Genomic DNA, 72,089 nt, shown 5'->3' on the forward strand with positions numbered 1-72,089 from the left:
TCGGGGGTCTATTTGGAAACAGCCCCTCTACCCCAGGGTAGGGGTAAGGTCTGCGTACACACTACCCTCCCCGGACCCCACTAAGTGGGATTATACTGGTTTGTTGTTGTTGTTGGGTTCCGATGGAGTTTGATTGAGATCGTTTTGATTTCGAGCCTTCCGGTGCCAATTCGAGTTCCCATCCGCGATTCGTTACGTTTTTGAATTCAAAGAAGTGAAACAATCAAATTTCTGCTATATTGAGGTCCAATTTCTCTTTCTTCCTGCAATTTATTTTACATATATTTTTCTATCTTTCTTAAATTTGCTGCTTGTTGAACGACATCATGAAATTCTGTCGTGGTTGATATTATCGTTTGCGTATTAGTTTATTCTCAATTGAGTAGTTGCTACGCTTGAATCACTGCTTCTTCAATTTGGAACAAGAAAAATGAACTGGTTTTGAGTTGCTGGGTTTAATTATGGTAATTAAAATCGAAAAATGGATATTATTGTGAAGCAAGGAAGAGGTTAGGCTTAAGAATATTTTGACTGTTTTTGTATTTTATTCTATTCGACTCGCTAGTAACATGTTTAGGCCGACCACACCTAGTAGGCAAACTTTAGGATTTTTGTTAGTTTTGAGGCGAGAAGTCGTTCCCGTAGTTAAATTTATCCGGGGAATACCCCGAAGGATTTGTATACACTTTGTTCCGGGGAATGCCCCGTAGTATTCTGTAACTGGAGGCCGAAAGCAAACTCGTAGTACTTCTATTTCTATTTCATTTTTATTTTTTTATTTTCCTTTATTAGGTGGGGACGATCTCGAGCCTCCTATGTGTTAATTTTCCCATTTCTGTGTTTATTACCTCAATTCGAATATTTTAAAAGCCGACTAGATCAAGTATGCAACCGTACTAGTTACGGGACTTGGGGAGTGCCTAACACCTTCTTCTCGAGTCAAATGAACCCCCTTACTCAAATATTTGGTGCAGACTTAGTTTAGAGTCTGAAATGTTTTAAAAGGAAAAATCATTTTTATAAAAAAAGGTGACCTAGCACACCGAAATCAATGTCAGGTGGCGACTCTAAAAAAACTTTTTGAACACAATTTTGTCACTTTTAATTAAAAACCCTTTATTTTGAGCTTTACAAATCTCTTTTATATATTTTAAGAGGATAAGTTGGTAAAAAAAGGGGTGTGACAATGAGTGCTACTAAATCTACTAGTATGAAAAGGAGAAACTTATAACTACCTACTAACCTTCTACCCTACTCCTCGACCTCCACACCTTCTTATCAAGGGTCATGTCCTCAGCCAGCTGAAGCAGTGTCATGTCCTACCTAATCGCCTCTCCCTAGTACTTCTTTGGCCTACCTCGACCTCTTCTCAAACCCGTCATGGCCAACCTCTCCCACCTCCTAACAGGAGCATCAATGTTTCTCCTCTTAACGTGCCCGAACCTTGATTCCCGCATCTTGTCCTCCACGGAGGCCACTCCCACTTTGTCCTGAATAACTTCATTCCTAATCTTATCACTCCTGGTACACCCACTCATCCATCTCAACATCATTATTTCTGCTACTTTCATCTTTTGCACATGGGAGTTCTTGACTAGCCAATACTGAATACTACCACTAAATGCAAAATTGAGTTGTTCTCTATGATTTAATATGCAACCAACAACCATAAATTTAATAAGCACTTCACTTCCCATAATAAATGATTATATGGTTTCTTAGAATTTTGCTATTTAAATCTCTACTTATGGACGATGTTGAGGCTGTAAAGGTTTTAATTGGCACTTAATGTGGTAAGTGATTTCCATTTTACACTGTCAAACACATCTAAAATCTAATTGCTTAATTGTTCAGCTTTAAGTCCTGATAAAAATTATCAGACAGGCTCTTCATGGCATCACGTAAATATGTTAGGGCTTATGCAAACATTTAGCATTTAAAACTGGCAACCGTATGAGATGCACAGGTAATTCTGACAGAATAAATATTAATAACTTGAGTAAAATAAGTACTTCCGCTTTTTCAAATTATGTGCTGGCGTTTGACTAGGCACCCAAATTTAAGAAAGAAAAAAAAAGACCTCTAAAATTTGTGGCCTTAAACATGGCATAGCATATATGTGTCTAAGAACCATGTCGTTAAGGGTAAATTTGGGAAATTTCAAGTTAAATTGTCTCCAAATATGAAAAATGTGCCATTCTTTTTGGAAGAACTGATAAGGAAACGGTGACACATAAGATGGAATAGAGGGAGTAATAAACAACTAGTTAGATTAAGGAATGAGCTTCATCATTCTGTATCAACTTTTAAATACGCAAAAAAAATTGATAAATCTTTTAGCACTCACAAATTATGTATCTAGGATGAGATATTTTGTCTTTTCGGGTCATATTTTCTACTGATGCTTTTAAGACTATCGAGGTGCAGTTTAGAACCCTTCTCTTTTTTTTCTACTTTAGTGCAAACTTTTCTTGACTCAGGTTTTCCTTCCATTTCATGAACTCAACATCTGTCATGACCTTTTCTACCAAAGTGACATGCGGAAACGTATGAAGAATAAGTAAACCCATAAAACACAAAGAAACATGCACCTAAGAGGGAAAAAGGTTTAAAGCTTCAGATAATTCGTACGAAGAGGAACCATTTCATGTACCTGCTGCCATGCTTGGATTGCCAAGCCCCTTTTATCCATTCGCCCACTCAAAGCGTCGCGTAAAATTGAAGGAAAGTAGCGCAAAGTTTTCTCAGACCAGGTATGCTGGCTAGTTGCTAGAATCTGTTCTAGCATTGTCTGAAGATACAGTAACTGATCAAACTCCCCGATTCCACGTGTTTTGATTATGATTGCAAGAGTAACAATTGTTATTCTATTTAAAGTCTCAGTAAACTCAGTTGGACCCTGCATATGCATTGAGTAGCTCAGAAAAAGTTATAATTTGAGTTACAGAGCATGCACAAAAGTTCAGCTGGAGAAATATTCCTACCTTCCCTTCCCTCTTCACATAGAAAAAATCTCTCAACGACAAAATCAGATTCATACATAAATTCTCAGCCAATCGGAAAATGCGATGATCTCCACGTTTCCCTTTCAGTGTAGAAATCATTTTGGTGACATCATACATCAAGGTCTTGCTCTTGCCTTGATACCTAGAAAAGGAAGAAGTTTATTGACTTTATTTTTTATCAGTTATTTAGAGAATCAAGTTACAGAATCCTAACAATTGAGGAGGTGCAAAAAGATGGTAATGCTATCTATATGTACAAATGTGAATGTACTATTCTTTAGTAAAAGCAACATTGATCATCAGTCACAGACATAAGTAGAGAATATAGATAATAGAGAAGAAACTGATGAATTCCCAAGATGAGTAACTTCACTCACCTGTAGAGTGAAAGGAAACGATAGTTAAGAATTTCAAACACCAAGATCGTGTTTCCAGGCTTGGTCAATGTGGTGGGATTCCTCGATGTTAGATGCTGCAATAGAAGTTTGCATCAAGAGCAAAACGTAATGAACTCCAGTAGAAAAGTGTGCAAACAAAAACACAAGTTAGACTAACCATGTCTCCTACCAAGAAAATGAAACTGCCTAGAAAGAAATCCTAGCAGCATTCCATAATGGGAAGCCACAATTAATCCGAATTAGCAAGAAACTAGAGGAAATTCACTAACATATTACACCGATTTCCCATCAAAAGATGAACCACCCACTGAACGATAGAATACGGAACTTAAGTGCTTCTACAATAATGTCGCTATTCTGGTACTAAAACCGACTAGTATAGTAACCACACAGTTTGCAGGGGGGATAGTGAAAGGAAGTCACTGCCTACAGGTGAAGGACAAAGCCCGAGGAAGGCCTATGCTACAGTAAGACTGTGTTATGAAGCTACTTAATTATTTAAAAGAAAAGGAAAGGCACTTGCATTGAGTCATGTTGGTGTAGGGTGTAGGATAGGCAATAATACTTACTGAATGGCCTGACCATCTCCTAAAAGCTTTAAGCTAGAGAAAGCACACATTTATTTACTTAATTATGTCTTCCATAATGCTGCTTAACAAAATATGTCCTATATTTGTGAATCTCTTTTTTCTGTCCATACTTCACAACTGACCTCTCTCATCCTGTCTCCAACTTCCTCATACCTCTCTCAGTTAACTTTGCCCTTACATAATCCTCCTCTGCTTCCTCTCTTACCTCCCAAGTCTCTTAGTCCTAACCCGTTCCAACAGCAGTATGACATTGTTGCAGCCCTTCAATATGTTCCTGCTACGCACACGACATATTAGTTACTTTTGTTGAACTTTGAAATAACCCCAACATCCACCCTCCTTCTCGATGAAGTTGAGTACCTACTTCCTTAACTCCATCATAGACATCTTTTACTTATGGCATTATTTCAGAAATGCTGAAAAATACCTCTCGTGCAAAATAGGGTTCTCAATCTTTGTAACTTATTTCAGTTTACTTCTCCAGATACATTTTCTTCGAGTATACCAAAATCCCCATATTCCTGGTCGGCCCCTTTATCCACCCCACCCTTCTCACCCTCTTTTCTCCCAATTCCTCTAATCCTCCCACACCTTTTTGCTTTCCCTTCTTCTGGTTTATTTTCAAACCTGTAATGCCAATTACCTTAGTTTTAGGAGCAATGGTCTGAGTTTTAGGAGCAATGCCTTAGCAGTTAGCACCCATTTTATCATCCTTCTCCGCTGACCTTAGCTTCAGGTTCTTCATCTTTCAGGATTTCTTCATTCACTCCATTAATGTCTTTGACCTCAACAATAGTCGACAAATAAGGAATCTCATTTCTAGCCACTTCCTACTGTTTTAACTGTTGATTCCACACCATCTTTGTCGATTTAAGACGAGCTGAAGAATATCGCTACAGTTGTTGGCTTGCGTTTACTACTTTTGTTTGATTCAACTTGGTCCTGATTTGAGCCATCTTCTTCTAGGTCTCAATAAGATCTCATTGTTCCTCTAACTATCTCAGTTATTAAGATCCGTACAAAGGCAGGAGGTCTGATGACTTTCACGAAAATTCATAAACTGCTGAAACTGAAAAGATTCCTGGTGCATTACAATTACAAAAAAGGTGACTAAAGACCCCAAAATAAATTTGTATTTCTGTACAAAATGTCTGGAAGATGAAAAACAACATAGAACGGCCTTGCATTAATAAAATCCAGTACATGTTAAATATCATCATTAAAGTTAACAAAATAGATAAAACCAACCCCAAACATTGTTTTTGTTTGAAGAAGCAAGGGAATTATCATTAATAAGCATCAAGAAGATGCAGAGTAAAAGATGCAAAAATTACAGTACTGCTTGATGGTGCCTGCTCATATACAAAAACTAATCTAAAGCTAAGGAGAAGACACAATCCAAAAAGTTCTCACAGCTAGATACAGGGACCTGATTGAGCCAACTAAACACATTCAGTAAGCATTTGCTGTTCAGAGGAACGAGCATGCTTATTAAGCTGTGGGAAATTGGAAATTCACCATAATGAAAATAGCTAGTCTGATAACCATCCGATACTCATTGAAGGATACTGGAAATTGAATGGAAAGGGTTACTACAATGACTCAACTTCTAGGATGCCGGAAAAGTGACTAACAGTGGCTGAGAAATGCGATAAACACCCAAAATAATTGATTGAAGGCTGCTTAATTAGGTCTCTCGCAGCCTGAAAATTCTAGAATTGGCATGCGTAGAGTCAAAAGTTCAAGTCGACCAAGATGATGCCAAAATTTTGATCACAGAGTGAGAGACAATGACAAACTCGTAGAGAAATTCTGAGTAACCGGAAAAAAAAAATTAAAAAAAAAAATAATTAAAAAAAAAAAAAAAACAGTCAAAAGCTTCTGAAAATCAGCTGGGCAAGTGCAAAAATCTTAGTCCATTTCCACCGTGCAGAAAGAAATAGTGAAGTCCCCTGGGACTACCAATCCCAGAGTGAATTAACCTTTTTTGCACTACCACCTTAGTTTAATAGACATTGGGGAATTGGCTTGTGACCTTCACTCACTGAGAAAATCTCACTGATAAGCTCTTGGGCCTTCATCGGTCTAGGGTCTTTTGCACTGACAAGAGATGAAATTAGAATGAGTTGAATCAAACTTATAAGTCGATCAACAGAGTGCTGGAGTCATGGGATGAAAGTAGTCCAATATGCTGCACTCACTGGCACATGTGGGCAAATCTCAGACAGTTCTCGAGGCGTGTCGAGGTTCCTATTATAGTAAGTTGAGGTTCCATGGTAGCTCATTTATTGGGTTATGCTCTCACAAATGTCCAAAAACTGATGGTGGTGCTGATTTGAGAACAGCAGCTCACAGAAGACGACAAAACCTCAATCAGATGTGACCGTCATAAAATTGCACAACAACAATATCTTCACGATACATCACATAATTTCTCGCCAAAGCTTTGATATCATGTGGAAAAATAGAGAAAAAAGGGGAACAGGTTGGAGAAAATGAATACAAATGTCTTAAGCCGACAATTTCTATAAACACACTTTTCGATGTCTAAATTTACATTTCTCGATGTGGACCACTTATGCTTTTCGCGTTTGCAACAGCATTATGAATATAATAACTCTTTGCTCAAAATCTTAAGAGGAAAAAAAAAAGATTCTCAACTAATCCCTAAAAAAACACTCAAAAATATATAATTTGGGATATTACATTGTATAAACACTGACATCAAAAGGGGATAATTTAGACTATCCAATAATGTGAATCTGCGACTAATACCAAAGATCTAATCTTGCTTACAGCAATAATAAATTGGTTTGGATTCTCTCTACCTACTAGTAGTACGACAAAGATGGCTAATAGTAATAATAGTAACAATAAATAGCTTGTACATTACAACACAATAACAAAGAGATGATCAAGTCGGATAAGTAAAAATAACTCATAAAATGTGTGTTATGGAGACTAAGAGAAAATTCCAGTTTTATGGTTACTAGGGCCGAGGACAAGCTAATGACATCGCACAGCAGGACAAAAGTTCTGCTACTTGACTGAATAAGCACTTAAAGTGCCACACATGTAACATATTCATTGCATAAAGGCACAGCGAAACCATTCACAATATTATAGCCCCAAAAACAATTCTTATATCTACAAGATAAAGATTGATTGTTAATGTCAGTGATGCAAAGACAATCAAAAATCATTACGAAATTTCAGCTTATTTTGATCTTCGGCAAATTCTTATACTAGCATCAACTCTAAAGTGTTTACAACCTGTAAAATACCATCTCTTTCAGTGAAGTGCTTTCATGAAACACCAGCTTAAATTTCAGATAATATTTGGGAAGTAAAAAATCATTGCAGAGTACGGCCTGAGTGGCCACCAGTGTTATTAAAAAGCCACCGCTTTGTTGCTTAAAGAGATGAAGCGATGCGAAGCAAGGGATATCACTTCATCACTGAAACCATGCACTTCATAGAACTATGCACTCCAAACAACGACAGGCAAAGCGATCCCTATGAGAAGGGGTCTGTTCTTTGAATCTCAACTTTGAGGAGTAAGATGAATACCAATGTTATTGTAAATCAGATACTAAAAATTAGTTACTGTAATTGCAGGTTAATCATTATAGTACTGAATTCATAAATGTTTGGTATTCTTTTAATGTCGTGAATTCTGCGCTTTACGTCTCGCTTTTCACTTCAAAGTCCTAGGTATCTCGTCAATTTTTGTGCTTTTCGCTTTTAAAAACAATGCTAGCCATCACCTTTCATAATGGTAAAATATCATCAAGGAATGCTTTGTGCCTATCCAATCATGGTATTTTATTCCTTGATGAATTTAATACATCCAATAGTTGAAGGCCTAAAATACAAAGAAACATTGTTTTGGGGCATGCTACTCATCTGAGAATTTCGCTTCAGACTTTTAATGGAGACACAGTGAGAGGAGCAAGCAACAGATTCTTCATAAATACTTGTTCTCAACCTAGAGCGTGATGTCTGAAATCAGAGGAGACTATCCAATTGATAAGTTATATTTGGTGGAGTAACTCAACAATAGCATTTGCCTTTTAGACTGTTACGAAGCAAAATAGTACTGAACCATGATAAAGTAACTAGTACAGATATTATAGCAAATTTGGCACATAACCAGTAGTGACATTCTCAGGAGGTTTCTTTCGCTTACTGGATTAACACAATGAATGTAGTTCCGGAGAAAATGCAGTGGCATGCCAAAAAATTAAATACCAAAGAAGGAATATTAGGAGGGAAAAGAGGAGAAGTTACAGTTAAGAGTGAGCGAAACAACGAATGGGGAGAAATGAGCATCAACCTACAGTATGTTTCAACCACAGCAATGCTAGGCACAGCCTGCAAAAATGATAGAATGATATTAAGCATTCACAACTGGTACGATGAACCTTCAAAAGAAAAAGGGAACAGGGAAATACTGGCTTGCTCTTAGTCAGAGTGGAGTTAGTATGATAATAAAGCTGCAGTAAATGTGAACGGATAATATCCCTTCCAAACAACATGATCAAAGCAAATAAAACCACAAGAAAGAGTGGACAAGGGAGACCTACCAATCCATTGACAAAATCGTATAGTATTGCTCGAGTACTAAACTTTATATATATATATAGAAGGCATGTAGATGAATTGATCAGTGATCTTGAGATCCATAAGCTTGAGAAAAAAAATCCTTTTTTCTTTTTACTTTTGGAAAAGACCAACAGGAGGAAACCATAGTAAGTACCTGTCCAGAAAACATTGATTCTTCCATCTGAAAAGCCAGTTTCAAGCACAAATTTGTGGAAAATCCTGATAACAATGATATTGGCAGGGGGCTAACTTCACGCATCACCATTAACCTCTCGTTAGACTGCAAATTTGGTCCAGGTAAAAGCTCAGTAACCCCAGCGGAGGTTAACCAGTGCATCACAGTTTCACAAGCAGGCTGGGCCATTGTGTAGGACACAACCCAAAACATCCCAATTGATCTATCATCCAAATTCATATAATCCATCATGCGTTCTCCTGATTTTATGGAAATGAAAAAAAGATGATAATCAAAAGCCATCTCAAAGGAGAAAGGTTTGGATAGGCGAAGTAATACTCCATAGCTAGAAATGGAAGAGATGCCCATTTCCATCCAAACCTAGTATAAACATAAAGACCTCTCTATGTTCACTAGAATTGGCTGCATGAAAGCACAACAGAGAAGAGAAGACCCCTCTGACTCACATAGACGGAAAAAGTTTTGAGCAATACTAAATGTTAAGAACACAAGCTCACCATCCACAGGACAGAGACTAGGATGCATTGAGAGGGCTGCATACCAATTCAACCCAAGTAGGTTCTGCTCAGTTCCTCATGAGTTACCAAACTAAAGCCTATATAGAGCTCCACCGAACACGGAAGTATCTTCAGTTTGGGTTCAGCAGCTTGATTGCTGCTTGCCCTTGAAAAAGAGGTACTCCAACATTGCACGAGAAACAAATTACACTCGTGGTCCCCTTTATGTGGCGTCACTTGACTAGACACTGAGCTTAAGATATTAGTTGGGCTTTATATATTGAGTACAAGGGAAGAAAATATCAAATGATGGTTGAAAAGTTAGTTTGATTAATATAACGGTAAAGGGCCAAGTATACCCCTGTACTATTGAAAATAGTTTGAATATATCCTCCGTTTCACTATGTGGTTATTTTTGGACCCTGCCGTTATACTATGGTACAAATATACCCTTATTTTGGACCGAGTGTCACGTGGCTGCATGGGATTAAAAAGACCCATCCCAATTTTTTAACCCGGTTCACTTAAACATTACCCATTACCCGACCCAAAGTCCCCCAAAATTAAGAAAAGCCCCTGGACGAAAAAGAACCCTTATATCAATTGATAAGGAAGAAGAGCATGATCACGACTGCGTCAACCAGCTTCTTCCCATAAATCGAATGCGACGGGTGACTGGAGCATCGCCGTCCTTTTCCCTAAACTGGAATCTTGTGGCATTGTTGGAATAATACTTACGGACTACTTTGGTGCAGCATCAGGAGCTTTGCTAGTAATTTCGAAAAGTTGATTTAGCTCCATGTCGTTCACCATTGTTCTGTTAAAATTTGAATGCAGGGAGAAGCTAAATCAAATAGTTTTGCCGACTTTCTATGATGTTGATCCTTCTCAAGTGAGAAAGCAAATTGGGCGCTTCGGTGAAGCTTTGGCTATACACAAGGAGCGATTTGGAGTTTAAAGCATTGAGAAGGGGACAGCTACAAGGTGGGTATACTGGTGAAGTGAAAAGGAAGAAAAGAGAGAAGATTTCAAAATCTAAATAGAAAAAGGAATTTGAGATTCCAACAGTAATTTGATATGTTTTTCAATCTTCTTTTTTCGCGTAATTTGACAAAGTGGGAGAGGTGAAACAAGGGTTCTTTTTCATTCACGGGCTTTTTATAAGTGATTTGGGTTTGTGGGCAGGCGGGGTGTGGGGGGGGCCTTGGGTCGGGTAATGAACAATGGTTAAGTGAACCCACATAATGAAACGGAGGATATATTTAAACTATTTTCAATAGTACAGGGTATATGTATCCAGGTGCCCTAAATTTTCCCTTGTCCCCAGGGTTCTGGAAAGGACATATCAAAATGGGTCTACCGTAAGCAGTCTTACATTACTTTCTGCAAGAGGTTATTACTATATTTTGAACTCATAACCTCCTAGCCACACAACGACAATACCATTGCGCTTAGACTGCCCTTCTTAGTTTGACTAGCATAAATTAACAAAATGGACATCGTCATTGAAATTCAAGTTTAATTGGTCTTGTGAGAATGCACGGGAGAAAAATCTATTATCGATATCTACTAAGTATTTTACAATAGCCCTATTTATAACTATACACAATACAATATTCTACTCTTATTCCATATGGGACTAGGATTATTTACATACCTATCTAACACTCCCCCTCAAGCCGGTGCATACAAATCATATGTACCGAGCTTGTTACATATATAACTAATACGAGAACCAGTGAAAATATCTACAAGCTAATCATTCGACTTCACAAACTTTGTAGCAATATCTCCTAAGAGTATCTTTTCTCTAATGAAGTGACAGTCAATCTGAATGTATTTAGTTCTCTCATGGAACACTGGATTTGACGCAATATGAAGAGCAACTTGATTATCACACACAAGTCCCATCTGACTAATCTCACCAAATTTCAACTCCTTGAGCAACTGTTTGATCCAAATTAGCTCACATGTGGCCCTAGCCATTGCTCGATATTCTGCTTCTGCACTAGACCGAGCAACCACATTCTGTTTCTTGCTCTTCCAAGACACCAAATTTCCTCCTACTAAGACACAATATCCAGACGTAGAACGTCTATCAGAAGGTGATCCTGCCCAATCAGCATCTGAGTATCCAACGATCTGCTCATGACCTCGATCCTCAAATAATAAGCCTTTGCCTGGAGCTGATTTTATATACCGAAGAATGCGGACAACTGCATCCCAATGACTATCACAGGGAGAATACATAAACTGACTCAAAACACTTACAGGAAAGGAAATGTCAGGTCTAGTCACTGTGAGGTAATTTAATTTACCAACCAACCACCTATATCTTGCAGGATCGCTAAGAGGCTCCCCTGTCCTGACAGAAGTTTAGAATTCGGATCCATTGGAGTGTCAACATGTCTACAACCTGTCATTCCTGTCTCCTCAAGAATGTCTAAGGCATACTTCCGTTGTGAGATCACAATACCCAAGCTAGTCTGAATTTCTGCCAGGACAGGGGGAGTCGCTTAGCTTCCTGTAAGATATAGGCAGCTGGTTGGTAAATTAAATTATCTCACAGTGACTAGACCAGACATTTCCTTTCCTGTGAGTGTGGAAAGTCAGTTCCTTGACTCTCCCTGTGATAGCCATTGGAATGCAGTTGTCCGCATTATTCGATATATAAAATCAGCTCTAGGCAAAGGATTATTGTTTGAAGATCGAGGCTATGAGCAAATTGTTGTGTACTCAGATGCTGACCGGGCAGGATCACCTTCTTATAGACGTTTTACGTCTGGATATTATGTTTTAGTAGGAGGTAATTTGGTGTCTTGGAAGAGCAAGAAACAGAACGTGGTTGCTCGGTCTAGTGCAGAAGCAGAATATCGAGCAATGGTTGTGGCAACATGTGAGCTTGTTTGGATCAAACATTTGCTTAATAAGCTAAAATTTGGTGAGATCAGCAAGATGGAACTTGTGTGTGACAATCAAATTGCCCTTCATATTGCATCAAATCTGGTGTTCCATGAGAGAACTAAACACATTGAGATTGACTGTCACTTCGTCAAAGAAAAGACACTCTCGTAAGATATTGCTACAAAGTTTGTGAAGTCGAATGATCAGCATGCCGATATTCTCACCAAGTCCCTTACTGGTTCTCGTATTAGTTACATATGTAACAAGGTCGGTACATACTATTTGTATGCACCGGCTTGAGGTGGAGTGTTAGATAGTCATGTAAATAATATGATTTAGTCCTAGTCCCACATAGAATAGGAGTATGATATGTATTGTATAAATAGGGCCCATTGTATTATAATTAAACAAAATATCAACAATAGATTTTTCTCCTGTAAGATGGCTCACAGTTCGTATGAGATATTGATAGTATTGGATTAGTGGCATTGAGACTAACTTTGAAATCAAAATGTTTGACTGTACATCATATGTTTTATGTGTTTGTGATTAGACGATATGTTCATGACGAGAGTGTTCAACTCGAGCGGTGAAACTAGATGAAAATCAAACTTACGAGGAAGGTATAATATCCACGGTTAATAGACAAATGCGACAATTGAGGTAGAAGAAGGTTGCTTCAGTGAAAGTGTTATGGTGCAAACATCCGACAAAGGTTGCTACGTGGGAGTTCTATGCAGACATGCGAAGCAAGTACCTGTAGCTATTCGAGATGTTAGGTATACTTTTAACTCGTTCGAGGACAAACGTTATCTTCAGTGGGGGAAAATGTAATAACCTCAATTTAGTTTGGGGGAAGTTATTTTGTATTTTAATCAAAAGAAGGCAAAATTTAATAAATAAATAAGAGAAAAATGAGTTAGCTTGGAAAAAGGGGAAAAGGAGTCGCTGGTTTCAACCCAATCAGAAACGCAAAAGGGGAAAAACGCAGACAAATAAAAGAAAAGAAAGGGAGAAAAAGAGAAAAAGAATGGGGATAAAAATAGGAAATTTCAACCCAAAGCATCAAGGTAATTATCCTAAACTTTTATTTGAGTTTATTACGTGATTATGAGGAACAGCAGCTTTTGCTCGTCTGTATGAGGAACTAGGGAACAAAGGCGGGGAGAAGAAGTTATTCCGACTCGCTAAGGTGAGAGAGAGGGCGGCTCGGGATCTGGACCAAGTGAGGTGCATAAAAGATGATGACGGCAAAGTTTTGACGGGGGAGGACCAGATTAAGAGGAGATGGCGGTCCTACTTTCATAGACTTCTAAATGAAGAAGGGGATCAGGATATTACACTAGGTGAATTGAGGAATGCGGACAGCCCTCATGAATTAAGTTATTGTAGGGACATTGAGGTCGATGAGGTCATGGAGACAATGCGTAAGATGAGGAGGGGCAGAGCTACCGGGCCAGACGAAATCCCGATTGAACTTTGGAGAGATGTGGGTAGAGCAGGCTTGGAATGGCTTACTGGGTTGTTTAATGTTATATTCAAGACTAATAGGATGCCTGAAGAGTGGAGGTGGAGTACAATGGTTTCATTGCATAAGAACAAAGGTGATATCCAGAGCTGTAACAACTATAGGGGTATCAAATTACCGAGTCATACCATGAAAGTCTGGGAGAGAGTGGTTGAAATGAGAGTGCGAAGGACGGTGTCTATTTCAGACAACCAGTTCGGGTTCATGCCGGGGCGATCTACCACAGAAGCTATCCACCTTATTAGGAGGATGGTGGAACAATACAGGGATAAGAAGAAGGATCTTCACACGGTGTTTATCGATCTAGAGAAAGCGTACGATAGGGTACCTAGGAAGGTCTTATGGAGCTGCTTAGAGGCTAAAGGGGTCCCGGTTGCATACATTAGGGTGATTAAAGACATGTATGATGGAGCTAGGACTCGGGTTAGGACAGTAGGAGGCGACTCCGAGCATTTTCCGGTTGTTACAGGGTTGCACCAAGGGTCGGCGTTCAGCCCTTTCCTATTTGCCCTGGTGATGGATGCCATAACGCATAATATTCAAGGGGAAGTGCCATGGTGCATGCTATTTGCTGATGACATAGTCCTAATTGACGAGACCCGACGCGGCGTCAATGAGAGGCTAGAGGTTTGGAGACAGGCCCTTGAGTCTAAAGGGTTCAGATTGAGCAGGACGAAGACGGAATACCTCGAGTGCAAATTTGGGGACGAGGCGACGGACGAGGGAGTAGAAGTGAGGCTTGAATCTCAAGTCATACCTAAGAGGGGTAGTTTCAAGTACCTTGGGTCAGTTATTCAGGGGACCGGGGAGATCGACGAGGATGTCACACACCGTATAGGGGTGGGGTAGATGAAGTGGAAGTTAGCGACGGGAGTCCTGTGTGACAAGAAAGTGTCACCGTTACTAAAAGGTAAGTTCTATAGAGCAGTAGTTAGACCTGCCATGTTGTATGGTACCGAGTGTTGGCCGGTTAAGAACCTACACATCCAGAAGATGCAAGTAGCAGAGATAAGGATGTTGAGGTAGATGTGCGGGCATACAAGGATGGATAAGATTAGGAATGAAGATATTCGAGAGAGGGTGGGCGTGGCCCCAATAGAGGACAAGATGCGGGAAGCACGACTCAGATGGTTCGGGCACCATCAGAGGAGGTGCACTGATGCACCTGTGAGGAGGTGTGAGCGATTGGTGGTGGTGGGTACGAGGAGAGGTAGAGGGAGACCTAAGAAGTATTGGGGAGAGGTGATCAAGCAGGACATGGCGCGACTTAGGATTACTGAGGACATGGCCCTAGACAGGGAATTGTGGAGGTCGAACATTAAGGTTGAAGGTTAGGGGGAAGTTGTGAATATCTATACAGCGCACTAGAGTGAGACTAGCTCGTTAGGAGTTAGGCTTAGGATATTACTGGTTAGCTACTGATGCAGGGCTTTATACGCTGGATATTAGTTTACCTTCCATCTCTCTCGTATTTCCTATATTCTCTTATATGGCTGTTATTTTGCTATTTTAATTTCTTTTATGTATGTTATGTATTTTATGTTATTATATTATGAGTCTATCAATAGTACTAATACATCGTCACTTGGTGCTTTCTTGATCTGAGGGTCTCCTGGAAACGGCCTCTCTGCCCCTCGGGGTAGGGGTAAGGTCTGCGTACATACTACCCTCCCCAGACCTCACTTGTGGGATTATACTGGGATGTTGTTGTCGTTGTTGTTGTACGTGATTATGAAAAAACTTAATGGTAGAAACACAGGGGAAATTTTGAAAAATTGAGAAAAGTCTAGTCCTAGGGTTCTTCAACCTAAATCATCAATTTGAAAGGGCAAACATTATTAAAATTTAATTTTGATTAGTGTTCTAGAATCATGTGGCCGAGGAGAATCTGTTGATGGACATGGTTCGGGAATTTAGTCCCGTAGACCATATTTAACTTTTTGGGTCAATGTTTGACAGCGAGTTTATCTTATTCTACAAATTAAAAGAATGTTCACCCTAAGGGTTTTGACCATTCTAAATCCATTTTTGTGTAGTTTGAGGTGATCTAGAGACCCAATAGTATAGTTATGGGCTATTGGAAAGATTGCTCTAATCACGAGTTGAGGTAGGTGAGACTTTAAGCTTGGATGTTACTTTTCAAAACCCATTTTAAAAATGTGTTTGTCTGTCTGGTTTATGCGTTGGGACGAGCATATGCTTGGCATAATCAGTGGTATTTGAACCAGCCGCATGTATATTATTTTGTTGAGAAATATAAAAATTATTTAATACTCCCTTCATCCCAATTTATTAGGCGAAATTCGTATTTCGAGAGTGAAACGATTTTTTTTTGGCTGGAATTGTTTTATGCCTTTTAAATATTTTAAATTATTAATTATTGTGACTTATAGTACTTTTTATGTAATTCCAAATATGTAAATTTTGTTTCAAAAAACTTAAAGTTTCTATGTCCGAATTCACAGTCAAAATTAAGAAGTTTAACTCTCGAAAGCCGAGCTCCGCCACATAAATTGGGACAGAAGGAGTATATGATTTGTGGTGTGGTGTGGCGTGGCGTGGCGTGGCTTCATGCAATGGCGTTGGGGCATTGGAAATTATTTTTTTCGCAAACGGAATATGTTTGGGGCACTATGTATCCTGCCATGATAGATTTGGAGCAATGTGCATGCTGTCGTGGACTCATCAGAGTGTTTAATTAATTTTCTGCACTACTGTTTATGACAAGTCCTAAGTGTAGATTATGTTGAGATGTATGTTCTTGTTGAATATCTATTTTGATCTTATTGAGCATTATATTATAAAAACAATTTCTGTGAAATACTATTTATGTGCTTGTTGTGTGTTGTAAAGCAGCAATCGCGAGGCAGAACCACGATTGCGAAGACGGAGCAGTTGGCAGGATCCACGATTACAGGTAATCATCCGCTATCCCCAAGGCTACTAGGTCAGCCAAATTTATGTAATTCGGCCCCATCTATTTTTTAGGCCTAGTTTAAGGTAATTAAATAAGGTAAATGTTAGCTATTAAATTAGACTTAGGGTGTGTTTGGTATGAATTCCTGGAAAATGAGTGATTTATCACTATTTTCCATGTTTGGTTGGTGAGTGGAAAAAAAAATTCGAAAAATATTTTTTAGTGTTTGGTTCGTGAGTAGAAAATATTTTTTTGGAAAATATATAATTTAGGCAAACACTATGGGATGGAGGTGGGCGAGGGTTGAGGGTGGGGGTTAGTGGAGTAGGAAAAGAAGGTGGGGAAGCTTGTAAAATAGTTTTGGAAAATGTTTCCCTCCTCTTGATAGGAAAAACATTTTCCTCTGGACAAAAATGAGTTCATGGAGAAAATATTTTCCAAAACATTTAAGCCAACCAAACATGGAAAAGTTGGAAAATATTTTCTGAAAAATGTTTTCCTCCATACCAAACACACCCTTAGTATAAGCAATCATCTTAGAGTTTATTTTTCATTACCTAGTTATGAAATTATGAAAATGAATACTCTTTGTGAGTTGGGGGTCTGTCCCATTTCTCTTCAATTAACCCCTCTTAGATTACGACATGTTACATAATTCATGTATGAGTTTATTCCCCTTCTCCATTGGATTATATCTTGTAATTGATTGTTATTTGATTTGTTTCAAGTATCATGTATGAGTTCCTTTACCTTCCCTCTTAGGTATATCTTGTAATTGTTGCTTGGGGTTTACTAATTGCATTCATTATCTGATTTGATCCTTTTTTTCTTCTGTCCTTTGATTAGTGATTATTGTAGTGTTTGCACGGGTTCAACTAATCTATAGTTGAGTTCTTGTATTCGTTCAAGCCTAGTTCCTAATCCATCTATCCCTTTTATTGCTTTTCTACCTGTTTCAAGGAGTTCTTGTGGGTTAAATAATTCAAATTCAATTTCCTTGAATCTTCCTAGGTTTGTGGTGATCAGATATAACCCTTCAGCAAAATGATTTCAGCCACACTAATTCCAAAAGTCTTAACACCTTAATAACTTGAATACAATAGAAGTGGCATTATTGTTTTTACTAGTTATCTGTGCTCACAGTCCATTTTCATTGTTTTGGTGGAATTGGTAAGATTAGAAGAAAAAACATGAAATTAATAATGACCCAAAAGAGAAGAAATAATGACCTTAACATCAAAAAACAAAAGCAGCCAATATAGAGGAGGGGAGAGGCAATAGATATGTTGTTGGTTTACACATTATTTGTTGAATCTAAAATCTGTTGTGAAATGAACGAACATGTTTTAAACTGGTACAGTTAAATGAAAGGATTACCTTTGTTAACCTGTCTCCACCATTCATCAATTTGCTTTCCCTTTTGTAGCTGCTCGTTATTCAAGTATTCTCTTGTTGCTGTATTTAGTGTCCAAATGCGCAAGTTCTGACAACTGCTAATGAAATCAAGTAGGATACTTTGAGGATTATTGGGATCAGAGCTTTTCTCCTCTTTATGGAACGAAAGAATTTTTCTGGTTGTCTCCACCTAACAGCAAATTGTGAGAGTCACCAAAAAGATATTACAATTGGCTCAAACATCAAAAACTTACTTTAATTACTCAAAGTTATATCTTAATGAATTGCGGGAAGAAGAAAATTAAAAATAAAAAGGTACAAGAAGATTGAGATACTAATGCTTTTAAACATGAAAAGAACTGCCAATGACGGATTTCTGGTTCTGCATCCGGAGGAGGAATTTTCTTTTTAAATTATGGTACACTTCAACCCCCACCCCCCACAAAACTTCCCAAGGAGCCAACAGCGGCTTTTCCAACTTGCCCCCTTGGTGACTGGAACCACCCCATGGTGGAGGGCCATTTCCACTACGCGATCATTCTTTAGGAAATCTCGAAAACCAGAGACAGATAAATATGAAGAAAAAAAAATCAACCACCAAAAACATCAAGGTTGCTACAAAACGATTGTATTAAAGTACAACCAGTGTATGTCCTCTTTATCTTAAAAAAGTGATCAGTATAAAGTGAAGATGGAAAACCTTTCTTGAGTCTGTATTTAAAGCATTCATCACTAGTTCAACCCGAATAATTTGTGCAAGTAACCACGTAACATGGTTCGTCCTAAGTATTTGTTGATCGCCCTCTTGAAGTCGCAATACTAACTTGTCCACAAACTCCACAAAATCAACGCATCCACTTTTCACGAGAAAAAAGAATATATCTGAGAAGATAAGCCACTCCTGCCAGCAATTGATTTCTGCAGAAAGTAAGAAGAACAAATAAAAGCTATCAAACTAAGTCCATTACAAAGGTGGAAAGCACTTACGAGGAAGCAGAGTAAATCATTAAAGTTAACAATATACTAACTAAACACACATTATCTAAGAGCGAACATATTATGCGACCAAGCATGCAAGAGGGCCTTTCCTTAGAGGCACACATCCAGGAGAACAGTTCTAACTTCTCACCCACAGCAAACACCAAGCAGCACATTTTATTGTCAAAGTTAGACAAGATAAACCGATATAGTGCAACAATTTTGGAAAAAACTTTCAGGTTTTCTTGTACTTTTCTTTCAAAGCATCGGCACTTTGCTTTATGCCATGCCCTTGGATAGACCTTTCTGAATCAACTGTGGAAAGCAGTACTTTTTGTTCTGTATCAGATTAACATGATTTACTTGCACAAGACAATAAATATTACAACTCTTTTAATCAGAATATAAAAGGTAAGCATCATGTTGGAAATACTCTAACCAACTAGTAATATTGATAATAACATCATAAGAAAGAGAAGGGGAAAAACAGAGTACAAATTTGGCAATTGCTAACACAATCTCAGGCAGAGTTTGAAGTTTGAGAATGTTGCCTGAATTAGTCAACTTCAATAATTCAACAATTCTTTCAATCGCTGCTTCGCAAACCATTTCCGATGTAAAAACGGCACCCGGAGTTGGAGCCTGGGCATGAAGCCTGTGACAGGGAGCCACGAGAAGCACACGCCTCCACCAGTCTGGTGATGGAGTGTTACAAAGAGCATGCTTTAGAATACGCAAAGCTCGCTCCCAATCCAGACTCCCTTTTTGAATGGATGCTGCAAGATCCTATTTCCAAATAAATGCAAGTAAGTTTACGCACCACCAAGATTCTTTTAACTATAAAAGAGAGGCATTACAGATCAGCTTTTGCACAAGTGACAGAATATCCTCAAGATATAACCACTGGTCGATGTAAGATACATAAAGGTCTGGCGATATACAGATAAACATTAGCACAAACAAATAGATAAAACTGATACATGCATTATATGCTATAATTGTTTCAAGCAGATTGAAACTGGCCTTGGAGCTCGAGTTACATATTTCATCTCTTGGTCAGACATCGTTTCCGATGCAGCACTTCTGACTGAGATAAGTAGCTCAGCATACATGAATATGCCTCCAATATGATTTAACAATCTGATTCGACTAAGTGTATAAGATAAAGAGTTGTAACTTGATTTCTGTATATCACTATCACCTAGAACCCCCGTCCTAAAGATTATGAGGAAAATGTAAATGTGATTTGCAAGGACTTGAATGGGTAACACTAGCTATAGCATACAGTTCACTTGGTTGCTGCCTGTACTATCTTTTCATTAACCTAAGCCACAGATAATCTGACTCCAAAGGGCACCCAAGGATGTGGCCTACTGGTCAATAAAGTGAAACGGAAAAAAAAAATGGGAGACCACGATTCGAATCAAAAACACTTGGTGATTTCTTCCCGTTTGCCTAAGCCTTGGTGGGAAAAGTTACCCTATACCTCTACTTATGGGGAGATAGCACGTACCAGATGAAAAAATGGAAGTGCGTCCAAGCTGGCTTGGACATCACCGGTATCAAGAGAAAGTAGTAGCCGTAATAATAATAATAATAATAATAATAATAATAATAATAATAGTCCGACTCCCAAAGCTAACAGTACAAGCAGTTCCCACACAATGAGTGTGTTTTCTGAATTTTTTATTCATAGGGACTCAAATCCTCCCCACCCCAAAAAAAAATAAAAAGACTTGTCCCTTCTTTAGATTTGCAAGCAAAAATTCTTAGTTTGCAATATAGTCTCCTATATCATCCATGCCTTGCAAAAGAGAATTCTCTCAAGCGACGTCAGTAGCTCTTACGAACTAAAGTATTAATAGTAAATAACTTGAGATGGACACACAAAAGAAACTAACAAAACAAGGCCCTTATTGTGAAAATTTAATCATCTAAACACTCCCTGGTACGTACAACAACAGTATCGCCAGAAGTACCAAAGCAAGGATTGCTTAAAGAATTCTTAATTAGGCAAGAAAGTATACCACTAGGAATATGAAACAAGGTTAAATAGTAGAGAGAAATGACAGATAAATTGTTAAATAGTTAGTAATGTATAGTGTCCCATATCGGGAAATAGATACCTATTATTATGTAATCATTGTATATAAATAGGACATTGTACAACACTTTAGACATAATTAGTAAAACTTTTCCGTGCTATACTTCTCACATGATATAGAGCGTTAGAAACATCTGGGAAAGAGAACTCCGCCAGACAGTCGTTGCGCATCAATTTCCGGCGACTTCTAGGGCTGTTATTGCGTCACCTACGTTTTCCTCAGTGGTGTGCTAAAACCAACACCACTACAGGGTCCTACACCCTCCGGCAATCAAACCCCAGCAAACCCCGCCGGAAAATAACTGTTGATTAGCATGATTCAAGGAAACTTGATTTAGGAGTGTTGATTAGCATGATTTCAGAAGATTTGATTATATTTAGGAGATCTGATTTTATTTGATTTGATTTGATAGTTGGATTGGTTGTATAGATTTATTTTATTTCCTTAATTAGCATTAGGAGCTTTGTATAAATTCCCTTGCTCATGGGATGTAAACATACACATAAATACAAGAAGCATTTTCTTCTTCTCAAAATCTACATGGTATCAGAGCTATTGCTGCCTTTTTGAGGTGAGTTATCTCCCTCGCAGCACTAGGGTTCCTTTTTTATCAAATAGGTCGAGTTTTCTCTCTTGTTGGTTGTCCGCAACACAAACTCCTTCTGATTGGGCTGAAATATGGAGACATTCAAGGAGACGGTTTCTGGAGAAATCTTGTCTTCGGATGAATTAAGCTTCTACGTCGCCTCCTAGCCAAACTTGACTCTGCTAATGTTGTCACATCCAATCATGTGCAACCAGGTACTGCCTTTGCTGATTACTTTAATTCTTGGATTGTCGATTATGGTGCAAATAGACACATGACAGGCTCTTCTAAAGACATTCAAAACTATTCTCCGTGTCCCAAAAGAGATAATGTTAAAATAGCCAATGGTTCATTAACACCTATCTCTGGAACAGGTTCTGTCATTTGTACTCCTAATATTAAACTATCATCCGTGCTCCATGTTCCCGAGTTCCCTATCAATCTTTTATCTGTTAGTGCCATCACCAAAGCTCTAAATTGCAAAATCGAGTTCTTTCCCGATCATTGTATTTTTCAGGATCTTCAAACGGGGAAAAGGATTGGCAATGGTAGATTGCGTGATGACTTGTATATATTAGATGTGACTCAAAACACTAGTCAAGCCTTTTTTGGGGAAAATAAGGATGTCAACCAAGAAATAATATAACAGCATAGACAGTTAGGACACCCATCATTCTTTGTTTTGAAGAAGTTATAACCCGATTTGTTTTCAAGGACTCGATTTGAATCTTTGTCCTGTGATGCGTGTGAATAGAAGCACAACTCCGTTTATGACTATTCATTCTGATGTATGTCCAACCCAAACTATTTCTTTGTCTAGTAGCCGATGGTTTGTTACTTTCATTGCACTACAGTGATGTTCTAGAATTTCTTCTTTTTTTTTCTTTTTGATATCATAGGGACCAAAACCATTTTGTCAAAAATAATTGAAGCACATTAGAACGCTACTATCCTTCTTCGACTAAAGACTGGCAGAAAACAAAGTTGTATATGAATTTTCTATCATAGATAGAACATATATTATTGTTGATGTTAAGGAGACTAAGAGGACTGCTGAAAATTGATGTTAAAATGTTCTTTCAGTCTGGAAGATGTCTCACCTGCTCCTTCATTCTCAAGCAAACAGATTCCCTATAAACATTTCTTTTTTTCTATTCACATTTTTATCAGTAAGCCTCTACACAGTATTTTAACATGTTTCTAATAAGATATCACATATACATACCTCTCCATGCAGTGGTTCCCCAAGCACACTAGGATATGTAATTGGTGAATATCTCATATTAGTAACTGCTTCACCGGACGAATTTGCAGTGGCTTGAGGCAGAAGTCGAGGGGTCCCAAATGTAGGGCAGTGAAGGTGTTGATCCAACATTTGCATATGCATAGCCATCATATCTCGCCTCCGATGGATCTCCAAAATAAGTGTGAACAGAGCTTCATCATCTGGGATGTTTTCTAAAAACTGCAACCCACTCCGGAGAAGTTCATAAAACGGTATGCGGCATTTATCATTCTCTACCAGCAACCAAATAACATCTAAACAGCTGTGTAGCCACTCAATTAGGGCCTTATCTGGTTTCCAATATTTTGCACTATCAAATTCATCAACACCATGTAACTTTTGGTCCCAATAAATCAACCAGTTCAACATATGGTGGAAAACTTCGGCATGTGTTCCTGGCTTAAGACTAGAATCTAGACCACTTAAAATAATTTTGCAACATATCTGTCGCAGACTGCTTGCAGCACTATCCCTTGTCAACAAATTCACTTTTGCGATGGACTGTTGGCTAGTGCCATTAATATCAGAAGACTTCATGGGAGACAAAGCAGCAGAAGATGATGGTTCAGCTGTGGACTGAACAGGGGACCCAATACCATGGACAGTAGGCAAAGGAGATGCAGGATTTGATGAATGAAAATTAGAGGTACTCGCTACTGCGGCGGAAGATGGAAGCAATCCAGACTGTGTTAAATTAGCAGAAGAGACCGCACCAGATGGCTGATTGCCCTGACTTGCGGATATCTCCGTAGATGAAACTGAGGAAAGAAGAGAAGGCAAGAAGGTATCCCAGTTTATGTATCCTATACTAGACAAACTGCATATGGCGAAGAGAAGAAATTCTGCATGAGGTGCGTGACTGCTGCACTGAATAACCAGAGAAATAAGAACAGATTCTGCCACCGCACGCAGTTGTTCCTGGTCCTGGGATAACATGTAAGACACAGATTTTATCAGATGTAACACATAGAAGATAAAAGACGTAAGTATCTAACGGAGCAATTATTTTCCAAGTGAAAAAACTTACAGCAAATTGGCTCTGCAGCTGTCCAAAATCTAAGACAAATTGCTCATTTCGTGGAGGAAGCTCTCTGTTAAGAGCAGTTACTCGCTTTTGTGTCTTGTTCCTGTATAATGCTTGCATAAGCAATCAATCATAAGACTTCCTTTCTTTTTTAATCAGTGCAATCAATTATAAGACTTTTGGCATCATAGAGCAGATATGCACAGGTTTGGAAGTTGAAAAGAGAAGAGAAGGATAATTAAAGATCACATTATGCCAGTTACCAAGTGCGACAAAACATAACTTCATAAGCCTATAGTCATCACATTTTTTTTCACAAAATTAAAAAGAATCCTGTCCTTTCATGCTTAAAAGTAATAACGGCTGACTTACTCTAGGATTCCTTACTACTGTAGAATTCTATTTTGTAGTTACTGATCTTTAGGAATTTGTTGTAACTCTCTCCTCCTATTTAGGCTCTTTTCTGATAGGTATTATCTTTTTCAAGTTTATCTTGTTGCTGCATCTGTTGTACATATCTGTATAAATGGTCTGCCATACGATCAAATAACATCGCAGTATTTTCTATCTTCTACTTTCTTCTCTTTTATGGTATCAGAGCGACACTAAACTCCCACGAGTCGATCCTCTATTTTTTTTTCCTGCTTACTAGCCCAACCACTCAAATGGCCGCCAATATTTTTGTGACAAATGCTGATGGAGTCAACAACGCCATTACTATTGTCCAATTCAATCCCCTTATGCAACTGCCCAAAAAATTAACTGGCAGTCACTATCTGTGGAAAGCTCAAGTTTCAATGCTTATGCGTGGCCACAATCTCTATGGGCATCTCGATGGCTCCATCCCTGCCCTTACACGCACCATCTCTCAAAACAATCAAGATGTGGATAACCCTGCATTTGTTCCCTGGTATCGCCAAGAACAGTTAATTTAAAATACTATCTTGGCCTCTGTTGATCCTACACTTGCCCCTACTGTTGCGGTTGTAGTCTCCCCCAAAGCTGCCTGGGATGCTTTGCATATTGCGTATGCGAACAAATCTCAAACAAGAATTTTCAGCTTGCGAGATCGATTGGCTCGCCTCACTAAAGACTCTCGTCCGGTCACCGATTATCTTCATCAAGTTCGATCGATCTATGATGAACTTGCAACTGCTGGTGCCCCTGTATCAAACACCGAACTCATCGTCAAAATACTTAGTGGACTCGGATCTGAATTTCGCGAACTCTCTGCTGCCATTCGTGCTCGGGATTCTACAATTTCCTATGAAGAGCTTTATGAAAAGCTTCTGGATCATGAGCTTTTCCTAAAGCACGAGGAAGACAAGAAGCCGTTATCCACACCTATTACCGCTGCTGTAGCACAAAAGACTACACCAACTCCTCCTCGTCAGGGTAATAATCCTAACTCCAACAATCGCCGTCCAGGTCCAAATGCACCTGCCAACAATCAGCAATGGCAAACACAACCATGGCGCCCCCGAAGAAACAACCAGCAGCAGCCCTTTGACAAAAACCTTCGCTGCCAACTATGTGATCGTGTAGGTCATTCTGCTAGAGTATGCAGATTGCAGTCACATGATCATCTGCAAGCTCGGGCAAACTTTGCTGCTCGTTTTTCTCCTCAACAGACCCCGTGGATCGTGGACAGCGGAGCCACTCATCATATTGCATTTGATGCTCAAAGCCTAACCACGGTACATGATTACCACGGCACCGAAGAGATAACTATGGGCAATGGTAACACCATACCAATATCCCATACTGGTAACTCTTAAATAAGTGCTTCAAATCATAATTTTAAACTTCTCAATACCTTATGTTCTCCTGCCATAAAAAGTAACCTTATTTCTGTTTCTAAGTTTTGTCGTGATAATCATTCATCCATTGAATTCTTTCTTGTTCATTATCTTGTGAAGGATCTGAGTACGGGGGCATCTCTATTTCACGGGCAGAACAAAGATGGGTTGTACGAGTGGCCACCGGGTTGTGCACATCGTCCTCCTCAATGCAATGTGGTTGTTCCAATTCACCTGTGGCATCGGCATTTAGGTCATCCTAGTCGTCGCATTTTAAATACTATCTTGAATAATTTTTCCCTTCCTGTTTCAGATCCTAAAGCTAGTTCCATTTGTAATTCCTGTTATTCAAATAAAATGCACTGGTTGATTTTTCCGAAAATTCATTACAAAGTAACAAGCCACTCAAATCCTTTATAGCGATTTATGGGGTCTGTCTCCGATTTTGTCAATTGATAAAAGAAGATATTATGTGTTATTTGTCGACCAATTTTCAAAATACATGTGGTCGTTCACTTTGAAATCAAAAAATGAAACGCTTGAAGTTTTTCAAACTTTGCGTCCATTGTTTGAACGCAAATTCAACACCAAAATTCAATCTCTTTACACCGACGGTGGTGGTGAATTTCAATGTTTACAGTCCTATCTCAAAACACATGGCATAGAACACTTAATGTCACCATCGTATACTCCGCAAAGAGTTGCCCTAGTCGAAAAACGACACCGACATGTTATTGAAACTGCTAGAACCTTGTTGCACCAAGCATCTTTACCCTCACACTTTTGGAATTTTGCCTGTCAACAAGCTGTTTATCTTAATAAACAGGCTCACTACACCCAATCTTCAGCATAAGAGCCCCTTTGAAATTTTATTTCAAACTATGCCCAAGTATGACTCTATTGAAGTATCTGGATGCTTGTGTTATCCATGGCTCAAATCATATGCCAAAAATAAATTAGAGCCTCGTTCGACACCATGTGTTTATTTAGGATTTTCAAATAAACATTACTGCCATCAATGTTTTGATCCTTTAACTTTCAAAATTTATTTATCACGTGATGCCTTACTTCTGGAAAATCAGTTCCCATTTGAAAATATTTTTTCCCATTTGAAAATTACACTCAATAAAAAATGTATCTTGGGAGATTTGTTCAACTGAACAACCACAATTGGATAATACTTTGAGTTCAAATGTCTGTTATGAGCTTCCTACTCAGAATGTACAACAGCCTGTGGACACTCACTCACTCATTTCTTCTGCCCCAACAGGTGCCACCATCTCAGGTAATTCGGTTTCTCACTTATCTAACACTTCCTCTCCTTCTCCAACATCTTTTCTGCCCCCTCCTCTTGCCACCCCAAACTCAATTGCCAGCCATGATTCCCCTCAACCAAATCGTTCTGCCTCACCAGTTCACCCTTCTCCCTATTTAAACGCTCAGCCTCAATCCACAATAATCACTTACCAGCGCCAAAATAAGTCCACTAGACCTTTGACCCAGAACCCTATGATACAACCTTTTTCCTCGCCACCTGCCCCACTTTCCATCGCCTCACAACCTTCCATGTTGCCTCTGACTCTACATTGACATCCACTCATCATATGATTACTCGGTCTAAAACCAACAGCCTTAAGCCCAAACAATTTCACACTGTTGTTCAAACCACTTCCTCCATACCTAGAACCTTTAAGCAAGCTCAACAAGTCCCACACCGGCAATGAAGCTATGAAAAATGAATTTGAAGCCTTAGTTCGGAACCGGACATAGGATCTGGTATGTGATCCTTCGAAAAATGTGGTGGATTGTAAGTGACTTTTTCGAGTTAAATATCATCCTGATGGTTCTGTTGACAAGTATAAAGCTCGCCTAGTTGCCAAAGGGTTCACACAACGACCTGGCCTTGATTTTCAATGTACTTTTAGTCCTGTGGTAAAGCACGCAACTGTTCGACTCGTTCTTGCAATTGCGACACAACAGAGTTGGCCCATCCGTCAACTCGATATCAATAATGCCTTCCTGCAAGGTCGTCTTGACGAGGAGGTCTATATGTGTCAACCACCTGGTTTCGAAGCTTTTACACATCCTACACATGTTTGCAAGCTGCACAAAGCTATATATGGCCTTAAACAAGCTCCAAGGGCCTGGTACACTGAACTCAAAAATTATTTTCTTACTTCGGGATTTATTAAATCCCAATCTGATTCATCATTGTTCATCATGCATAATTCTGAGTTTACTACTTATATACTAGTTTATGTTGATGACATAATTGTTACGGGCAATCAAATTCGTGGTGTTCAAAACATTATTGTAAAACCTGCAACCCGATTCTCACTAAAGGATCTTGGTCCACATCATTATTTCCTTGGTGTTGAAGTCTTTTCTTATCCAGGTGGTCTTTTGTTGTCTCAACAAAAATACATAACAGATCTATTACAGGAAGTTAATATGCACAATTGCAAGGGTGTTCCAACGCCAATGGTTTTTACTGTTGTTTTCCCAGAATCTGCTGAAGATTCTCTAGTAGATGGCTCTCTATATCGGCGGATAATTGGTAAACTTCATTATCATTCCTTTACACGTCCGGACATTGCTTTTGATGTTAGCAAACTCTCACAGTCCATGCACCAACCCTTAATATCTCATTGGACAGCCATGAAGCATCTCCTTCGGTATCTTCACCAGACATCTTCGTTTGGTCTCCGAATTGCTAAAGAACGTGACCATCGGTCTTCTAGTCTACTCGGATTCTGACTGGGCTGGAGATCCTCTTGATCGAACCTCCACTACAGGTTATGTTGTTTACCTTGGCAGCTCTCCGATATCATAGTCCTCTAAGAAGCAAAGATTTGTTTCCCGTTCCTCCACAGAAGTAGAATATCGGGCTGTCTCTGAGACCAATTGGCTAAGAAGTTTACTCAATGAGCTTCGCTTCCGTATATCAGCCACTCCTTAGATCTTTTGTGACAATGTCAGTACCACCTACATTTGCGCCAACTCGGTGTTTCATAGTCGTATGAAGCATATTGCTATTGACTTTCACTTTGTTCGTGAACAAGTTCAAAACAAGGAAATCGAAGTTCAACACCTTCACTCGGCTGATCAAGTGGCAAATATAATTACTAAACCACTTCCAAGAGGCTCGTTTGTCAAGCAATTTTCCAAGTTGGGTGTTGTTGACACCACCAACTTGCGGGGGCGTAATAACGGCTGATTACTGCTTACTCTAGGATTCCTTACTACTATAGAAATCTATTATATAGTTACTGATCTTTAGGAATTTGTTGTAACTCTCTCCTCCTATTTAGGCTCTTTTCTGATAGGTATTATCTTTTTCAAGTTTATCTTGTTGCTGCATCTGCTGTACATATCTGTATAAATGGTCTGCCATACAATCAAATAACATCGCAGTATTTTTCATCTTCTACTTTCTTATCTTTTAAAAAGAAACTTCAAGTTCCACATATATGATTGCTTAATGTCAGATCCAATGAGATGAAACATGAGTAAATCATCTAAGCACTTGACTCCTCAAGTACGAAGACTGCTGCTTCTTTCACTTTTGAAGCAACATTTTAATCTCACCTGCTGATTCTACTAGATTTATAGATTTAAGTATCTGTACTTGCTTCTAAGATTAAACATCTGAAATAAAAATAATGTTGTGTACTCTTGCCATGAAAACAGAATGGTTGATGAATTAGGTAAGTATGGGATTCAGTCCCCCCAAAACCCAAAACCCAAACAAGAAAAGGAAAGAGTTAACTAGTTTCAAATTCCCAAAACGCCCCTAAACCGTAACTTTAGAACCCGTTCCATTTAGTTTATCCTGGAGAGTAGGGCTGTACATTTGGATCGGATATCCGAAATCCGATTCGACATAATCTATTTCGGATTTTCGGATTTTGGATTTTCGGATTGGATACGGATTATGTTTTATAAAATTTCGGATTTTCGGATTGGATTCGGATTGGCATGATTTTAATCTGATCCGATCCGAAATCCGAAATTATATGGGCCTATATATAAATAGTTAAATACTATACTACCCTAAAATTTTAGGGTTAAATAACTTAACCCGGTTAAGTTAAGTATAATATAGTAATAGTACTATACTACCCTAAATACTATTCCTATTTCCTAGGTTATATCGATGCTTGAAGCTTGATGCTTCTTCAGTTCTTCTTTTCCGCCTCTCTTCACTTACACTAGTTCACCACTTCACACTCACAGTCACAGTTCACCTTCACTTCACAGTTCACTCTACAGAGTTCATTGTTGCCAGTTGCCCCTTCAAGCCACTGAAGTTCAGAGTTCAGTCGCCTTAGCTTCCGCGGTTCCGCCTCTCTTCTTCTTCACTCTTTATCTCAGTGACTCAGTAGTCAGTCCTCTCAGTCTCGAAGTCTCAACTCTCAAGCCAGTGAAGTAGTGAACTCCAAGTTCTCTCGAAGTCCCAAGCCAGTAAAGTAATCTTCTTCTTCACTATTAGTTACTATTGGTTCATACTGTTTTTTCAATTTTTATGTATGTATCGATTTGTCTTTATGTTCTGTTTTTTATCTCTTTCATTTTCTATTCTGATTTTATTACAACATCTATTTCTGATTTTATTTAGGTTTTTTTCTATTACAACATCTATTTCTGATTTTATTTAGTTTTGTTTGTTTATTTTGGACCTTTGGTAGATGGAAAACGAAACAGAGACAGTGAATGAACTTCAAATTGTTGAAACAGTTGGTGAAAGTAATGCTTCAACTGATTCAGATTCAACAACCAATAACATTGAATCTGAACCTGGTTCGAAGAAAAGAAAAATGGTTAAAGAAAGATCAATGGCTTGGCGCTACTTCAACAAGTTCACTGATTCTGAGGGTGTGAAAAAAGCGAGGTGCAAGTTTTGTTCAGAAGAATATGTAGCTGATACTAAGCATAGCGGCACAAGCAATTTGTTATTGCATATTCCCAAATGTCCGACCAATCCCTACAAGGCAGAAGGTAGCCAGACAACATTAGGTTTTCAGCCGCAAGGTCTAACAGGTGATGTTTCAGTTATCCCTTGGAAATTTGATCAAGAGGCATGTAGGAGGGCTTTAGCTCGTATGATTATTAAAGATGAACTTCCTTTTATTTCTGTTGAAAAAGATGGATTTAGAGACTTTGTTAGAAGTCTTCAACCTTTATTTCATATTCCATCTCGTACTACTATGACTAGGGATTGTCTTGAGATTTATCATGAAGAGAGACTTGCTTTGAAGTCTATTCTTAAAGAATCAAAACAGAGAATATGTATTACTACTGATACATGGACTTCAATTCAAAGAATTAATTATATGTGTGTTACAGCCCATTACATTGACAATAATTGGAAATTACATAAAAGGATATTGAATTTTTGTCCAATTACTAGTCATAAAGGTCAAGATTTAGCTAGTGGTATTGCAAAGTGTTTACTTGAATGGGGAGTGGATAAAGTATTTACTGTGACAGTTGATAATGCGAGTTCTAATGATGTGATGGTTAGAGAGTTATCCAAGCAATTTACTAGATGGAACACTAACTTGATAGAAGGTAAGCATGTCCATGTGAGATGTATGGCTCACATCATCAATCTAGTTGTTCAAGATGGGTTGAGAGATGGGAGTGTGTCTGTTGAACGAATAAGACAAGCTGTTAGGTACATTAGACAATCTCCCGCAAGATGGAAAAAGTTTAAAGAATGTTGTGATCTTGATAGGATAACTTCTAAAAAATCATTGTGCTTGGATGTTCCTACTAGGTGGAACTCCACATATTTGATGTTGAAGGTTGCTACAGTTTATGAGGAAGCCTTTACAAAGTATTGTGATATTGATTATGGTTTGATGTCATGTATTTCTAACTGCATTTGTGAGGATGGACAACCTGCAGGTCCACTTTTAAGTAGTGATTGGGATAGTGTAAGACGTATTGTGAAGTTTCTGGAAATTTTTTATGAACTCACCTTGAAAGTATCAGGTACACTTTATATTACGTCTAATGAGCACTTTCTTGAAATATGTGTTGTTGATTCTTCTTTGAAAGAGTTGATGCAAAATGAAGATGCTTTCTTGAGAGAAATGGCAAAGAATATGAAAGAAAAATTTGACAAGTATTGAGGGGATCCACATAAGATGAACAAAATGATTTTTATCTCATGTGTGCTTGATCCACGCCATAAGTTTAATACTCTTTCATTTGCACTTGGTTCTATGTTTGGAGAAACAGTAGGTCTGAAAATACAAGAGGATGTGAAAACATACATGGATACTTTGTTTAATGTGTATGCAATGAAAAATGGTGGTTCTGGTTCATGTCCATCTTCTCCATGTTCTGGTCCATCTTCTCCATGTTCTGGTCCATCTTCTCCATCTTCTTCATCATTGCTCTCAAAATTCATGCTAGATTTAAAGAAGCATAAGAAATGTGGCGGAGTTGATTCTAAAACGGAGTTAGATAAATATTTGGGTGAAGATGTTGAGGAAGACCATGAAAAGTTTAACATTTTGGGGTGGTGGAAGTTGAACTCACCTAGATTTCTCACTCTTGCTGAGATGGCACGTGATGTGCTAGCCATTCCGATTTCTAGTGTTGCCTCAGAATCAGCCTTTAGCACCGGCGGACGCATACTTGATCCATTTAGGAGTTCATTGACTCCTAGATTGGTTCAAGCTCTTGTGTGTGTCCAAGATTGGCTTCGTAATGAATCAACAACTCCGATTAAAATTGAAGAAGATTTAGATAATCTTGAACAACTTGAAGCTGGTAAGCCTATCTTATTACTTGTGTTTAATGTATACTTTATTTGTTTGTTTATTTAGATTACTTCTAAACTAATTTCTTGTGTTACTATCTTATTATACAGAATTTATGAATACGGGAAGAGAGCCTTGCATTGTCGACATATAGTGATTTTCCATTTGTTGTACAAGCTCAAGTATTTCATTATACACTTGCTCTGAAAATGCTCTTTGTATTGATTCATTATACACTTGCTCTCAGGTATTTCATTATACAAGCTCTTTGTATTATACAGGTATTTCTGGACCATGAGCTGTCTTTTTCTTTCTCTGAAAATGCTCTTTGTATTGTTTGAAATTGCAGATTTTTAACTGGTCTCACAGTCCTACTGAGAATCTGAGATTGAGAGCTACATTTGGCCTAGTTGCTGGTTTGTGTTGACTGTTGCGGCTTCCCAAAACTTGGAACTTGGAACTCTTTTGTTATGTGTAATATGTTAAAGAACTGTTGGGACTTTAGTAGTTTGGTTTGTTTTATTTTGCTATGAAAATATGGTTTGAAAGACAATTGATTGTGTTTTGTTTTGGGGTCTTCAGTTTGGTTTACTGTCCAGTTGTGTAAATTTCAGATTGTTGTTTTGTTTTGTTAAGTTCGAACATTGTTACTAGGGCTGTGCATTTTTGAACTCAGTTGCATTATTAATTTTTATGAGTACTCAGTTCAGTCAGTTGTGTACTGTAAATTGAACATTCAGTTTAAATCATTTTGTACTGTAAATTGAACATTCAGTTCAGTCAGTTGTGTACTCAGTTATGTACTTCAGTTTGGTTTACATTCAGTACATGTAACAATGTTAAGTACTTAATTTCGAAGTTCAAAGTTAAAACAACAACACATATTTCAAGTTCTGAAATATTTGTTTATGTACTTCGAACAAGTTCTGAAAATTGACAATCCGATCCGACAATCCGAAAATTTATCCGATCCAAAGTTTCAAATCCGATCCGATCCAATGTTAATTCGGATCGGATTCGGATTGGCCTTTTCAGAATCCGAAATCCGAAATCCGAATCCGAAATATGCTAAATCCGATCCGATCCGATCCGTGCACAGCCCTACTGGAGAGACATAGATGCGTAAAAACCAAAAATCTCAATTTCTTTTTGTCCTCTTCTTAAATAGAAGCAAGAAATGATGTTGATTGCAGGTATAATAAACCTATTCTTCTCCGATAATTAGTAAAGCCATTGTGCAACTCCAAAAGGTAAACCTTAATGTTGCCATGTCTTCAGTCTCACCTCCAATTCCTCTTTGCTGTGTTCATGAATCGGTGACATGAAATATGACTGGAAGATAATAAATAAAATGTTTGGTGCATAAGATGCCGAATATATGGAGGACCAAGTCCAACAAACCCCAATTCATAAAAAGGAATCATGAAAGACTAAGAAAGCATAATATATAGCCTGCATCAAATAAGCTAGTTTTTTCATTTAAATAGCTGTGGTAATTAGACCTTCCCCCCACCCCCACCACTTCTTGCCTTTACCTAAGATAATATGGAGACAGATGTATATAGTTAAGCTGTTAAGCTTATAAAACTCATAAACAATGAAAAATATTTAGTTCATGCGCAAAATAGTGCTTCAAACTACAGCCAAATTTTACATGTCAGAAAGAAAAGACAACACTTACGGAGGTTCTCTAATAGAATCATCTGATTTTTGCCCAGAATTTTTCTGCGAGAAACAGTGAATTGGCCGGATTGAACTTTACAATGGGAAAAAAGGCAATAGAGAAAGGCAACAAATTTGGGGGATATTTGTTCAAAAAAGGGGGCAAATATGAAATTAAAGGTAGATTACCAGTCCTAAGTAGAGGTTGAAGAGATCAAGGATGGCAGGTCGAGAAGGATGAAAGTGATGGTGGTGGCTTCTGAAAACTGAGGAAGAAGAAGACCTCAACTGGGGCGGCGGCGGCGGCGGCGGCGGCTGCTCCATTTCTGGTGTGGCTTGATTTGAATGACTGGTTGGAGTCGGAGCTCGCAGCATCCTTTTCTTCCGTGCATACACACAGTTGAAATTCGAGTGGAGGGTTTTCTTCTTGACTCTTGGATTTTGCTTTAACTTAACTATTTACAATACTAGCATGACTCTTGGCAGGTTCGGTTCGGTTATTCGGTTTTGGGTTCGTAAAAGTAGTAATCGAAACCAAACTGAAATAAGTTCGGTTCAGTTCGGTTTTTTTAATTTCGGTTTGGTTATTTCAGTTCGGTTTGAACATTATCATATTGGACTCCTTCTATGTAATAATATGACCGGCGAATTTGTTGATTTTTCCCAAAACTTTGAAATTGTTGGAAATATTGTGTTAATAGAAAAAAAAATAGACTAAACTTTGCACACTACTATGGATTACAAAATTCAAACATAGTGTAAATTACAACTCTGTGTGAAATTCTCCCGGTATCTATCATATATGCTATGGAAGTTTTAATAGACTGAAAGTCTTTAAGATTGGAAAGTTGATGGACTTACTTAAATAGGTTGAGTCTTTGATAGATTGGACCTAATAGTATTAATTTATTACCTATGGGCTTAGCCTATATATAATTTAAAGAACATATATGCTAATAATTCGGTTTTTCGGTTAACCGAACTAAAAAACTTAATAATCGAAAACCGAACCAATAAATCGAAATTTTAAAATTTTAAACCGAAACCGACCGAACAAACCGAATAACCAAAACTGAAATAAAAAAAATTCGGTTCGATCGGTTTATTCGGTTCCGACCGAAATATGCCCATCCCTTAGTGACTGAGCTTGTTTGGCATGGAAAATAATTTCCCATCAAAAAGTTTTATGCAGAAATAATAGCTATATTTTTTGTTTTTGTTTTTTGACAGGAAAAGATAATATATTAAAACATTACGGAGTACCAATAGTTACATCATTAACGAAACTACAGGCCTCGAGGACATTCAAATTCCCCATTTTGGCCACTACAACACACATTAGTACTAATGTTTTTAACCAAATACACATAACCATACTTATTCATTGCTAAGTTATTTTGAACAAAAGGGACAGTATTATCAAAAGGTTGGTGTTTTCGTGCATGCTTGAGTGCTTCCTTAGCCATCCTGTGAGATACCTTGTTTCCCTCCCGAAAATTATGGTTAATCTTCGATTGCTTCATCTGGTGCATTAACCACCTGCAAATAACAATAGTAGAGTTGTAAGGGACACAATTAGAATGTAATATTTTGATAACCTCTGTTGCGTCCGTTTCCACCACCAATAGTGTATAACCATGAGTTAGAGCAATTGTAAGTCCTTCCTTTAGTGCTTCCAATTCAGTTTGAAGGGGTGAGCTTGAGGGACTGGAGTGTTGATAACTCATTATCCAGTCCCCCCTATGGTCTCTGAATACTTCACCCATGCCTCCCATGTTTGTATTTTCTTTAAAGGCTCCATCTATGTTTAGCTTGAAATAATTTGGAGGAGGTTTGTGCCATGCGACCTCAATAGTATGGGACTGGGCAGTTAAGGGTTCCTTTGTAGTGAGAAGATTATACTCTAAAGCTAGAGAAATTGCATGTGAAGAGTTGAAATTGAGGGTCATGTTAGAGTGGTTGTTATTTTTCCAATATAACCAAATACTCCACATGACGAATGGGAAAAGCTTCTCCCATTTAAGGTAGGGGAAGGGGTCGAGGATCTTAGGTCTCTAATATTATGGATCCAGTGAGTGCCCTTTTGTCCCGGAGAAGAACTTAAACCTAGTGGAGTCCAATAATTTTTAACTGTTGTACAAGTTGTGAAGATGTGCTTAATGATTTCATCTTCCTTTTTAAACACTGGACATAGAGGATCAATTTTCAAACCTATATAATTTAAGTATGAGCGCGTGGGCAGCCTATTATGAAGGCATTTCCACAGCAAAAATTGTATCTTGTTTGGGCACTAAGTGTACCAAATCCAATTAAAATCTACCAAGTTAATATCATTTGATTGGATTGCTTTATAGCAAGTTTTTGTTGTGAAAATACCATTTCCTGTTAATTCCCAATAACATGTGTCATGGCCACTCTAGAGAGGATGAATAGAGAGGATGGCATTCTTAATATGCTGAGGGAGCTCAAAGGGAATTTTTGATAGGTCCCACTTATTATTAGACCAAATCTCTTTGATACTAAGCTTCCTGGTGGGAAAAGTGAGAGGACCCACTATTTGATTTCTTAGCAAAGAGGTTTTTGGGATCCAATTCGTTTCCTGATGTTCACGGAAGAGTATGTATGAGGGGTCCATTTTAAACCTTTGTTGCAAACCTCCCATCCTTTTACTACACTTTTCCAAATAAAAGAAGAGGTTTTCAAATTTTTGGATGAACCATAAAGGGAGGTGAGAATTTGTGACCAAGGAAGCTTGGGTTTGTGTATGAGTCTCCATGAAAGGTTAGTTAGGGTCTCTAGGTTGTTTTTCTTAGCTGAATGGATGTCAAACCCCCTTTCTCCTTATCCTTAGTCAAAGTATCCCAAGATACAAGGTAAATTTTCTTTGAATTTATAGTGGAACCCCAGATGAAATTTTTCTGGATTTTATTAATGTGTTTGATGATCCTAGTGGGCAGGTAGCTATACTGCATGATATGATTAGGAATACTATTTAGAGATGCAGCTGCAAGGGTTGTCCTCCCTGCCATGCTAAGAAAATTTGATTTCCAGGAAGCCATTTTATTTGCCATTTTATCAAGGATGAACTGGTAATCAGAAGATCTAGGCTTCGTATTTATAATTGGGAAATCCAGGTATTTACCAAAACTATTACTAATTTTTATATTAAAAAGTTTAGACCAAGCTTTTGAGGTGTTGATGGGGCAGTTTTTGGAGACAATGATTTTTGATTTTGTCAAATTAATATTTTGGCCTAACAATTTGCAAAAAGAGTTCAGACAATTGAGGATTGAATTAGGGGATTTTTTTATCAATCTTGCACATTCGAGTGAGGTCATTCGCATAGAATAGGTGGGATAATTGGCATTGATTCCTTCCTATATTGATGGAGGACCAGGTACCAATATCTACATGATGGTTAATTTGGATGGACAACATCTCCATGCAAAGGATAAATATATAAGGAGATAAAGTATCTCCCTGCCTAATGCCTCTACTGGGAGAGAAGAAGTCGCTCCTACTACCATTAACTAAGACAGCTATCTTGCTGGTTGTGATACAATTCATAATTAAGGTAGAGATTTTTGGAGGGAAATTAAAATGACAAAGGGTTCTATAAATAAAAGACCATTCTAGCCGGTCAAAAGTCTTTTCTAGATCTATTTTCATAACTAGGTTAGCCTTAGCACCTTTTTGTTTGTGCATTCTACGCATCAATTCCTGAGTTATAATAGCATTATCACTACTACGTCTTCCTTTGAGAAAACTAGCCTGGTAAGAGCAAATTAAGTTTTCTAAAAAAGGTTTTAGTCTATTGGCTATGGTTTTTGAGATTATTTTATAAATAGTATTACAAAACCCAATAGGACGAAAATTCTTCAGATTATTGGCATTAGGGATTTTGGGGATTAGGTAGAGGTAAGTTTCATTTATCCCTTCTGGAAGTTTGGCTGTCTCAAAAGCTTTCTGGCAAAGATTTGTGACAGAGGTTCTTAAATACTGCCAATATTTTTGAAAGAAGAACGGATGGAGACCATCTGACCCGGGTGATTTAAAAGGTTTAAAATTAAAAACTGATTTTTGAGTTCCGACTGGGACAAAGGATTGTCTAAGGAGACCAAGTTACAAAATCTGAAGCTAGGAGGGTTAGTAATAGCTGACCAGTCAAAGTAAATGTGGCTAGTAGTGAAAATTTGCCTAAAATAATTGTAGGTGTGATCCATGATTTTCTGAGGATCATCTATCCAGTTACCCTCAATATCTTTGAAAAATACAATTTTATTAGTTCTTCTATTGTTGGTGGCACAAATGTGGAAGAATTTTGAGTTAGTGTCTCCTTCATTGAGCCAGTTTATTCTAGAGCGTAATTTCCAGAAGTCTTCTTCGATTTTTAAGATATTGTTGTAATCAGACTTGAGGAAAATTTATAGGTTATTAAGAAAAATACTTTGACCATAAGATCTAGACTTCTGAATCCCTGTTAGTCTTGCCAAGATTTTTTTTCTTTCTCTTAAAAAGGTCTCCGAAGGTTGTATTTTTCCATTCAATAATACAATTCCTAAAATTGTTGGAGGCTACAACAAAATTGTTGTCCAGCCAACACTCATTAATAATGTTACCAAATTCGGGGTGACCACACCAATAAGATTCCAATCTGAATGGTTTTGGAAAGGATGTTATGTGTTTTGGAATTAGTTCTAGAAGGATAGGATTATGATCCGAATGGGTTTTACGCAAGTGAATTACAGATGCCTTAGGAAATATCCGTAACCAATCTTCATTTGCTAGAACCTTGTCTAGTCTTTCCATAATACGGTTACTATTTATCTTATTATGATTTGACTATGTATATTTACAACCTTTAAAACCCGGGTCCATTAACTTACAATAATTAATCCTATTCCATAATTTGGCTGCCCTTCTTCTATTTATAGGGTTACCTCCTAACTTGTCACCTGCTACAAAAACATCGTTAAAATCTCCACCTAGTAACCAAGCACCTTTATAATTATCGTAAATGTTTGCGACATTATCCCACATATTATTTCTGTTTGAAATCTTTGTACTAGCATAAATGGATGTAAATAACCAAGGATATTGAGAAGGGATTACCTCAAGTAGTGTATGAATTTTATTGTTTCTTTTGGCGAAATTGTTGACATGGACCAAGTTGGTATCTCACATCACTACCATGCCACCTGATTGTCCCTCTGCTATGACCTTTATCATAGCCGGAAACCCAAATTCATTCATTAGGCATCCATGGTTTGTCATCCTTGTTTCCAGTAAGGTGACCTTGCAAGGGTGGTGAGTGGATATTAGCTCGTGAAAATTTCTCTTAAACTCATCATTATTTCCTCCTCTGATGTTCCAGATAATAATATTTTTAGCACGATTCATTGGTAGATGAGGGTGATGGGGGGACCATTGGACTGGATTGCTATTGGGAATACTGGATTCTTCCTTAAAGAGGGAACTAGGATCATGGCTAATTTCCCTACAGTGGGGTCGCGGGGTAGCCTCATGTCCATTGTGAATTTTAATAGTGAAGGTGGACATGCTAGAATAAGCCTCTTCTCCCGCCTCTCCTTGAATAGATACACCTTTACTTCGTCTAGGTTTGAAGACTCTACTATTTGTTCCCCTATAAGGTCTATCTCCCTTTGGATTTCCTAAATCTTGTGGCATATGGGGTTGAGGAACATGCTGATCCATCGGGTCTGGGTTCATTGGCACTTCTTGTTGCATGTGGTCTTAAGGCAGTTCCCAGGGCATTAAGATTGGATTCAGGGCAATCAACTCTTACGGAGGAAAGAAGGGAAGCTCTAGACCTATGTTTTGAAGGAGATAAGGGTTCTAAGAGAAGTGGCGGGGAGGTTCCATTGGGCCCGCATGGCTTGGACTAAGTTGTTGTTCATCCCAGACGCTAGGGGTTGCATGATGTTGTTTACCCAAATGTGATTCAGATAGTTGCTCATTGATAAGTGTAGGCCCTCGGACACAATCTGTGCTAGGAATTGTGGGTTGTTGATGAGTATTATACTCTCTTGCCCGTTGATATTCACTTGGAGTGATATCCCCCTCCCCATAAGACCTAGCTCTATCCAGGAGGTCGGGTGATGGTTCTGAGGAAGTGGAGGTTGGGCATACAATATTGGAAGTGGTGGCATTTGTTGAGGGAAAGGAGGTAGGTTGTCCATGTGGAGCAGTCTTTGGTTTCTTAGAATTTTAATTAGTCGGAATCTTCTCCAATTGCTTAATGGTATTCTTAGCATTCTTAGGAGAAGGGTCTTGGTAATATAAGGGTTGAGGGGTTGACTGGTGTGGATCTGGTGTGGAGTTTTTTGCTTTATTCATTGGTGAGGGATTAATATCCTTCTTAGCAAATCCTTTCTCCTAACAATCTGTGGTTTTATAGCCCAAGTGACCACAAGACTTGCAAAGATAATTGTCCACTTCATATTGGATTTGCTGCTTATGACTTCTGATATAGATAACTTTTTTAACTAGTTCGTCCATAGACACTTTTATGCATAGTCTACCATACCTTCCTCTTAGTGATGAGGATGTACAAGCGTCTACCTTTAGGGGTTTTCCAATGGCTTTCCCTACTTTTTGTAAAATTTGGCTATCATAGAATTCTGTGGGTAATTGGGGTAGCCTGACCCAAACAGCCGTGTGGCTTTGTCTGGCATTCTTGGCTACGAAGTTTGGTTGCCAGTGTTGGATAGATAAAATGAAGCCATAGATAAACCATGGCCCGTCTTGGAGGATATGGTTCATACTGCCTTCATTTTGAAGTTTAACAATGTAGTAGTCATTGCCCAAGCCGATGAGGGGAAAATTCTCTTTAATTTTCCATAGTTCTTGAATTTTTTGTTTCAAAATTTGATGAAGGATCCTTTTTCCGTGTAGTTTAATTATTAGAGAGTATTTCCAGGGGTGATAGATTCTTTGTTTGTCCTCCAGTATGATGGTAATGGAGAGGGCTAGGTTTTCATAGTCTTCTTTGGAAAGTGGAGTAGACTCATGTTCTTGAATTTCCATTGGTAGGGTGAGGGAAGATAGATGGTCTATGAAGAGATCAATTTGCTCCCCATATCCAATTAGTTTATCTTTAAAAGTGGTTGGAATGGGATCGATTGGGTTTCCTATGTTGGTTTGATCCCTAGATGGATTACTAGGCGTTAAATTATCCGGTGGTTTCAGAGGAACTTTTGTGTTTTCTAGGTTGGGAGGATCTGAATCCATGGTATTGAGTGAGGTAGAAGTTTTGTTTGGGGAGAGTTAGAGAGATGGAGGAGCAACCGAACTTTAGCTTTCAACAAAGAAGAATGATGTGTTGACTATATCTTCTGTTACTCGACGCGCATATAGTAAAATAATATCAATAATATTAAATCAAAGAATTGAGTAAATAATTGTACATGCAACTCTGCAAGAGTAAGGTACAAACTGAGTATCTGTCATGAAATATTGAGTGGACGTTTGTTTTTATTGAATAATTATCTTTATATGTAAATATAGATAGATACTATGTGAAAATCAAAAAGAATAAAAGTAATATAAGAACTATGGATCAAAATGATAGAAGCAAAAAAATACAAATAAAAATTTGAATGCAATGCCAACATAAGTTATTTTCGTATGAAGGAAAGCTCTAAATTTGATATTTAGATTGGCACACAAGCAATAATATTTTTTCCACAAATAAAACTAAATTAGTTGATAGTTTATTTCAATCTAAATAAAGATCACCTATCTTTTTCGACTTTTAATTTTCTTATTTGTTGTTTATCCTTAAAATAGTAAAGTTAAATTTATAGCGTGGTTTATAGACAAGCGAATCGATTTAATTCCAAAAATAATAAAGAAATGAGAACGCAAATAAAACTAATGACTGAAATTAAAGGAAATAGCAAGCTTGATTCTGAGCTCGATCTTTCCGGGAGCAAACGTAAAAGCAGTGATAAAGGCAATGATAAAACTGTTTAGATTGAGCGTAAAATAGTAGACTAAAGCTTTTGTGTGCATGATGTTTTCTTTTCCTATAAGGTTGCCAATCTTGATATTTATATATATCCTTAGGGAGACAAGATCCTAAAATCAAGCCCCTCTTGAATGAGAATAAAAATATCATTAAGGGGTGCATAAGAGCTGACTTTGAATGTAGAAATTCTCTGTAACAGCTACTCATTAAATGATATCCGATGTCGAGCCTTGAAATATTTTTCATCGGTTGTGCTTCCTTCGGGGTCCATCCCGTACTTGTTACGCACTTCATACCCAGTGGTGATTATTTCTGACTCAACTTTTGTCTGTCATCGGTTTCACGTGTCATCTCACCATTTAGCCACTTGCTATCAACCAATTTTATCCCATACAGATAGTCCGCCTACTTTTCGGTGATGCAACTCAGTATTATCGGGAAGTAGATGAATATTCCTTTCTTGGAGAGAAAGTTCCTAAATGGTCTTTGACACTTGAAGGGACACATGTCTCCTCGCATTTAATACTCTAAACACGTGTTGCTCCATGATTCAGCAAGTATTTTCGCCGGCTTTCGAGGTAATTATGACCACGATTTTTGTCATGTATAACTTCTTTGCTACTCATAATTTTTATTTCTTCACTTTCACTAATTTCACAATCTCTTCTCCCTTTCTGAGTTTTCTTAAAACATTTGACTTCCTTAGCAAGAACTTCTTCCTTGATCTTTACCACCATGACTTCTTATATTGCTAACTTTGTAAACACTGGTCCTTTCTTCGGTGGAATCCCGAAGAAAAACAAAGGCAAAGAGATTGACGTTGAGTCTGAACCTCCAACTGTTAACACCATCATACCACTCCATCTTAGCACTGCATCCGATCTCCAAGAACAAACTACATTTGTAAATTCTCAAAGCCGCAGGTTTTGGCCTGTTCATAGGTACCCCTCCTTTATTCATCCTTCTAGTATCCCTACTATGAAGGAGGACTGCAACTACTCCAATGTCGAAATCTTTGCCCCAATAGGGTAGAACGAGTTACCTACTCCAGAGAGAGGTTTATATATGTCTATACAAATCCCTTTACTTTGGGTCCCTTCTTCTTGGGGTCGAGCTGTCACGACCCAAACTGGAGGGCCATGACTAGCACCCGACCACACTTGCCGAGCACCAACGTACATTTCATCTAACCTTCATTATTATCTTTTAGGGCTGACGAGATCAATATAAATGGTAGACCTGGATCATGGGCAACCAACAATAAAATATGACGGCATGAACATACATAGCAGGGGATGACCAGACAATCAAGAAACTACATATAAGGTATGAGCTACCACACTACTATGAAAGACTATACAACAAAAACTAGCCGACAAGGCATACCAAACTATACATGAGTCGACACCTGTCTATGAGCCTCTAAAGGAACATAAGTGCTGCAACATAGCCGGAACAGGGCCCCGACATACCCATAATGTCTATAACAAAAATGCATACCAAGACCAAGGAAAGTCCGGAGAAGGGATCTCACCAATCACCGCTGAACTGGACAGCCTACTGTGGTGTGGGAGCTACACCTGCCTATCTATCAGGACCTGCAGCACGACATGCAGCGTCCACAAATAAAAGAACATCAGTACGAATAAAGTACTGAGTATGTAAGGCAGGGAACCATAAATACGATCAGTAATGTAAGCAAGGATAGAGAATATACAACCTGTAACATCTTAGTACCTCTGAGGGCTACTTACATAAAATGCATGATACATATGTATAAATACATAAACCCTTAAAACATTCGCCTCTGTGGCATCATCATCATCATATCATACCCGGCCATAATAGGCTCGGTAAAAAAAACGTACCCGGCCATCATAAGGCTCGGTAGAATCGTACCCGGCCACGTGGAGCTCGGTAAAACCCAACTGATCAGTGGTTGCACAATAGGTGCCGTACCCGGCCAACTATAGCGTGGCTCGGTAGAGTAAAATAGATACATATATATAATGCATGATCGACTCATGGAATCACATTCTAAACCTTTCGGAGTGACGTTAGGTCGGTATCCTCTGTACACGTTATTAGGACTAACTCTTCACTATGAACCTTATAAGAATTAGGAAGTACCACCAACATTGATAACATAAGAATAAGAGAAGCAACATTAACATCAATCGTTCCATAAGAGGGAAAACAATGTAAGTACCGCTAGCTTCTAAGAGTAGAGTATCTTGGAAGCTCGTTCATTACATTATGTACAAGCGGAGTCGTGCAAAAGAAGGAAATGGATAGCCTCACATACCTTGTATATATTGCCCCAATCTCAAGCTATGCAATTGTCAAAACTCCTTAGTCTACAATAAGAGAAACGATACTATCGTTATCATTTAAGCGTCATAACTATTATGTATCGACCACAACCTATTTTATGATGAAACGGACAGCACCTCCCCTATATATATGACCTCACACCATTCAAAACAGTCACCAAACAGCCCAAAAAACATCAATAATAAACATATTGAGCCTCCCAAAATAGTCCACACACAACCTAATCACTCCATACATACGACGACCACCGTAGTCGTGTCAAACAACCTGGAAATGTTACGAATAACTATCAGCCCATAACCGTACATATATATGGTGTTTCTCCACACCCTTCCTCCTCCAAAACTCCACAAAACAGTAGTAAAATATGCAGCCCAACAGCAACGCAAAACAGTCCACAAAACAATAACATTACTACCAAGCCTTTCGATATATGTTTCACAAGTTCTAGCTTCAATGGCTTAGCCGCAACTTGGATAATCTTAAATACATATAGATTAATAGGTTCCTTACCTTTATACAGAAATAAAAACTCCAATTTGACCTTAAATTTCCATGAAATATCCCTCCAATACTGCCACAACAACAAAAAAGCGAAACTAGCGATCAATTAGTGTTTTTTGGCACTAGAATCACTTTAGAAGGCTTGAAATCACCTAGGATTGATATTAAGAACATGAGGGAGTATTTACAGAACATAAACCCTTTAAAACAACCTCCCACACAAGCTGGAACGACACAAAAATGAGCAACAACAAGAAGAACAAGAGACTTACTAGCGCCACGGAATTCCCGACACTTGATTTGTGTTGTTTGCCCCTTTTTTGGGTCTTGAATCTTGAGAGAACCTTGATAGGATGTTCCTAGGGTTCTAAGGTCTGAAAATAGTGAGAAGAAATGACTTAAAACGGGTTGGAGGCATCCTATATAGGTCCAAATGTCTTAAACCGCCTTAGTGGGCCCCATAGAGAGGTGCTTGGCGCGGTCTCGCGAAAACGCGAATATCTCTCTACTCCGAGATCGTATTGATGAACGGTTTAATGCGTTGGAAACTAGACTCATAGATATTTAATTTGGTTGGTAGATCACCTCGTAATTACTTGTAAATTAGGAGAAAGATTAGAAACATTTGACCTAATATTTAAGTAAAATTATGAACCTAAGTTGCGACAACTTTTGTCGACTTTTGTTTCATAACTCGTTTGACTTCAAGACTTATGATACAGATATTATATGATTAAAATACCTTAATAAATGAACTCTTGAGTGTATTAAGCACCGCTAGATTACTTGAAAATACGAGTTACAACATCCTTGATTCATTTAACTTCTAATACTTGTTAATCACCCTTCTACACTCTTGTATCACTTAAGACCAATAGGATTAACTTCTTATCATCTCAAAGATAATTATTTCTTAGATTTATGTTAACTAATATATGACATGAACTAACACATGTGGATATGGGTTGTAACACCCTCCCCCCCTTAGGAACATTCGTCCTCGAATGTAAGGGTTTATGGGGAGTTTAAATCATCATGGATTCCAATGGAAATTTCCGATCAATTTTCCCCTATAAAATGGTCACTAGCAAAACTTGCAAGTAATTAAGCCCAACATATGGCTTCACAAGGCTACACTAAGCATTATGCATATTTACATTATCTACATATCACCATTTTGTATTAAGGAGGAGTATTCTCAAATTATTGCTTACCTCATAGAGTCGTTTCACCTTCCAACGTATCCTGTCTTCCACCAGCATCTTTGTTATTTTCATTCTGGAATAAGTAAGGGTATTTAGACTTCATCTCCTCTTCTGCTTCCCATGTCATTTCTTCCATATTTTTGTTCCTCCACAATACTTTGACGGAAGCTACATCTTTTGTTCTCAGCTTGCGAACTTGCCGATCTAATATCGCCATTGGCACTTCTTCATATGATAGGTCCTCTGTAACTTGTACATATTTGATAGGGACGACTCGAGAACGGTCTCCAATACATTTTCTCAACATAGATACATGGAATACCGGGTGGACAAATTCCAATTCGGATGGCAATTCTAACTCATAAGCAACCTGTCTAATTCGTCGAAGAATTTTATACGGCCCGATATACCTTGGACACAGCTTACCTTTCTTCCCAAAATGCATAATACCCTTCATCGGTGAGATCCTCAGGAAAACCCAATCACCAACCTCAAACTCTAGATCATGACGTTGGACATCAGAATAAGATTTTTGCCTACTTTGTGCCGTCCTCAATTGCTCATGTATCACTTTCACCTTCTCAATAGCTTGGTAAATCAAATCTGGCCCATATAACTGTTTCACCGACTTCGAACCATCCAACTGGTGATCTACATCTCCTCCCGTATAGTGCCTCGTATGGGGCCATTTTAATACTGGAATGGTAGCTATTATTGTAGGCGAATTCTATGAGTGGAAGATGATCATCCCAATTCCCCTTAAAATCTAGAACACATGCTCATAGCATATCTTCCAGTGTCTGAATGGTACGTTCAGCCTGTCCGTCAGTCTGCGGATGAAATGCAGTGCTGAGATTTACTTGTGTGCCTAAACCCTTCTGGAAAGACCTCCAAAAGTTAGCCGTAAATTGAGCTCCTCGGTCTGATATAATAGATACAAGCACACCATGAAGCCTAACAATCTCCTTGATATTCAACTTCGCATAATCTTCAGCCGTGTAAGTTGTCTTCACTGGCAGAAAATGGGCACATTTTGTAAGTCGATCAATTATCACCCAGATGGAGTCAAACTTATGCTAAGAGCGAGGTAATCCAATAATGAAGTCCATATTAATCACCTCCCACTTCCAAGTCGGAATCTATATATTTTGAAGCAATCCACCGGGTTTCTGATGTTCTATCTTTACTTGTTGACAATTGGGACATTGGGCTACAAATTCTGCAATAGAATTCTTCATATTATCCCACCAATACTGCTCCTTGACATCATGATACATCTTTGTCGAGCCGGGATGGATAGAATATCGGGATTGATGAATCTCATTCATAATCTTCTCTAGCAACCCTGCCACATTAGGCACACACAATCAGCTTTGGTATCTCAGTGCCCCGTCTTTTCCGATCCCAAAAGCCATACTTTTACATTGTTGAATGCTTTCTCTTAATCGTACTAAGATAGGATCTTCATATTGTCGTGCTTTTACCTCAGCTACCAAAGATGATTCTGATGTATTCTGTACAGTAACACCTCCGTCATCAGAGTCTAACAATCTGATTCTCATATTGGCTGGCTGATGAAGCTCTTTAATCAACCCCCATCTACCTGCCTCAATATGTACTAAGCTTCCCATTGATTTACGACTGAGAGCGTCTGCCACAACATTGGCTTTACCGGGATGATACAATATCTCGACGTCGTAGTCTTTCAATAATTCAAGCCACCTACGCTGCCTCAAATTCAACTCTTTCTACTTGAAGATGTATTGTAAACTCTTGTGATCTGTGTAGATGTCAACATGGACGCCGTATAAGTAGTGCCGCCATATCTTCAAAGCATATATTACTGCAGCCAATTCCAAATCATGGGTTGGATAAATCTTTTCATGCTTCTTCAATTGTCTTGATGCATAAGCAATCACATTCCCACGCTGCATCAATACGTACCCCAAACCTATACCTGAGGCATCACAATATACCACATAACCTTCTGTTCCTTCAGGAAGAGTGAGCACTGGTGCAGATGTCAATCGATTCTTCAGCTCCTGAAAACTACGTTCACAAGTGTCAGACCACTGGAATTTGGTAGCTTTCTGTGTTAACTTAGTCAATGGTGATGATATAGAGGAAAATCCTTCTACAAACCGCCTATAATATCCTGCTAGCCCTAGGAAGCTGCAGACTTCTGATGGTGTTGTAGGTCTCGGCCAATTCTTTACTGCATCGATCTTCTGAGTGTCGACACTAATACCCTCATCAGATATCACATGGCCAAGGAATGCTACTGAGTTTAGCCAGAATTCACATTTGGAGAGCTTAGCATATAACTTACGATCCTGAAGCATCTGTAATACTATCCGCAAGTGGCCCGCATGTTCCGCCTCCGAACGAGAATACACTAGAATGTCATCAATGAATACAATCACGAACACATCAAGATAGGGCCTGAATATAGTATTCATGAGATCCATAAAAGCTGCTGGGGCATTTGTTAGCCCGAACGACATCACCAAGAACTCAAAGTGCCCATATCTTGTCCGGAAGGCCGTCTTTGGAATATCCTTCTCCCTAACCCTCAACTGATGATACCCTGAACGTAAATCAATCTTGGAGAAATACTTGGCACCCTGGAGTTGGTCAAACAGGTCATCAATTCTTGGAAGTGGATACTTGTTCTTTATAGTAGACTTATTCAACTGTCGATAGTCGATACACATCCGTAACGACCCGTCTTTATTCCGCACGAATAGGACTGGTGCACCCCAAGTTGAAGTGCTAGGCCTAATAAAGCCATTATCCAGCAAGTCCTTCAACTTCACCTTCAACTCTCGCAACTCTACCGGGGCCATTCTGTATGGAGGAATAGAGATCGGTTGAGTGTCAGGCAACACATCAATGCTAAAATCAATCTCCCTTTCAGGAGGAAGGCCTGGGAGTTCATCTGGGAAAACATCTGGGAATTCGTTGACCATAGGGATTGATTGTAAAGTAGGCGGTTTCGCCTCCGCATCCCTAACACGAACGAGATGATAAATGTAACCTTTTGAGATCATTTTCCTTGCCTTAAGATAGGAAATAAACCTACCTTTCGGTGTAGCAATGTTCCCTTTCCATTCAATGACGGGTTCACCCAGAAATTGGAACCTAACCATCTTCGTACGACAATCAACATTTGCATAGCATGAGGCCAACAAGTCCATTCCCATTATCACATCAAAATCAACCATTTCTAACTCAAATAAATTTGCCGAGGTTTGACGACTACAAATCATCACAGTGCAACCTCTATATACCCTTCTAGCAATCACAGAATCTCCTATCGGAGTAGATACCGCAAGGGGTTTACTTATCAATTCAGGTTCAATGCCAAACTTATTAGCCACAAAGGGTGTAACATATAATAATGTAGATCCCGGATCAATCAGTGCAAATACATCATAAGAAAACACAGATATAATACCTATAACAACATCTGGAGACGACTCAAGATACTGTCGACCTACTAGAGCATATGTTCGATTTTGAGCACCACTCGAACTCGGCACTGCACCTCTACCCCTACCACGACCTGTCGACTACTGAAAACCCCGTGCTGGAGGTCGAACTAATGAGGAAGAACCAGACATAGATCCAGTCGGCTGAGCCATACCATCACCTCCTCTATTAGGACAATCCCGCATCATATGGCCAGGCTGTCCGCACGAATAGCATGCATCAAAACCTCGACGACACAGTCCAAAGTGGGCCTTGCCGCACTGATCACAATGTGGTGTTGTGGGTCTCATCTGACTAGAATCCCTATGATGTTACGAGCCAGATGCCCGCGAACTCTGACCTAGACCAGAATAGGATCGATCATATCGAGGCCTCTGAAACTGTGGAGGAGCACTAGCTACAGGTGGCACCGAACTCCTCGAAAACTGTGGCCTGATGCTGCCTCTGAAGTCATCAGAATACCCTGCAAATCTCGCCCTCTTATGCTGGCCCCTATCCTGCTCCCTAACTGCCCTCTGCTGACGCTTACGATCCTCTAGGGTCTGGCATAAGTTTGAATACGGGAAATATCCATGCCCTCCATAAAGGAGGCTATCGTACACTCATTTATCAAATGTGGTCCCAACCCTTTCACGAACATATGCACCCTATCACTCATCTCGGCCACCATATGGGGAGCATACCTTGCCAAAGAATCAAACTGCATACTGTACTCTCGCACACTCATATTACCTTGTCTAAGGTTCAAGAACTTATCAGCTCTAGCTCGTCGTATCTCAACTGGCAAGTAGTGACGAAGAAAGGCCTCAGAAAATTCCTTCCACACAGCTGGAGGAGGGTTCGGACCCCTGGATCTCTCCCAACTATCATACCAGAGAACCGCTAAATCCCGTAGCCGATAAGAAGCCAACTCTACTGCCTCTGTATCACTAACATGCATAACACAAAGTGTACGATGAACCTGGTCAATAAAAGTCTGTGGGTCCTCCTTGGGGTCTGATCCGGTAAACACTGGAGGGTCTAAATTAATAAAATCACGAACTCTTGTACTAACTAGTTTCTCAGCAGCACCTATATTCTGCCTCTGAGCTTGAGCAGCTACCAAGCTAGTCAATAACTGCAAAGCACTCTGCATATCCTGGTCTGGAGTGCCAGGCGGAGGAACTGGAGGCGCTGGGTGCCTTCTAATATCTTCTGGAGGAGATGGAGTAGATGAGGTATGAGAGGGCATCTCACTCTAAGCCTCACTTTGTCCTGCTCTGACTTGGGGCACCTGACTGGTACCCTCTCCCGCTGCTGTATCAAGCCGTCTACTAATTGTTTGCTTCCTAGTCGAAGGCATCACTGAAAAAAACAAGGTGAATATTAGAGACGAACACTTACGACTCAACTCTACGCACGATCTAGATTCAGGAAGAAGGTAACAACCCTAGATGTCATGTAGCCTCCTGATTATAAATGTGGCGCGCTACACATCCATAATCAAGAATCTACTAGACACGGCTCATAGACAACCCCTAGGACAGACTTGCTCTGATACCAAGTTTGTCACGACCCAAACTGGAGGGCCATGACTAGCACCCGACCACACTTGCCGAGCACCAACGTACATTTCATCTAACCTTCATTATTATCTTTTAGGGCTGACGAGATCAATATAAATGGTAGACCTGGATCATGGGCAACCAACAATAAAATATGACGGCATGAACATACATAGCAGGGGATGACCAGACAATCAAGAAACTACATATAAGGTATGAGCTACCATGCTACTATGAAAGACTATACAACAAAAACTAGCCGACAAGGCATACCAAACTATACATGAGTCGACACCTGTCTATGAGCCTCTAAAGGAACATAAGTGCTGCAACATAGCCGGAACAGGGCCCCGACATACCCATAATATCTATAACAAAAATGCATACCAAGACCAAGGCAAGTCCGTAGAAGGGATCTCACCAATCACCACTGAACTGGACAGCCTACTGTGGTGGGGGAGCTGCACCTGCCTGTCTATCAGGACCTGCAGCACGACATGCAGCGTCCACAAATAAAAGGACGTCAATACGAATAAAGTACTGAGTATGTAAGGCAGGGAACCATAAATACGATCAGTAATATAAGCAAGGATAGAGAATATACAACCTGTAACATCTTAGTACCTCTGAGGGCTACTTACATGAAATGCATGATACATATGTATAAATACATAAACCCTTAAAACATTCGCCTCTGTGGGCATCATCATCATCATATCGTACCCGTCCATAATAGGCTCGGTAAAAGAAACGTACCCGGCCATCATAAGGCTCGGTAAAATCGTACCCGGCCACGTGGAGCTCGGTAAAACCCAACTGATCAGTGGTTGTACAATAGGTGCCGTACCCGGCTAACTATAGCGTGGCTCGGTAGAGTAAAATAGATACATATATATAATGCATGATCGACTCATGGAATCACATTCTAAACCTTTCGGAGTGACGTTAGGTCGGTATCCTCTGTACACGTTATTAGGACTAACTCTTCACTATGAACCTTATAAGAATTAGGAAGTACCACCAACATTGATAACATAAGAATAAGAGAAGCAACATTAACATCAATCGTTCCATAAGAGGGAAAACAATGTAAGTACCGCTAGCTTCTAAGAGTAGAGTATCTTGGAAGCTCGTTCATTACATTATGTACAAGCGGAGTCGTGCAAAAGAAGGAAATGGATAGCCTCACATACCTTGTATATATTGCCCCAATCTCAAGCTATGCAATTGTCAAAACTCCTTAGTCTACAATAAGAGAAACGATACTATCGTTATCATTTAAGCGTCATAACTATTATGTATCGACCACAACCTATTTTATGATGAAACGGACAGCACCTCCCCTATATATATGACCTCACACCATTCAAAACAGTCACCAAACAGCCCAAAAAACATCAATAATAAACATATTGAGCCTCCCAAAATAGTCCACACACAACCTAATCACTCCATACATACGACGACCACCGTAGTCGTGTCAAACAACCTGGAAATGTTACGAATAACTATCAGCCCATAACCGTACATATATATGGTGTTTCTCCACACCCTTCCTCCTCCAAAACTCCACAAAACAGTAGTAAAATACGCAGCCCAACAGCAACGCAAAACAGTCCACAAAACAATAACATTACTACCAAGCCTTTCGATATATGTTTCACTAGTTCTAGCTTCAATGGCTTAGCCGCAACTTGGATAATCTTAAATACATATAGATTAATAGGTTCCTTACCTTTATATAGAAATAACAACTCCAATTTGACCTTAAATTTCCATGAAATATCCCTCCAATACTGCCACAACAACAAAAAAGCGAAACTAGCGATCAATTAGTGTTTTTTGGCACTAGAATCACTTTAGAAGGCTTGAAATCACCTAGGATTGATATTAAGAACATGAGGGAGTATTTACAGAACATAAACCCTTTAAAACAACCTCCCACACGAGCTGGAACGACACAAAAATGAGCAACAACAAGAAGAACAAGAGACTTACTAGCGCCACGGAATTCCCGACACTTGATTTGTGTTGTTTGCCCCTTTTTGGGTCTTGAATCTTGAGAGAACCTTGAGAGGATGTTCCTAGGGTTCTAAGGTCTGAAAATAGTGAGAAGAAATGACTTAAAACGGGTTGGAGGCATCCTATATAGGTCCAAATGTCTTAAACCGCCTTAGTGGGCCCCATAGAGAGGTGCTTGGCGCGGTCTCGCGAAAACGCGAATATCTCTCTACTCCGAGATCGTATTGATGAACGGTTTAATGCGTTGGAAACTAGACTCATAGATATTTAATTTGGTTGGTAGATCACCTCGTAATTACTTGTAAATTAGGAGAAAGATTAGAAACATTTGACCTAATATTTAAGTAAAATTATGAACCTAAGTTGCGACAACTTTTGTCGACTTTTGTTTCATAACTCGTTTGACTTCAAGACTTATGATACAGATATTATATGATTAAAATACCTTAATAAATGAACTCTTGAGTGTATTAAGCACCGCTAGATTACTTGAAAATACGAGTTACAACATCCTTGATTCATTTAACTTCTAATACTTGTTAATCACCCTTCTACACTCTTGTATCACTTAAGACCAATAGGATTAACTTCTTATCATCTCAAAGATAATTATTTCTTGGATTTATGTTAACTAATATATGACATGAACTAACACATGTGGATATGGGTTGTAACACCCTCCCCCCCTTAGGAACATTCGTCCTCGAATGTAAGGGTTTATGGGGAGTTTAAATCATCATGGATTCCAATGGAAATTTCCGATCAATTTTCCCCTATAAAATGGTCACTAGCAAAACTTGCAAGTAATTAAGCCCAACATATGGCTTCACAAGGCTACACTAAGCATTATGCATATTTACATTATCTACATATCACCATTTTGTATTAAGGAGGAGTATTCTCAAATTATTGCTTACCTCATAGAGTCGTTTCACCTTCCAACGTATCCTGTCTTCCACCAGCATCTTTGTTATTTTCATTCTGGAATAAGTAAGGGTATTTAGACTTCATCTCCTCTTCTGCTTCCCATGTCATTTCTTCCATATTTTTGTTCCTCCACAATACTTTGACGGAAGCTACATCTTTTGTTCTCAGCTTGCGAACTTGCCGATCTAATATCGCCATTGGCACTTCTTCATATGATAGGTCCTCTGTAACTTGTACATATTTGATAGGGACGACTCGAGAACGGTCTCCAATACATTTTCTCAACATAGATACATGGAATACCGGGTGGACAAATTCCAATTCGGATGGCAATTCTAACTCATAAGCAACCTGTCTAATTCGTCGAAGAATTTTATACGGCCCGATATACCTTGGACACAGCTTACCTTTCTTCCCAAAATGCATAATACCCTTCATCGGTGAGATCCTCAGGAAAACCCAATCACCAACCTCAAACTCTAGATCATGACGTTGGACATCAGAATAAGATTTTTGCCTACTTTGTGCCGTCCTCAATTGCTCCTGTATCACTTTCACCTTCTCAATAGCTTGGTAAATCAAATCTGGCCCATATAACTGTTTCACCGACTTCGAACCATCCAACTGGTGATCTACATCTCCTCCCGTATAGTGCCTCGTATGGGGCCATTTTAATACTGGAATGGTAGCTATTATTGTAGGCGAATTCTATGAGTGGAAGATGATCATCCCAATTCCCCTTAAAATCTAGAACACATGCTCATAGCATATCTTCCAGTGTCTGAATGGTACGTTCAGCCTGTCCGTCAGTCTGCGGATGAAATGCAGTGCTGAGATTTACTTGTGTGCCTAAACCCTTCTGGAAAGACCTCCAAAAGTTAGCCGTAAATTGAGCTCCTCGGTCTGATATAATAGATACAAGCACACCATGAAGCCTAACAATCTCCTTGATATTCAACTTCGCATAATCTTCAGCCGTGTAAGTTGTCTTCACTGGCAGAAAATGGGCACATTTTGTAAGTCGATCAATTATCACCCAGATGGAGTCAAACTTATGCTAAGAGCGAGGTAATCCAATAATGAAGTCCATATTAATCACCTCCCACTTCCAAGTCGGAATCTATATATTTTGAAGCAATCCACCGGGTTTCTGATGTTCTATCTTTACTTGTTGACAATTGGGACATTGGGCTACAAATTCTGCAATAGAATTCTTCATATTATCCCACCAATACTGCTCCTTGACATCATGATACATCTTTGTCGAGCCGGGATGGATAGAATATCGGGATTGATGAATCTCATTCATAATCTTCTCTAGCAACCCTGCCACATTAGGCACACACAATCGGCTTTGGTATCTCAGTGCCCCGTCTTTTCCGATCCCAAAAGCCATACTTTTACATTGTTGAATGCTTTCTCTTAATCGTACTAAGATAGGATCTTCATATTGTCGTGCTTTTACCTCAGCTACCAAAGATGATTCTGATGTATTCTGTACAGTAACACCTCCGTCATCAGAGTCTAACAATCTGATTCTCATATTGGCTGGCTGATGAAGCTCTTTAATCAACCCCCATCTACCTGCCTCAATATGTACTAAGCTTCCCATTGATTTACGACTGAGAGCGTCTGCCACAACATTGGCTTTACCGGGATGATACAATATCTCGACGTCGTAGTCTTTCAATAATTCAAGCCACCTACGCTGCCTCAAATTCAACTCTTTCTACTTGAAGATGTATTGTAAACTCTTGTGATCTGTGTAGATGTCAACATGGACGCCGTATAAGTAGTGCCGCCATATCTTCAAAGCATATATTACTGCAGCCAATTCCAAATCATGGGTTGGATAAATCTTTTCATGCTTCTTCAATTGTCTTGATGCATAAGCAATCACATTCCCACGCTGCATCAATACGTACCCCAAACCTATACCTGAGGCATCACAATATACCACATAACCTTCTGTTCCTTCAGGAAGAGTGAGCACTGGTGCAGATGTCAATCGATTCTTCAGCTCCTGAAAACTACGTTCACAAGTGTCAGACCACTGGAATTTGGTAGCTTTCTGTGTTAACTTAGTCAATGGTGATGATATAGAGGAAAATCCTTCTACAAACCGCCTATAATATCCTGCTAGCCCTAGGAAGCTGCAGACTTCTGATGGTGTTGTAGGTCTCGGCCAATTCTTTACTGCATCGATCTTCTGAGTGTCGACACTAATACCCTCATCAGATATCACATGGCCAAGGAATGCTACTGAGTTTAGCCAGAATTCACATTTGGAGAGCTTAGCATATAACTTACGATCCTGAAGCATCTGTAATACTATCCGCAAGTGGCCCGCATGTTCCGCCTCCGAACGAGAATACACTAGAATGTCATCAATGAATACAATCACGAACACATCAAGATAGGGCCTGAATATAGTATTCATGAGATCCATAAAATCTGCTGGGGCATTTGTTAGCCCGAACGACATCACCAAGAACTCAAAGTGCCCATATCTTGTCCGGAAGGCCGTCTTTGGAATATCCTTCTCCCTAACCCTCAACTGATGATACCCTGAACGTAAATCAATCTTGGAGAAATACTTGGCACCCTGGAGTTGGTCAAACAGGTCATCAATTCTTGGAAGTGGATACTTGTTCTTTATAGTAGACTTATTCAACTGTCGATAGTCGATACACATCCGTAACGACCCGTCTTTATTCCGCACGAATAGGACTGGTGCACCCCAAGTTGAAGTGCTAGGCCTAATAAAGCCATTATCCAGCAAGTCCTTCAACTTCACCTTCAACTCTCGCAACTCTACCGGGGCCATTCTGTATGGAGGAATAGAGATCGGTTGAGTGTCAGGCAACACATCAATGCTAAAATCAATCTCCCTTTCAGGAGGAAGGCCTGGGAGTTCATCTGGGAAAACATCTGGGAATTCGTTGACCATAGGGATTGATTGTAAAGTAGGCGGTTTCGCCTCCGCATCCCTAACACGAACGAGATGATAAATGTAACCTTTTGAGATCATTTTCCTTGCCTTAAGATAGGAAATAAACCTACCTTTCGGTGTAGCAATGTTCCCTTTCCATTCAATGACGGGTTCACCCAGAAATTGGAACCTAACCATCTTCGTACGACAATCAACATTTGCATAGCATGAGGCCAACAAGTCCATTCCCATTATCACATCAAAATCAACCATTTCTAACTCAAATAAATTTGCCGAGGTTTGACGACTACAAATCATCACAGTGCAACCTCTATATACCCTTCTAGCAATCACAGAATCTCCTATCGGAGTAGATACCGCAAGGGGTTTACTTATCAATTCAGGTTCAATGCCAAACTTATTAGCCACAAAGGGTGTAACATATAATAATGTAGATCCCGGATCAATCAGTGCAAATACATCATAAGAAAACACAGATATAATACCTATAACAACATCTGGAGACGACTCAAGATACTGTCGACCTACTAGAGCATATGTTCGATTTTGAGCACCACTCGAACTCGGCACTGCACCTCTACCCCTACCACGACCTGTCGACTACTGAAAACCCCGTGCTGGAGGTCGAACTAATGAGGAAGAACCAGACATAGATCCAGTCGGCTGAGCCATACCATCACCTCCTCTATTAGGACAATCCCGCATCATATGGCCAGGCTGTCCGCACGAATAGCATGCATCAAAACCTCGACGACACAGTCCAAAGTGGGCCTTGCCGCACTGATCACAATGTGGTGTTGTGGGTCTCATCTGACTAGAATCCCTATGATGTTACGAGCCAGATGCCCGCGAACTCTGACCTAGACCAGAATAGGATCGATCATATCGAGGCCTCTGAAACTGTGGAGGAGCACTAGCTACAGGTGGCACCGAACTCCTCGAAAACTGTGGCCTGATGCTGCCTCTGAAGTCATCAGAATACCCTGCAAATCTCGCCCTCTTATGCTGGCCCCTATCCTGCTCCCTAACTGCCCTCTGCTGACGCTTACGATCCTCTAGGGTCTGGCATAAGTTTGAATACGGGAAATATCCATGCCCTCCATAAAGGAGGCTATCGTACACTCATTTATCAAATGTGGTCCCAACCCTTTCACGAACATATGCACCCTATCACTCATCTCGGCCACCATATGGGGAGCATACCTTGCCAAAGAATCAAACTGCATACTGTACTCTCGCACACTCATATTACCTTGTCTAAGGTTCAAGAACTTATCAGCTCTAGCTCGTCGTATCTCAACTGGCAAGTAGTGACGAAGAAAGGCCTCAGAAAATTCCTTCCACACAGCTGGAGGAGGGTTCGGACCCCTGGATCTCTCCCAACTATCATACCAGAGAACCGCTAAATCCCGTAGCCGATAAGAAGCCAACTCTACTGCCTCTGTATCACTAACATGCATAACACAAAGTGTACGATGAACCTGGTCAATAAAAGTCTGTGGGTCCTCCTTGGGGTCTGATCCGGTAAACACTGGAGGGTCTAAATTAATAAAATCACGAACTCTTGTACTAACTAGTTTCTCAGCAGCACCTATATTCTGCCTCTGAGCTTGAGCAGCTACCAAGCTAGTCAATAACTGCAAAGCACTCTGCATATCCTGGTCTGGAGTGCCAGGCGGAGGAACTGGAGGCGCTGGGTGCCTTCTAATATCTTCTGGAGGAGATGGAGTAGATGAGGTATGAGAGGGCATCTCACTCTAAGCCTCACTTTGTCCTGCTCTGACTTGGGGCACCTGACTGGTACCCTCTCCCGCTGCTGTATCAAGCCGTCTACTAATTGTTTGCTTCCTAGTCGAAGGCATCACTGAAAAAAACAAGGTGAATATTAGAGACGAACACTTACGACTCAACTCTACGCACGATCTAGATTCAGGAAGAAGGTAACAACCCTAGATGTCATGTAGCCTCCTGATTATAAATGTGGCGCGCTACACATCCATAATCAAGAATCTACTAGACACGGCTCATAGACAACCCCTAGGACAGACTTGCTCTGATACCAAGTTTGTCACGACCCAAACTGGAGGGCCATGACTAGCACCCGACCACACTTGCCGAGCACCAACGTACATTTCATCTAACCTTCATTATTATCTTTTAGGGCTGACGAGATCAATATAAATGGTAGACCTGGATCATGGGCAACCAACAATAAAATATGACGGCATGAACATACATAGCAGGGGATGACCAGACAATCAAGAAACTACATATAAGGTATGAGCTACCATGCTACTATGAAAGACTATACAACAAAAACTAGCCGACAAGGCATACCAAACTATACATGAGTCGACACCTGTCTATGAGCCTCTAAAGGAACATAAGTGCTGCAACATAGCCGGAACAGGGCCCCGACATACCCATAATATCTATAACAAAAATGCATACCAAGACCAAGGCAAGTCCGTAGAAGGGATCTCACCAATCACCACTGAACTGGACAGCCTACTGTGGTGGGGGAGCTGCACCTGCCTGTCTATCAGGACCTGCAGCACGACATGCAGCGTCCACAAATAAAAGGACGTCAATACGAATAAAGTACTGAGTATGTAAGGCAGGGAACCATAAATACGATCAGTAATATAAGCAAGGATAGAGAATATACAACCTGTAACATCTTAGTACCTCTGAGGGCTACTTACATGAAATGCATGATACATATGTATAAATACATAAACCCTTAAAACATTCGCCTCTGTGGGCATCATCATCATCATATCGTACCCGTCCATAATAGGCTCGGTAAAAGAAACGTACCCGGCCATCATAAGGCTCGGTAAAATCGTACCCGGCCACGTGGAGCTCGGTAAAACCCAACTGATCAGTGGTTGTACAATAGGTGCCGTACCCGGCTAACTATAGCGTGGCTCGGTAGAGTAAAATAGATACATATATATAATGCATGATCGACTCATGGAATCACATTCTAAACCTTTCGGAGTGACGTTAGGTCGGTATCCTCTGTACACGTTATTAGGACTAACTCTTCACTATGAACCTTATAAGAATTAGGAAGTACCACCAACATTGATAACATAAGAATAAGAGAAGCAACATTAACATCAATCGTTCCATAAGAGGGAAAACAATGTAAGTACCGCTAGCTTCTAAGAGTAGAGTATCTTGGAAGCTCGTTCATTACATTATGTACAAGCGGAGTCGTGCAAAAGAAGGAAATGGATAGCCTCACATACCTTGTATATATTGCCCCAATCTCAAGCTATGCAATTGTCAAAACTCCTTAGTCTACAATAAGAGAAACGATACTATCGTTATCATTTAAGCGTCATAACTATTATGTATCGACCACAACCTATTTTATGATGAAACGGACAGCACCTCCCCTATATATATGACCTCACACCATTTAAAACAGTCACCAAACAGCCCAAAAAACATCAATAATAAACATATTGAGCCTCCCAAAATAGTCCACACACAACCTAATCACTCCATACATACGACGACCACCGTAGTCGTGTCAAACAACCTGGAAATGTTACGAATAACTATCAGCCCATAACCGTACATATATATGGTGTTTCTCCACACCCTTCCTCCTCCAAAACTCCACAAAACAGTAGTAAAATATGCAGCCCAACAGCAACGCAAAACAGTCCACAAAACAATAACATTACTACCAAGCCTTTCGATATATGTTTCACAAGTTCTAGCTTCAATGGCTTAGCCGCAACTTGGATAATCTTAAATACATATAGATTAATAGGTTCCTTACCTTTATACAGAAATAAAAACTCCAATTTGACCTTAAATTTCCATGAAATATCCCTCCAATACTGCTACAACAACAAAAAAGCGAAACTAGCGATCAATTAGTGTTTTTCGGCACTAGAATCACTTTAGAAGGCTTGAAATCACCTAGGATTGATATTAAGAACATGAGGGAGTATTTACAGAACATAAACCCTTTAAAACAACCTCCCACACGAGCTGGAACGACACAAAAATGAGCAACAACAAGAAGAACAAGAGACTTACTAGCGCCACGGAATTCCCGACACTTGATTTGTGTTGTTTGCCCCTTTTTTGGGTCTTGAATCTTGAGAGAACCTTGAGAGGATGTTCATAGGGTTCTAAGGTCTGAAAATAGTGAGAAGCAATGACTTAAAACGGGTTGGAGGCATCCTATATAGGTCCAAATGTCTTAAACTGCCTTAGTGGGCCCCATAGAGAGGTGCTTGGCGCGGTCTCGCGAAAACGCGAATATCTCTCTACTCCGAGATCGTATTGATGAACGGTTTAATGCGTTGGAAACTAGACTCATAGATATTTAATTTGGTTGGTAGATCACCTCGTAATTACTTGTAAATTAGGAGAAAGATTAGAAACATTTGACCTAATATTTAAGTAAAATTATGAACCTAAGTTGCGACAACTTTTGTCGACTTTTGTTTCATAACTCGTTTGACTTCAAGACTTATGATACAGATATTATATGATTAAAATACCTTAATAAATGAACTCTTGAGTGTATTAAGCACCGCTAGATTACTTGAAAATACGAGTTACAACATCCTTGATTCATTTAACTTCTAATACTTGTTAATCACCCTTCTACACTCTTGTATCACTTAAGACCAATAGGATTAACTTCTTATCATCTCAAAGATAATTATTTCTTGGATTTATGTTAACTAATATATGACATGAACTAACACATGTGGATATGGGTTGTAACACCCTCCCCCCCTTAGGAACATTCGTCCTCGAATGTAAGGGTTTATGGGGAGTTTAAATCATCATGGATTCCAATGGAAATTTCCGATCAATTTTCCCCTATAAAATGGTCACTAGCAAAACTTGCAAGTAATTAAGCCCAACATATGGCTTCACAAGGCTACACTAAGCATTATGCATATTTACATTATCTACATATCACCATTTTGTATTAAGGAGGAGTATTCTCAAATTATTGCTTACCTCATAGAGTCGTTTCACCTTCCAACGTATCCTGTCTTCCACCAGCATCTTTGTTATTTTCATTCTGGAATAAGTAAGGGTATTTAGACTTCATCTCCTCTTCTGCTTCCCATGTCATTTCTTCCATATTTTTGTTCCTCCACAATACTTTGACGGAAGCTACATCTTTTGTTCTCAGCTTGCGAACTTGCCGATCTAATATCGCCATTGGCACTTCTTCATATGATAGGTCCTCTGTAACTTGTACATATTTGATAGGGACGACTCGAGAACGGTCTCCAATACATTTTCTCAACATAGATACATGGAATACCGGGTGGACAAATTCCAATTCGGATGGCAATTCTAACTCATAAGCAACCTGTCTAATTCGTCGAAGAATTTTATACGGCCCGATATACCTTGGACACAGCTTACCTTTCTTCCCAAAATGCATAATACCCTTCATCGGTGAGATCCTCAGGAAAACCCAATCACCAACCTCAAACTCTAGATCATGACGTTGGACATCAGAATAAGATTTTTGCCTACTTTGTGCCGTCCTCAATTGCTCCTGTATCACTTTCACCTTCTCAATAGCTTGGTAAATCAAATCTGGCCCATATAACTGTTTCACCGACTTCGAACCATCCAACTGGTGATCTACATCTCCTCCCGTATAGTGCCTCGTATGGGGCCATTTTAATACTGGAATGGTAGCTATTATTGTAGGCGAATTCTATGAGTGGAAGATGATCATCCCAATTCCCCTTAAAATCTAGAACACATGCTCATAGCATATCTTCCAGTGTCTGAATGGTACGTTCAGCCTGTCCGTCAGTCTGCGGATGAAATGCAGTGCTGAGATTTACTTGTGTGCCTAAACCCTTCTGGAAAGACCTCCAAAAGTTAGCCGTAAATTGAGCTCCTCGGTCTGATATAATAGATACAAGCACACCATGAAGCCTAACAATCTCCTTGATATTCAACTTCGCATAATCTTCAGCCGTGTAAGTTGTCTTCACTGGCAGAAAATGGGCACATTTTGTAAGTCGATCAATTATCACCCAGATGGAGTCAAACTTATGCTAAGAGCGAGGTAATCCAATAATGAAGTCCATATTAATCACCTCCCACTTCCAAGTCGGAATCTATATATTTTGAAGCAATCCACCGGGTTTCTGATGTTCTATCTTTACTTGTTGACAATTGGGACATTGGGCTACAAATTCTGCAATAGAATTCTTCATATTATCCCACCAATACTGCTCCTTGACATCATGATACATCTTTGTCGAGCCGGGATGGATAGAATATCGGGATTGATGAATCTCATTCATAATCTTCTCTAGCAACCCTGCCACATTAGGCACACACAATCGGCTTTGGTATCTCAGTGCCCCGTCTTTTCCGATCCCAAAAGCCATACTTTTACATTGTTGAATGCTTTCTCTTAATCGTACTAAGATAGGATCTTCATATTGTCGTGCTTTTACCTCAGCTACCAAAGATGATTCTGATGTATTCTGTACAGTAACACCTCCGTCATCAGAGTCTAACAATCTGATTCTCATATTGGCTGGCTGATGAAGCTCTTTAATCAACCCCCATCTACCTGCCTCAATATGTACTAAGCTTCCCATTGATTTACGACTGAGAGCGTCTGCCACAACATTGGCTTTACCGGGATGATACAATATCTCGACGTCGTAGTCTTTCAATAATTCAAGCCACCTACGCTGCCTCAAATTCAACTCTTTCTACTTGAAGATGTATTGTAAACTCTTGTGATCTGTGTAGATGTCAACATGGACGCCGTATAAGTAGTGCCGCCATATCTTCAAAGCATATATTACTGCAGCCAATTCCAAATCATGGGTTGGATAAATCTTTTCATGCTTCTTCAATTGTCTTGATGCATAAGCAATCACATTCCCACGCTGCATCAATACGTACCCCAAACCTATACCTGAGGCATCACAATATACCACATAACCTTCTGTTCCTTCAGGAAGAGTGAGCACTGGTGCAGATGTCAATCGATTCTTCAGCTCCTGAAAACTACGTTCACAAGTGTCAGACCACTGGAATTTGGTAGCTTTCTGTGTTAACTTAGTCAATGGTGATGATATAGAGGAAAATCCTTCTACAAACCGCCTATAATATCCTGCTAGCCCTAGGAAGCTGCAGACTTCTGATGGTGTTGTAGGTCTCGGCCAATTCTTTACTGCATCGATCTTCTGAGTGTCGACACTAATACCCTCATCAGATATCACATGGCCAAGGAATGCTACTGAGTTTAGCCAGAATTCACATTTGGAGAGCTTAGCATATAACTTACGATCCTGAAGCATCTGTAATACTATCCGCAAGTGGCCCGCATGTTCCGCCTCCGAACGAGAATACACTAGAATGTCATCAATGAATACAATCACGAACACATCAAGATAGGGCCTGAATATAGTATTCATGAGATCCATAAAAGCTGCTGGGGCATTTGTTAGCCCGAACGACATCACCAAGAACTCAAAGTGCCCATATCTTGTCCGGAAGGCCGTCTTTGGAATATCCTTCTCCCTAACCCTCAACTGATGATACCCTGAACGTAAATCAATCTTGGAGAAATACTTGGCACCCTGGAGTTGGTCAAACAGGTCATCAATTCTTGGAAGTGGATACTTGTTCTTTATAGTAGACTTATTCAACTGTCGATAGTCGATACACATCCGTAACGACCCGTCTTTATTCCGCACGAATAGGACTGGTGCACCCCAAGTTGAAGTGCTAGGCCTAATAAAGCCATTATCCAGCAAGTCCTTCAACTTCACCTTCAACTCTCGCAACTCTACCGGGGCCATTCTGTATGGAGGAATAGAGATCGGTTGAGTGTCAGGCAACACATCAATGCTAAAATCAATCTCCCTTTCAGGAGGAAGGCCTGGGAGTTCATCTGGGAAAACATCTGGGAATTCGTTGACCATAGGGATTGATTGTAAAGTAGGCGGTTTCGCCTCCGCATCCCTAACACGAACGAGATGATAAATGTAACCTTTTGAGATCATTTTCCTTGCCTTAAGATAGGAAATAAACCTACCTTTCGGTGTAGCAATGTTCCCTTTCCATTCAATGACGGGTTCACCCAGAAATTGGAACCTAACCATCTTCGTACGACAATCAACATTTGCATAGCATGAGGCCAACAAGTCCATTCCCATTATCACATCAAAATCAACCATTTCTAACTCAAATAAATTTGCCGAGGTTTGACGACTACAAATCATCACAGTGCAACCTCTATATACCCTTCTAGCAATCACAGAATCTCCTATCGGAGTAGATACCGCAAGGGGTTTACTTATCAATTCAGGTTCAATGCCAAACTTATTAGCCACAAAGGGTGTAACATATAATAATGTAGATCCCGGATCAATCAGTGCAAATACATCATAAGAAAACACAGATATAATACCTATAACAACATCTGGAGACGACTCAAGATACTGTCGACCTACTAGAGCATATGTTCGATTTTGAGCACCACTCGAACTCGGCACTGCACCTCTACCCCTACCACGACCTGTCGACTACTGAAAACCCCGTGCTGGAGGTCGAACTAATGAGGAAGAACCAGACATAGATCCAGTCGGCTGAGCCATACCATCACCTCCTCTATTAGGACAATCCCGCATCATATGGCCAGGCTGTCCGCACGAATAGCATGCATCAAAACCTCGACGACACAGTCCAAAGTGGGCCTTGCCGCACTGATCACAATGTGGTGTTGTGGGTCTCATCTGACTAGAATCCCTATGATGTTACGAGCCAGATGCCCGCGAACTCTGACCTAGACCAGAATAGGATCGATCATATCGAGGCCTCTGAAACTGTGGAGGAGCACTAGCTACAGGTGGCACCGAACTCCTCGAAAACTGTGGCCTGATGCTGCCTCTGAAGTCATCAGAATACCCTGCAAATCTCGCCCTCTTATGCTGGCCCCTATCCTGCTCCCTAACTGCCCTCTGCTGACGCTTACGATCCTCTAGGGTCTGGCATAAGTTTGAATACGGGAAATATCCATGCCCTCCATAAAGGAGGCTATCGTACACTCATTTATCAAATGTGGTCCCAACCCTTTCACGAACATATGCACCCTATCACTCATCTCGGCCACCATATGGGGAGCATACCTTGCCAAAGAATCAAACTGCATACTGTACTCTCGCACACTCATATTACCTTGTCTAAGGTTCAAGAACTTATCAGCTCTAGCTCGTCGTATCTCAACTGGCAAGTAGTGACGAAGAAAGGCCTCAGAAAATTCCTTCCACACAGCTGGAGGAGGGTTCGGACCCCTGGATCTCTCCCAACTATCATACCAGAGAACCGCTAAATCCCGTAGCCGATAAGAAGCCAACTCTACTGCCTCTGTATCACTAACATGCATAACACAAAGTGTACGATGAACCTGGTCAATAAAAGTCTGTGGGTCCTCCTTGGGGTCTGATCCGGTAAACACTGGAGGGTCTAAATTAATAAAATCACGAACTCTTGTACTAACTAGTTTCTCAGCAGCACCTATATTCTGCCTCTGAGCTTGAGCAGCTACCAAGCTAGTCAATAACTGCAAAGCACTCTGCATATCCTGGTCTGGAGTGCCAGGCGGAGGAACTGGAGGCGCTGGGTGCCTTCTAATATCTTCTGGAGGAGATGGAGTAGATGAGGTATGAGAGGGCATCTCACTCTAAGCCTCACTTTGTCCTGCTCTGACTTGGGGCACCTGACTGGTACCCTCTCCCGCTGCTGTATCAAGCCGTCTACTAATTGTTTGCTTCCTAGTCGAAGGCATCACTGAAAAAAACAAGGTGAATATTAGAGACGAACACTTACGACTCAACTCTACGCACGATCTAGATTCAGGAAGAAGGTAACAACCCTAGATGTCATGTAGCCTCCTGATTATAAATGTGGCGCGCTACACATCCATAATCAAGAATCTACTAGACACGGCTCATAGACAACCCCTAGGACAGACTTGCTCTGATACCAAGTTTGTCACGACCCAAACTGGAGGGCCATGACTAGCACCCGACCACACTTGCCGAGCACCAACGTACATTTCATCTAACCTTCATTATTATCTTTTAGGGCTGACGAGATCAATATAAATGGTAGACCTGGATCATGGGCAACCAACAATAAAATATGACGGCATGAACATACATAGCAGGGGATGACCAGACAATCAAGAAACTACATATAAGGTATGAGCTACCATGCTACTATGAAAGACTATACAACAAAAACTAGCCGACAAGGCATACCAAACTATACATGAGTCGACACCTGTCTATGAGCCTCTAAAGGAACATAAGTGCTGCAACATAGCCGGAACAGGGCCCCGACATACCCATAATATCTATAACAAAAATGCATACCAAGACCAAGGCAAGTCCGTAGAAGGGATCTCACCAATCACCACTGAACTGGACAGCCTACTGTGGTGGGGGAGCTGCACCTGCCTGTCTATCAGGACCTGCAGCACGACATGCAGCGTCCACAAATAAAAGGACGTCAATACGAATAAAGTACTGAGTATGTAAGGCAGGGAACCATAAATACGATCAGTAATATAAGCAAGGATAGAGAATATACAACCTGTAACATCTTAGTACCTCTGAGGGCTACTTACATGAAATGCATGATACATATGTATAAATACATAAACCCTTAAAACATTCGCCTCTGTGGGCATCATCATCATCATATCGTACCCGTCCATAATAGGCTCGGTAAAAGAAACGTACCCGGCCATCATAAGGCTCGGTAAAATCGTACCCGGCCACGTGGAGCTCGGTAAAACCCAACTGATCAGTGGTTGTACAATAGGTGCCGTACCCGGCTAACTATAGCGTGGCTCGGTAGAGTAAAATAGATACATATATATAATGCATGATCGACTCATGGAATCACATTCTAAACCTTTCGGAGTGACGTTAGGTCGGTATCCTCTGTACACGTTATTAGGACTAACTCTTCACTATGAACCTTATAAGAATTAGGAAGTACCACCAACATTGATAACATAAGAATAAGAGAAGCAACATTAACATCAATCGTTCCATAAGAGGGAAAACAATGTAAGTACCGCTAGCTTCTAAGAGTAGAGTATCTTGGAAGCTCGTTCATTACATTATGTACAAGCGGAGTCGTGCAAAAGAAGGAAATGGATAGCCTCACATACCTTGTATATATTGCCCCAATCTCAAGCTATGCAATTGTCAAAACTCCTTAGTCTACAATAAGAGAAACGATACTATCGTTATCATTTAAGCGTCATAACTATTATGTATCGACCACAACCTATTTTATGATGAAACGGACAGCACCTCCCCTATATATATGACCTCACACCATTTAAAACAGTCACCAAACAGCCCAAAAAACATCAATAATAAACATATTGAGCCTCCCAAAATAGTCCACACACAACCTAATCACTCCATACATACGACGACCACCGTAGTCGTGTCAAACAACCTGGAAATGTTACGAATAACTATCAGCCCATAACCGTACATATATATGGTGTTTCTCCACACCCTTCCTCCTCCAAAACTCCACAAAACAGTAGTAAAATATGCAGCCCAACAGCAACGCAAAACAGTCCACAAAACAATAACATTACTACCAAGCCTTTCGATATATGTTTCACAAGTTCTAGCTTCAATGGCTTAGCCGCAACTTGGATAATCTTAAATACATATAGATTAATAGGTTCCTTACCTTTATACAGAAATAAAAACTCCAATTTGACCTTAAATTTCCATGAAATATCCCTCCAATACTGCTACAACAACAAAAAAGCGAAACTAGCGATCAATTAGTGTTTTTCGGCACTAGAATCACTTTAGAAGGCTTGAAATCACCTAGGATTGATATTAAGAACATGAGGGAGTATTTACAGAACATAAACCCTTTAAAACAACCTCCCACACGAGTTGGAACGACACAAAAATGAGCAACAACAAGAAGAACAAGAGACTTACTAGCGCCACGGAATTCCCGACACTTGATTTGTGTTGTTTGCCCCTTTTTTGGGTCTTGAATCTTGAGAGAACCTTGAGAGGATGTTCATAGGGTTCTAAGGTCTGAAAATAGTGAGAAGCAATGACTTAAAACGGGTTGGAGGCATCCTATATAGGTCTAAATGTCTTAAACCGCCTTAGTGGGCCCCATAGAGAGGTGCTTGGCGCGGTCTCGCGAAAACGCGAATATCTCTCTACTCCGAGATCGTATTGATGAACGGTTTAATGCGTTGGAAACTAGACTCATAGATATTTAATTTGGTTTGTAGATCACCCCGTAATTACTTGTAAATTAGGAGAAAGATTAGAAACATTTGACCTAATATTTAAGTAAAATTATGAACCTAAGTTGCGACAACTTTTGTCGACTTTTGTTTCATAACTCGTTTGACTTCAAGACTTATGATACGGATATTATATGATTAAAATACCTTAATAAATAAACTCTTGAGTGTATTAAGCACCGCTAGATTACTTGAAAATACGAGTTACAACATCCTTGATTCATTTAACTTCTAATACTTTTAATCACCCTTATACACTCTTGTATCACTTAAGACCAATAGGATTGACTTCTTATCATCTCAAAGATAATTCTTTCTTGGATTTATGTTAACTAATATATGGCATTAACTAACACATGTGGATATGGGTTGTAACACGAGCGAAGGACTTGACCCAATAACTCTAGAATTTTGCCACGGGTACCAGGTCTGCTTGGCAGAAGTAGGCCCTTCGATATACCAAACTGTGGCCTGCCTTCGTTAGTTGTGCACTGAGACTGGGGAAACCCTAACTCTCGCACGTATGATGAATCTTTACACCCACAAGATTTCCGCGGGGGAGTGTTAAATTTCAGCAAGCATGGCCATCACGCACTTCTCACTAGCGTAGATAATGACAACGACCTTGGATGGATGGAGAGTTTCATTTTTATTGCTACCAGGGACATCATCCTTATACAACTCCAGCTTTCCCCGAGTCATGGAATCTTTTCCGTAAGTCTTCGAATATTTGTTTCCTTTCTTCATAAACAGATAAAGTCACGACCCAAACCGATGGGCCGCGATGGGGCCCGGTTCCTTATTCAACCAAGTACCAACGTAACATATCTTTCTTATTGCATCATCATATACACGTGACATACGGTCCTAATAGGCCAACATAATCATTTATAAACTCAAAACATAGGCCGACAAGGTCGTACAATCTTTCACATACACGACATATGTCTACAAGCCCCTAAGAGTACATAAATGTCATAAAGGTCGGGACAGTGTCCCGCCCTACCAAACAATACACGTCTAAATTATACTAACTAAACAAGCAACTCCGAAGCAAATGGAGCGCACCAACATCTTCCGCTGAGCTGATAGCCTACTTGGAGGGCTCTTGACCTGTCTATCCGGACCTGCGGGCATGAAATGCAGCGTCCCCAGGCAAAAGGGATGTCAGTACGAAAAATGTACCGAGTATGTAAGGCACATAAATAAGTACATAACAAACATGGAAGAAATATGGAGTACATGACTCAACCTGTAAGTCTGAATAACTTTGTAACTCATGAAATAATTATAGTATCATGCATATGCGTATGAATGTCATGTCGTGCATAGGTACATGTTTCATAACATCATCAGCCTCTAAGGGCATCCTATCATATCATCTTGGCCACTGTGGGCAAAATCATCAACGTATACCAGCTGATCAAGTGGTGGTGCGTATATAACGCCATAACCTTTTCCATATTCCATATACATATAAATACGTATATATACGCGTATATAATGTTATCTGGTTATGGGTCAATGTGCATATGTAAATGCATGTGAAAATATGTTAACAAAATCTCTCGGTATGTCATAAGACCATTATGCTTCTAATTAATATCATGAAATAAATTTTACCAACTTACGTATTTTTCAGACCCATGAACAGATGATAGAATAATGTGACACATAGGGAATCAAGAACGTCGACATCTCTAGTATTTCTATGAATAGAGTCATTTATGGAATTTTTGCATTTTTTTCTTTCGTTCGTGTTGTATAGATCATGTCAAAAAGAAAGAAGGGATAACCTTAACACACCTGAGTCGATTATTTTGAGAAAGATTACACCATATTCCCTTAATGTGGCAAAATTTCACAATAGTAACATAAATCTAACGCCTACTAAGTGCTCCATCGTGGTAATTTGGTACTGGGGTAAGAAAATATTATGGTCTAATGTAAGTTTCTTATGTAAATAACAACTAGCTTGCATCTTCTGGAAATTTTAAAAGACCAAAATGAAGCAAAATTGGTCTCAAATATTAAAGTGAGCTTGAAGAAAATCACGCTGCCCTTTAAGAACTTGTAAAGGATTCCATGAACTCCTTTATTGACATCTCCCATACGTTACTTTGTAGTAAGATTCCCAATATTGTAGTTTAGAGAAGCTTGTATATTAGTGGGTGTGAGCCCCACTTTTGAGGATTATTTTATCCAAAATTCTCCTAACATGCCACCAACGTATAAAGACTAACGAGTCATTAAATTGGCTTTAACTTGCTGCCAAATCTCCATAAACCCACGTAAGATTGTCCCCTTAGTAATTATCCAAAATCTTCATTTAAATAATTATCCACAAAAATTCAATTTACAAGTTATTCTCCCACTTAAAAATTCATAATTACCCAATTATCCACATAATTAAGAATTGTCTCAAATTACATAAAATACTACTCACTTTTAAAATACCTTATACACCTTACTATCATGGTCATGTAGTACCTTGTATGACACTAGTCCATAAATACCGG

General features: G+C 39.5%; 2 protein-coding genes across 2 annotated transcripts; both read right to left on the reverse strand.

Annotated features, from left to right (window-relative positions):
• Positions 1–764: 764 nt before the first annotated feature.
• LOC107812017 (mediator of RNA polymerase II transcription subunit 23) lies at positions 765–34,676 on the reverse strand. Its single transcript, XM_075253987.1, has 12 exons — positions 34,437–34,676; positions 34,267–34,310; positions 24,017–24,116; positions 22,930–23,913; positions 19,565–19,799; positions 18,736–18,953; positions 18,018–18,225; positions 8,753–9,033; positions 8,284–8,367; positions 3,383–3,477; positions 2,985–3,147; positions 765–2,899 (listed from the first exon to the last, which is right to left on the reverse strand). Exons 1-12 carry the CDS (start codon positions 34,620–34,622, stop codon positions 2,609–2,611), a joined length of 2,889 nt encoding a protein of 962 aa, XP_075110088.1. The 5' UTR covers positions 34,623–34,676; the 3' UTR covers positions 765–2,608.
• Positions 34,677–40,643: 5,967 nt separating this feature from the next.
• Positions 40,644–41,498, reverse strand: LOC142164166 (uncharacterized). The gene has a single exon (XM_075221432.1). The coding sequence runs from the start codon at positions 41,496–41,498 to the stop codon at positions 40,644–40,646; it is 855 nt and encodes a 284-aa protein (XP_075077533.1).
• Positions 41,499–72,089: the final 30,591 nt, after the last annotated feature.

The sequence above is a fragment of the Nicotiana tabacum genome, chromosome 1 (genome assembly GCF_000715075.1).
Source record: "Nicotiana tabacum cultivar K326 chromosome 1, ASM71507v2, whole genome shotgun sequence".
Lineage (NCBI taxonomy): Eukaryota > Viridiplantae > Streptophyta > Magnoliopsida > Solanales > Solanaceae > Nicotiana > Nicotiana tabacum.

Excerpts from the sequence above, each read along its gene's own strand:
- LOC142164166 (XM_075221432.1), bottom strand. The coding sequence starts at position 41,498 with ATGGATTCAGATCCTCCCAACCTAGAAAACACAAAAGTTCCTCTGAAA.
- LOC107812017 (XM_075253987.1), bottom strand. The coding sequence starts at position 34,622 with ATGCTGCGAGCTCCGACTCCAACCAGTCATTCAAATCAAGCCACACCA. Across the intron at positions 34,311-34,436 it reads TCAACCTCTACTTAGGACTG|AAAAATTCTGGGCAAAAATC; the intron begins GTAATCTACCTT and ends TGTTTCTCGCAG. Across the intron at positions 9,034-18,017 it reads GTGGAGACAGGTTAACAAAG|GAGAACGCATGATGGATTAT; the intron begins GTAATCCTTTCA and ends CCATAAAATCAG.